At 50.2% G+C, this 67874-nt stretch overlaps 2 protein-coding genes across 3 annotated transcripts; both read left to right on the top strand.

Annotated features, from left to right (window-relative positions):
• Positions 1 to 14853: 14853 nt before the first annotated feature.
• On the top strand, positions 14854 to 50374 carry Syt12 (synaptotagmin 12). 2 transcript variants are annotated; one of them, XM_075973039.1, is made up of 8 exons: positions 14854 to 15091; positions 25207 to 25263; positions 34113 to 34306; positions 38035 to 38427; positions 40988 to 41203; positions 42569 to 42689; positions 44612 to 44745; positions 46481 to 50374. In XM_075973039.1, the coding sequence occupies exons 2-8, from the start codon at positions 25230 to 25232 to the stop codon at positions 46652 to 46654; spliced, it is 1266 nt and encodes a 421-aa protein (XP_075829154.1). In that variant the 5' UTR covers positions 14854 to 15091; positions 25207 to 25229; the 3' UTR covers positions 46655 to 50374. The 2 variants fall into 2 exon arrangements, with proteins under 2 accessions (XP_075829154.1, XP_075829155.1); XM_075973040.1 differs by having other exon boundaries at positions 14862 to 15091; positions 25207 to 25430; positions 46481 to 48282.
• Positions 50375 to 55266: 4892 nt separating this feature from the next.
• Positions 55267 to 66795, top strand: Rhod (ras homolog family member D). The gene is made up of 5 exons (XM_075973038.1): positions 55267 to 55482; positions 62996 to 63083; positions 63672 to 63781; positions 65682 to 65816; positions 66207 to 66795. The coding sequence occupies exons 1-5, from the start codon at positions 55351 to 55353 to the stop codon at positions 66372 to 66374; spliced, it is 633 nt and encodes a 210-aa protein (XP_075829153.1). The 5' UTR covers positions 55267 to 55350; the 3' UTR covers positions 66375 to 66795.
• Positions 66796 to 67874: the final 1079 nt, after the last annotated feature.

Below are 67874 nucleotides of genomic sequence, written 5' to 3'. Positions count from 1 at the left end.
AAGTTCTGGAGGAAGATTATCCATCAGGCCTGTTAGGACAAGACCGTTCAGACAGATGGCAGTGTCCCAGGAGAGTCTGAAAACGCCCTACATAGTGGAAGAAAACAGTGACCCAATCCTCAGGGACTGTGACAGTCAGGTCCTGACAGACTGAGTAGAGCAAGGTGCTGCCCAGGCTGAAGAACCTAAAGCAGCCCAATCATGGGGGCACATGCCTACAATCCCAGCACTTGGAAGGCCAAGGTAGGAGGATCAAGAGTTCAAAGCTAGTCTGGACTACACAGTAAGATCCGGTTTCCTCCAAAACAACAGAAACTAAAATACAGAACCCAAAGAGAGGAGGCAGCCAGGAAGCAACCCTCAGGGACAAACTTGGTGCTGTGCAAAGTCTGTTCTACCATGACGGTCCAGGCAAGCCTCAGCTCTGGATGCTCTCTGGGTATGGATTCAGCCTGCTACAGAATGAAAACACTGGTAGGGAGAGGCATGCACAGATCCACAGAACCCACACAAAAACCAGGCCACCTGCCAGTTACCCCAGCACTCAGGAGGCAGAGGCAGATGGACCTCTGTGAGCTAAAGGCCAGCCTAATCTACATAGCAAATTCCAGGCCACTCGGGACTATATAATGAGACATTATCTCAAAAAGAAAACCAAAACAAACAACCAAGAAAGGGAAAGGAGGGAGGAAGGGTGAACTGGTGCCCTCAAAAGGGAAAGAAACAGAACCGGGCGGTGGTGGCTCACGCCTTTAATCCCAGCACTTGGGAGGTAGAGGCAGGCGGATCTCTGTGAGTTCGAGACCAGCCTGGTCTACAAGAGCTAGTTCCAGGACAGGCTCCAAAAACCACAGAGAAACCCTGTCTCGAAAAAAAAAAGGGGGGGGAAAGAAACACAGAGAGGCAGAAAGGTTCATGGTTGTATTCCAGGAATTTTGTTGGAGCAATGGCCCCTTTCCCTTTCCTTCGTTTCCTGGGTACCAGTTATTTTCAGACCATTCAATTAAATTAAGACTGTGAGGTCTGACCTCAGTCGATGAGGAAAGGACACAGCCACTGTCTGAGTTAGAACAAAAACCAAATGAACTTCCTGTCTTTGTGTGTTCACTCTTCCCAAGCAGACTCTCACCATCAAAAGTACAGTTTGCCCTGCCAGCGCTTCAGCTGGAGTGATGGTCTCTTTCTTTGTGACCCTGCACTTACTTCTAATAAAGCCTAGAAGGTGTTCCATCCCCTGGCACTGGAGTTACAGATGACTGTGAGCTGCCATGTGGTGCTGAGAATCGAACCTGGGTCCTCTGGGAGAGCAGTCAGTGCTCTCCAGCTTTGTTTGGGCATTTTCATCTCAGAGTAGGCTGCAGACAGAAAAGGGGAAACTGTATGGTACTTAGGCTCGTGATAGTCTCTGACCTCTGACCCTGTTCTTTATGACTAACTGGTGGGTTTTTTTTGTTGTTGTTGTTATCGTTTGTTTTGGTTTTGGTTTTGATAAACCTACTCTGTGGGTCCAGTTAGCTTGAACTGGAATTCTGGGATTCGTTCAGGGCTAGGGATGACTTCTCAGAGGTAGGGAAGTTGCCAGCAGCCAGCCAGATATTAGCAGATTTTGAAGGTCATTTAATCATAAAAACAGAATCCCTCATAATCAGCGTCTTGTTAACCAGGCCCTGAAAGTGCAGGGTTTTGATTTCTGGAGAAAAGAGTGAAGTCTGCGGGTTGGAGAGATGGCTCAGTGGTTAAGAGCATTGCCTGCTCTTCCAAAGGTCCTGAGTTCAATTCCCAGCAACCACATGGTGGCTCACAACCATCTGTAATGAGGTCTGGCACCCTCTTCTGGCCTTCAGGCATACAGACAGAATATTGTATACATAATAAATAAATAAATATTTTAAAAAAAAAAGAGTGAAGTCTGCATCTTGTCCCTAACCCTGGGTGGACATGTGACTTTCTAACTGTCCAAAAGACCGTGAGATTACTATAGCAGGAGGCTTTCTGGTGAAGAATAAAGACATAATTTTGGGTGGGTGGATCTCTGTGAGTTCAAAGCCAGCCTAGTTTACAAGAGCTAGTTCCAGGACAGGCTCCGAAGCTGGAGAAACCCTGTCTCTGAAAACAAAACAAAAAAACAAACAAACGAAAACAAAAGACATACTTTTGGTTCCTCCCTAAGTTGAATTAACTCAAATGGGCCTGTCAGTCATATGATCAGGAAAGCTGTCTGTCCCAAAACTTTTAGTATTATTTGGGCAGTGTTAGTGCACGTCTTTAAGCCCAGCACTTGGGAGGCAGGAGCAGGTGGACCTCTGTGATTTTGAGGCCAACCTGGTCTACAGAGTGAGTTCCAGGACAGCCAAGGCTACACAGAGAAGCCAAGTCTTGAAAAACAAACAAACAAAAAGGAGTGTTTTTCTCTACAGCAACAACCCCTCTGATCACTGCCTGCTCCCAGCCAGGAAAGCACTTTGTGTTATCCTGTGACAAACTCTGCCTGGCTTCTCTGCAGCAGGCTGTATCTCATCTGAATTCACTGCACAGAATTAGCAGGGACTAGGTTCCTGCAGGCCAGAGCAGAGTCCCGGGAAGTTAGTGAGCTGGGTGTAAAGGAGGAGCAAGAAATAGGGGTACACTGCCACGTGGTATAAAAAGTGACAGGCTGGTGGTGGCTGGGCAGGGTGGTAGCACACGCCTTTAATCCCAGCAGGCGGACCTCTGTGAGTTCAAGGCCAGCCTGGTCTGCAGAGCGAGTGCCAGACAGGCTCCAAAACCACAGAGAAACCCTGTCTCCAAAAACCAAAAAGAGAAAGAGAGAGAGACAGGCTGCAGCCGAGACCTGGGCTTGCTAAGAGGCAGATGTGGTCCTGTAGGTAGGAGACTGAAAGGAACCCAGCAGGAAGTCAAGACACACTGCACTATGATCCCAAAGAAGCCACCCCCAAGACAAGCCGGTACCCTCCCCTATAAAGTTGTATGGGACCTCAGATCCACCACCCTCAGAGAGGTCACAGTTGGGTGGGGCTCCCTGCCCAGTGCTCCCTTTAAACTCCTCCAGGTTTTCTATTTTTGCAGAGTTCTCAGTTCCTGAGTGGGAGGCGGTAATAAGAGCGTGGGAGAGGGAATACTGCGTCTCTATGAAAAGACTGGGTCTCGATGGAGGGCTTTTTCCTTCTCAGTCCTCAGTGAGAGGTGGGGAGCACTTCCTCCTCCATCCAGAAGAAGTACTGCACTCGCTGCATTTTTTAAAGAAAACATTTATTTAGTCAGGGGGTGGCTGGGGTGGGTGGACATATGCCATGGTGTACGCGTGGAAGTCGGAGGACAACGTTTGGGAGTCAGTTCTCTCTACCGTGTGGATTCCAGGGATCAAAGCCAGGGCATCAGGCTTGGCAGCAAACTGCCTGCCCCGGGGGCCATCTCGAAGGTCCCTCACTGCACTTTTTCATGCTCTTAGTTCCTCTCTGGGTTTGCTGGCTCTCCAGCTTGTAACTGATGATACTGTTATTACTGGTTTGAATCCCACTGCTGCCATCTGCCGTGCTTGGTCTTGGCCATACTTCCTAGGCTCTCTGTGCTTCTAATGTGTAAATAAGGGCTGTTCAAGGAAACCTGGTCATGGAGATGCTGGGAGGATTAAATGAGTCAGAACTCGGCCTGGCACATAAGGATTTTGTGTGTGGGTGTGCAGGTTCTTGAGTCTGTGTGTGTGTGTGAGAGTGTCTCGCTACGTGACTCAGGCTGGCCTGGAACTCACTACGTAATTCAGGCTGGCCTTGAAGTCAGAGATCTGCCTGCTTCTGCCTCCTGCGTGCTGGGATTAAAGGTTTATGCCCCCACATCTGGCTCTGGTTTTAAAATACTGACCAAGCTACTGCTAGATGATGGCCAAAAGCACCTAGAGATGAGTAAGACATGACGTCGGCTCTTCAAACAGCCAGGATCCAGTAGGAGTAGCACAGGGTGAATCATTCCAGAATAGACTGCACGTGACTGTGCTAGTGGGCGGGTACCAGCTCTGCAGGAGAAGGGGGATCTGCTTGTCACTGCAGTCACAGAAGCCTCACAGGACAGCTGTCCTGGAACTCACTCTGTAGACCGGACTGGCCTACAGAGACTCACTTGCCTTTGCTAGCATTAAGAGCATGTGCCACCATACTCGAGGTGCTGAAGGATGGAGAAGAGTGTGAGCCCCCTGGGGAAAAGCAGGCCGAGGAAATCTCAAGTAAAAGGAACTACACTGAGCAGAGTGTGGAGACAGAGAGGGTTCAGTGTCTAGGGAGCAGTGACTGGGGCACTCCCGCTGCAGCTTCTAACACGTGGCCTGAGGGATGAGACGCTGAGGAGCTGAGTGACGGGAGAGGAGAGAAGGGATGTAGCAGGGCCGTTTACCCAGGCGTTCTTGACTTACCCAGACACTTAGAGACTATGCTATGTATCTTCCAGGCTAGAAAGAGAAATCACAGAGCCCTAGAAATGACCGTCAGGAGGACTCTTCCATATGTGTGTGTGTGTGTGTGTGTGTGTGTGTATAAAACTTGTATATGCACACATGTATGTGTATGCTCGTGTGTGCAGGTACATGTATGTACACCTGTGTGTGTATGCATAGGAGGGTCAGGGACCAGCCTCAGCTGTTATTCCTCAGGTGAGTCTTCCACCTTGGTTTTATTATTCTTTTAGATTTATTTTTAAATTATGTGTAGATGTATGTATGTGTGTGGGAATGTGCATGTAAGTGCAAGTGTCTGTGGAAGCCGGAAGAGGTGGCTGGGTCCCCCAGAGCTGGACTTAAATTGTGAGTCACCCAACAAAGTGGGTGCTGGGAATCAAATTCCAGTCCTCTGGAGGCTGGAGGCTGGAGGCACAGCCATGTTCTTAACCACCAGGCTAGCTCTCCAGCTTCCCACTTTGGTGAGCGAGTCTCTCACTGGCCTGATGTTCACCAATTGGATCGGGCTGGCTGGGCAGCTAGCCTCTAGGATCTGCCTGTCTCCACTCCCCTGGGGCAAGCATTACAAGTATTGCTAGTATTAATTACCACACTTAGCCTTCTTCTCGTGTGAGTTCTGGGAATCTAATTTAGGTTACACAGTTGCATGGCAAGCATGCTACCCACTGAGCTGCCTCCCAGGCCCCCTTTCTCTCCTCCTCCGTGGGAACACCTGTGCTGACTCTCCAATCCCTCCTCATGGGAAAGGTGACAGCATAAATTCTGGAGTGGTCACCTAACCCAAGTCCAGGTTCCAGCTCTGATGTGCAGGGCAGACTGGAACCCAGAGGTGGGCGGTATACAGACAGGGCATCAGGATGGAGCTGGGGGTGGGCAGTAGCTGAATCTCATTACCCTCGGGTCTCCTGATCTCAGCCATGAGCTCATGCCCTTCTGTCTCGCCAGGCTTCTTCTGGCTCAGCGCTAACTGGTTGACCAGACACCCTGCAGATGACACCTGTCACAATTTGGGAAAATTTCCTAAATGTCACCATTTTCATCTGCTTTCTGTTGCTTACTGTAAATTAAAGGCCATATTGAGAACAAAACAGGGCAGGATCTGAAGCCAGGATTGTGGGCTCCAACAGTTCCAGGGTCAGAGTTACACACTTATCTGGAAACAGCTCGTCTCTGAGCATTTTGATAATTATGTGAAATAACGAGCTGGGAAACCTTACACCGAGGCAAACACTATACACATTTCATTATTGTTTGTTTTGTTTTGAGATGGAACCTCTTATAGGTCAAGCTGGCCTTGAATTTCTGATGCTCTTGCCTCTAGTAGCTGGGATTACAAGTGTACCACCACACTCTGGTGTGGGAAGTCCTTCTGTATATGTGTTGCTTTTATTGGTTAATAAATAAAGACTCTGTTTTGACCAGTGGCTTAGCAGAGTAGAGCTAGGCGGGAAAACTTAACTGAATGCTGGGAGAAAAAAAGGCAAAGTCGCGAGACACCATGTAGCCGCCAGAGGGGAAAGACATGAGCTGCCAGATGGAACCTTGCTGGTAGGCCATGAACCTTGTGGTAAAATACAAATTAATGGAAATGGGTTAATTTTATATGTAAGAGCTAGCTAGCAATATCCTTAAGCTATTGGTCAAACAATATTGCAAAATATAGTTTCTGTGTGATTATTTCGGGAGTCTGGACCACTGGGAAAACGAACAAGAGGCCTCCGCCAACAACACTCTGCTCCTAAATTTTATTATTATTGTTTCAAAGGGAATATGAAGAGGAGTAGTAGTGTCTCCCACCTGCTGAGACGTGCCAAGCCCTTTCAATTCACCCCTTGTCTGTGAGAGGTCCAACAACTTCCTTTGCATTCTATAGATGAAAGCATTGCCAGGGCAGGGAGCCCATTCCCTGGAATGGAATCAAGTTCATGTTTGCCTGCTTGACCTGAGAGGTGAACTTGAAAACTATAAAGCTGGGTTATCAAGGGCTATAAGGAAGACAAGTGACCCCAGGAGCTAAGGCAGGATCTGGGAAATGGCCAGCTGCTTATCAGAGCATTGACCTTGGAGCCCACATTCCAGTCTCGCCTCCAGAGCTTAGTAGCATGGGTTTGGCCAGTCTTTCTTCTCTGTAGGTCAACCCCACACAACAGCTCCGTGGGTCTGACAAGGAGCCCCTTGGGCCTTTTCACCTGTGTTGCCCCTGCTTTTCCTGGAACTGGCAACAGGGTCTGAGGAGCCTGACCCAACACATGTCCAACTTACAACCTAGACTCTTTTTGTTAGTATTACATTTTATTTATTTAACTTGTGTGATTGTGTTTATGTGTATAGGCCTGTGTATGCAAATTAAATGTATGGAGGTTAGAAGATAACTTTTGGGACTTTACTCTGTTCTTCCACAAGGTGGGCTTGGGATGAAACACAGTGATCCGGCTCCGTTGCCTGCCTGGTCCACAGCCTGGATTCCTTTTTGTTGTTGTTTTGCAAAATTCAAGAAGTCCTTGTTTTTTACTGCTGAGTAGTACTCTAATATGTATACATTCCATACTTTCTTCATCCATTCTTCCATTGAAGGGCATCTAGGTTGTTTCCAGGTTCTGGCTATTACAAACAATGCTGCTATGAACACAGTAGAGCATACACTTTTGTTGTATGATAAGGCCTCTCTTGGGTATATTCCCAAGAGTGGTATTGCTGGGTCCAGGGGTAGGTTGATCCCGAATTTCCTGAGAAACCGCCACACTGCTTTCCAGAGTGGTTGCTTTTGTGAATTTTTTGAGACAGGATTAGCCCTGGCTGTCCTGGAACTCACTCTGTAGACCAGGCTGGCTTCAAACTCAGAGATCTGCCTGTGTCAGCCTCTTGAATAATGGGATTAAAGGTGTGCGCCAATGTTTGTTTTTAATTTGTTTAAATTACTAATTACTAAGACTAGATATTTTCCCCCTTCTCTCTCTCTTTTAAGGAAGGCAGGGTGTCACCATGTCACCCTACTGGCATGGAACTTACTATGTAGACCAGGCTGCCCTCAAACTCACAAAGGTCACCATAGTCTGAGTACTTGATGAAGAGCTTGCAGGGGGCTTACACACAGTTGGGGACCAAGCAGAGTGTGGACCCTCAAGGCAGAGTGCCCTCTGGGAGCAATCTCTGTGTTATGGTAAAAATAAAATGCTGCAGTTCCCCGAAGGACACAGAGGCCAGAAATGCTGCTGTGGCAGTGGGCAGCTGGCATGAGACCACGCCACAGGTCCCCCATGCAGGGAACCATGCAGTGGGTGAGAGACAGAGACCTGGATAAGCATGCCATGTAGAGTGAGGTTGGATATTTATCTAGTGGGTTATGGAAGGGAAGGGGAAAGGGCATAAAGGGAGAAAGAGGAAGATCGGAGAGAGAGAAAAAAAAGAGAGAAGGGGGGAGGAGCCACAACAGCAGCTACCTCTTTGAGAGACAGACAGAAAGGAAGAGAGCTCAGGCCTGGAACAGAAGGAAGATCTGCCTGCCTCAGTGGTGGACAGGGAGGGAGTGGGTGGGGCTTGTCTCTTAAAGGGACAGGACAGACCATTACACTCTGTGCCTGGCAGTGGGAGAGGTGTTCCTAGGCCCTGGTGAGAGCTTGGTCCTGAGCGTGTCTCAGGTCCCCAGTGTCCCCACCAGTGAGACCTATGTATTCCTTCTCATTGTCCACTCCAGGATCCAAGCTGCACCTCTCCCTCCTCTAGACTTCATTCATTTAACACGCATTCGTTGTGAACCTATTCCATGTGCGGTGCTATCTCTGATAGCTGACTCTGTCCCAACCTCTACCAGGAAGACCATCAAAGTCTGTCCTAGCACAGAACTGAGCACAGGGACTCTAGCTAGGAGTAGAGGACACACCTGTAATCCCAGTATCAGGAGTTCAAGGACAGCCCCAGATACTGGAGAGCTGGTCTCTCTGGTCTCAAAAAAAAAAAAAGCCATGCAGTGGTGGAGCACTCTGGAGGCAGAGGTAGAGGCAGGTGGATCTCTGTGAGTTTGAGGCCAACAGGTCTACAGAGCAAGTTCTAGGACAGGCTCCACAGCTACACAGAGAGACCCTGTCTCAAAAAAACCAAAAAAGAAAAGACAAAAACAAAAAGGAGCTGAGTGTGGCCTTTAATCCTGCAAAGGCAGGCAGGTCTCTGTGAGTTTGAGGCCAGCCTGGTCTATATAGTGACTCTGTTTAAAAACAAAACAAAACAGGACTGAGAACTCAGTAAACTGAAACACTTTGCAGAGAGGTGACCAGCATGCTAGAGTCTTGAGGTGGAAAATGGCTTGGCAGGGTGTCAGGAACAGAAGGTTTGGGAAGTGGGAACCTGGTAGGTGGGAGGGATGGTGCCATGATGGGTGAGAAAGGCCAACAGGAGCAACTCACCAGGGTCTATGGACCGCAGAAGGAGCCTGACTGTGTCCAGGGCAACCCTGTGGCTACACCAGGTTGGAGCATCTCACACATGCAGAGAAGTGTATGGTGCCGTGGGACTTCACACGGGGAACACATGTGGGAGACTGGCCCTGAGACCCAAGCTAGGAATAGCACTCTAGAATCCTGTCTTAGTCCACCAAGGCATAAGAGAAATGTAAGTCAGTTCTGAGTAGTGTCACATGACTGCAATCCCAGGAGGCCGAAGCAGGAGAATCAAGAGTTCAAGTTCAGCCTGAGCGTGACCCTGTCCTAACTAAAAGGAGAGGGCCAGAGAGCTGATTTACAAGTAAAAGTACTTGCTGCCAAGCCCAATGACCTGAGTCTGAACCGTAGACTTTCCACAGGAGAAAGAGGGAACTGACTCCTGTAAATTGTTCTCTGACCTTCAAATGCAAGCTGTGGCACCCGTACACGTAAACACACAGGCAAATAAAATGCAGTTTTTATTTCTCTCTCTCTCTCTCTCTCTCTCTCTCTCTCTCTCTCTCTCTCTCTCCTTTTTTGTGACAGGTTTTCTCTGTGTAATAGCTCTGGCTGTCCTGGAACTTACTTCGTAGACCAGGTTGGCCTTGTATTTCTTATTTTTAAATGTTTGTTTTTATTTTTAAGTTATATGTATGCCAGGCATGGCGGTAGATGCCTTTAGTTCTGGCACTTGAGAGACAGAGATACAAGGATCTCCATGAGTTTGAAGGCAGCCTGATCTACATAGTGAGTCCCAGGCCAGTCAGCGATATAGCAAGAGCCTTTCTCTAAATCAGTGGTTGTCAATCTACAGGTCATGACCCCTCTGGGAGTCCAGGAGTCGCATGACAGATGTCCTGCATATCAGATATTTACACTATGATTCATAACAGTAGCAAAAGTACAATTATGCAATAGCAATGAAAATAATTTTACGATTGGGGTCAGCACAGCATGAGCCCGAGGAACTGTGTAGTGTTTGCGGCATCGGGAAGGTTGAGAACTATCTCTCTAAATAAATGATAAAAGATAAAAGGAAGAGAAACAGGAAAAGTAGCTTCGTGGGGTTTTTGTTCATAATTTTAAAAACTCAAAGATTGGGGGCTGGAGAGATGACTCCAATCTCTGGTTAAGAGCATTGGCTGCTCTTTCAGAGGACCCAGGTTCAATACCCAGCACTTACATGGCAGCTCACACTTGTCTGTAACTCCAGTTCCAGGGGGTCTGTCACCCTCACACAGACAAACATGAAGACAAAACACCAATGCATATGAAATAAAAATTTTAAAAAACTTAAAAATCAGGCCGGGCGGTGGAGGCACACGTCTTTAATCCCAGCACTTGGGAGGCAGAGGCAGGCGGATCTCTGGGAGTTCGAGGCCAGCCTGGTCTACAAGAGCTAGTTCCGGGATGGGCACCAAAGCTACAGAGAAACCCTGTCTCAAAAAACCAAAAAAAAAAAAAAAAAAAAGAAAAGAAAAGAAAAAAGAAAAATCAAAATTGGATGGCACCATTGATTTTGTCTCTGGTGAGGGCCTCCTAAACCATATCATAGCAAGTGCTGTTATGGTGTGGGACAGAGAGATTACAGGGCAGGATAGAAAGCCCAAGAGACCAAGCAGGGGAGCTCCTTGCTATTTTATAATATTCTCAAGATACCTGTCTTAGTTAGGGTTTCTATTGCTATGAAGAGACCATGATCACAGTAACTCTTTTTTTTTTTTAAATATTTATTTATTAGGTATACATTATCCTGTTTGCTTGTATGCCTGCAGGCCAGAAGAGGGCACCAGACCTCATTACAGAAGGTTGTGAGCCACCATGTGGTTGCTGGGAATTGAACTCAGGACCTTTGGAAGAGCAGGCAATGCTCTTAACCACTGAGCCATCTCTCCAGCCCAACTCTTTTTTTTTAAAAAAAATATTTATTTATTATGTGTACAATATTCTGTCTGTATATCTGCAGGCCAGAAGAGGGCACCAGACCTCATTACAGATGGTTGTGAGCCACCATGTGGTTGCCGGGAATTGAACTCAGGACCTTTGGAAGAGCAGGCAATGCTCTTAACCACTGAGCCATCTCTCCAGCCCTCACAGTAACACTTATAAAGGAAAATGTTTAATTGGGCTGGCTTATAGTTTCAGATACTTAGTCCATTTTCATCATGATGGACATGGCAGCAAGCAGACGGACATGGTGCTGGAGAAGGAGCTGAGAGTCCTACATCTTTTTTTTTTTTTTTTTTGGTTTTTCGAGACAGGGTTTCTCTGTGGCTTTGGAGCCTGTCCTGGAACTAGCTCTGTAGACCAGGCTGGTCTCGAACTCACAGAGATCCGCCTGCCTCTGCCTCCCGAGTGCTGGGATTAAAGGCGTGCGCCACCATCGCCTGGCCGAGTCCTACATCTTGATCCCCAGGCAGCAGAAGGAGACGGTGTGCCACACTGGGTGTAGCTTGAGCATATGAGACCTCAATGCCTGTCCCCACAGTGACACACTTTATCCAACAACACCATATCTACTCCAACAAGGCCACACCTCCTAATGTGTCACTCCCTGAGCCTATGGGGTCATTTTCTTTCAAATCACTACGAGGACTAAGCGGGATTTCCTGGGAAACACTTTAATCCCTTCTAAGGGCAGTACCCCCATGTAGCAGCCCGCCTACAGTACAGGCTATGTGCTATGGCATGGTTCGCGAGTTAGACAAAGGTCTGGAGATTGAAATACACACACAGCCAGCCAAGGATGCTCACTTTATTGCGGTCCAGGGCAGCTTATACAGGGTCTCTTTGACTAATGGCCATGCCCTAACTCTCAGGTGCAAGCCCACCAGAAACCACTCACCTGCCATCAGGAACTCCTGAGGGTCTGTGCTCAGAGCAGTTGCAAGCATAGAAAAACAAGTTGTCTACTCCAGCAGGGAGGGGGTCACAGGAAATTCAGGGTCCGGGGATCCATAGTCTCCAACACCCCCAGTCATCTAACAGTCCCCTTTTGTTGGAGTCTGCTAGTTCATTTCCCAGCCATCCTGACTTGAAACAATCATACAGAAACCATATTATTTGCAATACTGTTTGGCCAATAGCTTAAGTGTATTTCTAGCTAGCTCTTATATTCTAAACTAACCCATCTCCATTAACCTGTGCACCACCATGAGGTCATGACCTATGGGAAAAGTTCCCAGATGGCGGCTTGCATCTTCCTTCTCTGGCGGCTACATGGATCCTCTCTGACTTCACCTTCTTTCTCCCAGCATTCAGTTTAATTTTCCCGGTTAGCTCTATTCTGCTAAGCCACTGACCAAAGCAACTTTATTTATTAACCAATAAAAGCAACTCATATACAGAAGAACTCCCCACACCAGCCCCATGCTAGGTCACAGCTCTTAAATGTCCTGCTGCCTCTTGATATTCACATACTGGAGCCCGAGCTCCATCACATGACTTTGGGGAAGCACACTCAAGCCTCACAGCCTCCTCGAGTTTCTTTACATCACCCGTCCCTGGGGAAATATCGTCCCAGCCTCTAAAAGCAAAGAATAGTTTTGCTGTTTGTGAACGTCCTATAAATGGTCTCTAACAGCCGTGTGTTCTTTGGTGTCTGGCCTGCTACAAAGCTTTGTTTGTGCAACCCCTCATCATTCACCAATGGAGCGCTTTGTTCATCTCTTCTCTCTGTGACACAGTACACAGTAGTGTCATGGTGTGGCACTATGCAGCGTCTTTGCACACACAGCTGTTGGTGAGCTTTTGTGGTCCAGTTTGGAGTTTCTGTCAACATTCTTGTCTTATTTCTTGGAGCACGTGTGGACTTGTGTGTGGTTAGTAAGTTTCTAAACGAGAGTTCATTTCAAGGTCGTCTCTGTTGGTGTAGCAGCCCCCTTGGAGTTATCCCAGAAGGGAACCAGTAGGTAGTTTACCTTGAGCTCCTCCAATAGAAGCTCTTAAAGTTGGCCAGGCCTTCATGTGAGAACCAGAGTTCAGTTCCCAGCATTCACCTGGCATAGCTCACAACCACCTGCAGCTCCAGTCCCAAGGGGCTGTTAACCTTTTCTGGCCCCCTGAACACCTGCTTACATGTGGTACATATACATACAAACATCCACACACATACACATAGAATAATTTTTTTTTTTGGTTTTTTTTTTCGAAACAGGGTTTCTCTGTGGTTTTGGAGCCTGTCCTGGAACTAGCTCTTGTAGACCAGGCTGGTCTCGAACTCACAGAGATCTGCCTGCCTCTGCCTCCTGAGTGTTGGGATTAAAGGCGTGCGCCGCCACATAGAATAATTTTTAAAATTGAAAAGATGCCGGGCAGTGGTAACCCACGCCTTTAATCTCAGCACTCGGGAGGCAGAGGCAGGCAGATCTCTGTGAGTTCGAGGCCAGCCTGGTCTACAAGAGATAGTTACAGGACAGGCACCAAAGCTACAGAGAAGTTCTATCTCGAAAAACCAAATAAATAAATAAATAGGTAGATAGATAGATAGATAGATAAAATTGAAAAGAAAAAGGAAATGGGTTCAGTCTTACCAAAGCAGCCATGAAGATTAGTTAAATGGGAAATGGCACCAAACATCCACAGCCCATAACGTTCTTTCTTTTAGGTCCTAAAAATGAAGGTGGCCGCTATAGTTGAGGGTGGACCAAGTTTGTCTACCTCCTACTGGGAAGTCAGTACCCACACACAGCTCTCAGACAACCGAACCTTCCCATACTGGCTCTCCCCGAGATTCTCAGCTTCTCTACTATACCCCAGACCCTCGCTAAGGCCTAGTCAGCGCCTTTCCAGCCCGTTGTTCTGATTACTGTGTCTGGAACACTTGTTCCTCCCGCCCTTCCCTGCCACGCTCACCACCCAGCCCCTCCTAATACCCGACCCATCTCCCTGCCAGACTGCGCAGGCAGTGAAAGGACCTGTCCCTTGTTCCCGGAAAATGGAAGATCGCCCACGCCTGGAACTGTGCCGAGAGCCTGGGTGAGGGCGTCATAAATATCTCCTGAATGATTCATTCATTCCTCTGGAAGAGAAAGTATGACCCTTAAGAGATTAAAAATAGCCGGGTGGTGGTGGCACATGCCTTTAATCCCAGCATGCAGGAGGCAGAGGCAGGCCGATCTCTGGGAGTTCGAGGTCAGCCTGATCTACAAGAGCTAGTTCCAGGACAGGCTCTAAAGCTACAGAGAAACCCTGTCTCAAAAAAAAAGTTAAAAATAAAGGTTTTGAGTCAGGTGTGATGGCATGCGCCTTTAATCCCAGCACTTGGCAAGCAGAGGCAGGCAGGTGGATCTCTATGAATTTGAGACTAGCCTGATCTGCAAAGTAAATCCCAGAGGCAGCCAGGGCTATATAGAGAGAGAGATCGAGAGAGAGAGAGATCGAGAGAGAGAGAGAGAGACAGAGAGAGAGAGGCAGAGAGAGACACACAGAAAGAGACACAGAGAGAGACACAGAGAGAGAGAATATGACTTCGAAAGGTTCAAGTTCTGACTTTGACATTTGGCACTGTGACCTTGGTATCCACCCTGGGCCTTAAAAAGAAAAAGCGTGGCCACGGATGAGGTCATTGCAAAGTTTACAAGAGATGATCTCGGTAAGAGACCTGGACTGGTATAGCCTAGAATTACAACTCAATCATGGAAGGGAGTATTAGCCATTCGGAGAAAGGGGGACAACTAGTAGCTGCGCTGCCTGCTGGTCGGCTTTCTTGTGGCTCCCTTGAGTCCATTTTACAGATAAAGAAACTGAGGCCTAGAAAGGAAGCAAGGGCACCCCTGGTGGGCGCATGGCTCCCCACCACATGTCCATGGACCCACGATTGTGAGGTTGGGGTTGGGCACCACCCAGGACCCACCAGCGCTTGGGGATCTCCGACTCAGATTCTCACTGCGCCGCTCCGCTCCCTGGAGTAGAGAGAGCGCTCGGGGTTGTCACTTTAAATTCAAGAAGGAGCGGGCGGGCGGGCAGGCGGGCGAGCGCGAGGGAGCGCGCGGCGGGCTTCTGGGAGCGTGCCCGGACTGCGGCGCTGCTCCATTCGGCCGCCGAGCCCCGCGGAGCCCCCGATCCGTGCAGCGCGGCTCCAGGCGCGAGGCGGGTGCCTGCGACACTGCAGGGGTGGCGTAGCGGCTGACAGTCCAGTTCCTGTGCTAGCCAACGGCGCGAGGCCGGCACTGGAGCAGCCAAGCAGAGGCAGAGACGGGAGTCGGACCCGCGGCCCCACGGAGAACCCGGGGTGAGTACGCACCCCGGCCTACCCCCAGAGCGCGACAGGCACAGGCGCCCTGGGCACGGACAGACGCACGCAGTACCTCTTCTTGCGCCCGGCATCCAGGGCCCCTCACACTCCGTGCGTCTGCACCCCCGCGCCGCTCTGGCACAGCAACGCGGGACACAGAGCACGCTGGGCGCCCTTCCCCGGCCCAGCCACTCCGTGCACTGCGCATCGCCTGGTGCCGGCTCGCCCGGCCCCCGTGTGCACACACGCGGTTCACCCCGCTGTTTACACGCCTCCCCTGAGCCCGCACAACATACACACCCCTCACTTTCACACTCAGCACCTTGGCTATCCTAACTGCCTGTGCTCTGGACTTACATCCCTCAGGGAGGGGGGGCCCTAGTCAGGCCCCCCAACTTCCAGTCCCCAGATATGCTGAGGAGTGTGAGAATCTGCAGGAACTGTCAACATCGCAGGGGGCGCAGCGCATCTCATCTCCAGGAGGCCTGGGAAGGAAGGCTGGGGGAAGAGCCTAAGGGGACCTTTAGCTTCCTCAAGGCTGTCTGTAGACTGGGGCTGAACATGGGGGCAGCAAACGGCACTGTGGGTGAAGGGGCCCTGAGCCTCTCTCTTTGGTGGCCAACGTGTCGCTAAGTGACTGCGTCTCCCCTTACAGTCGGTGAGTCCGCATCCGCATCCGTAGGGAAGAACCTGGGAAACTTGCACCTGGACTGTCAAGCCGCGGTGCTGGGTTTAAAGAGCTGCTGCAGCAGCAGTGGTCCCTCTGATTAGACAGGAGGGAAGGAAATCTGAGGTTCCACAAGGGAAGGAGATCCACCTAGGTGTTAACACAGCCCACCTAAAGCGCAGGCCTTTAATCCCAGCACTGGGGAGGCAGAGGCAGACTGGTCTCTGTTAGTTCGAGGCCAGCCTGGTCTACAAGAGCTAATTCCAGGACAGGCTCCAAAGCTACAGAGAAACCCTGTCTCGAAAAACAAAACAAAAAACCCCACAGCCCACCCAGTAAGGCCAGGACACGAACAATCATTCCCCAGCCCCCACCCCACCCCTGTCTCCCATCCTCAGGGTATAATCTGAAATCTTTCTCAAGCAGCCCCGAAGAGTAGGCACTCCCAGCCTGGGATCCAATCCTGGCCTCAACCTACTAAGTGTTTGTTAGTGATCCTGGGCAAGTTACTTCTCACACTTGGCAAAGCTGGAGGAAGCTTCAGCTGCTGGGCCACCCCTCCGCCATTTCCAGGGCTGCAGGGAGAAAGTCCTTGGTAGATGCTGGCACACAGTAGGTACCCAATGTCAGCTGCCACCCACCCCCAGCCAGTCTGTACTGTGGTTTCTGCGGGTGTCTGGGGGATGGCACCAGGATGTGGTTATCTCAGAAAATGTTGCGGGGGAGGCATGCACACGCACTTGCAAAGGTTTTCAAACCTAAAGGTCCCGCAAGAAACTCACAACCCAATAGACTGAGGCGCCCCGTAAGGCCCCTCCCCTCCTTCTTATTACCTGCTGGTATCGAGGTAAAGGGAACCAACACTCTGCTGGTTGTGTTTTGAGGACTCTGAGCAGGGAGACGGAGGTGAAGTGCAGAGAAAAGGGGCTCAGCTCAGGGTCCCAGATTCTACACACAGAATTCCTGGAAAGCCATTTCTCTAACAGGCTCAGGAGGGAGCCTCTGCCATGGTCAGGTTCCAGCATAGTAGGATGCTGGTGCTTCCCAACCATCCCATGGCCTGCAAGGCCCGGTCAGCAGGCAGCATGGTGGCCCAGTGCTTAGGTCCAGAGCCAGTCTTCATATGGAGCCCAGAGCTGCTACACTGGGATGTGTGTGACCCCCATTTTCCTTGTCTATGAAACAGGGATCCAGTAATTTATTCAGTCACCGGGTCTGATGGGCACCAATTATACACTAGACTTGGTTAGTTAAGCACTCGGCACACGGTGTTGTGAAGGCAGTATTGGGGAGAACTGTGAAGCGGGGGCTGTTCTCAATGAACACTGCTCCCTGCAGTGGATACTGGGACTGACTGTAGGCTGTGTACGGAGGGGTGCTCAAGGAGGAAGATGCATAGTCTTAGCTCAGATGAGGGCCTGGAGCAACCCCAGCTGGCCCCTGCTGCCCATCAGAAGTTCCAGCTCTGGCCACTGGCTGCCCTGGCCTACAAATGCCTTGTCAGCACCCAAGCCCTAGCCAAAGCTGCAACCTCTGGGCTGCCAATAGAAACCCACTGGTGTTGCTGGAGGAGAGATAGAGCCAAGGGTCTCTCGGGTTGTGACTAAAGCCATTAAGAAGGGCATTTTCTGCAGACGTAGACCCGCGGTGTGTGCAGCTTCCTATGCAGTTGCTGGGCTGTGTCGGGCCCATTTATTACCTTCTTTGAGTATAACAAGATTTGCCCAGAGTATCTGGGGGCATGGGGAAGAAGGTTCTGGGTTGAGGGTTATGACTGCTGAAACAGAAGCCCTAAACACGGGTGCCCACTCTGCTGAGCTCGTTTCAAGTCTAGCTTATGAATAAGGATACTTCTGGCAGGTGAGTGGTGGAGTGGGAGGGGCCGGGTCTGAGCCCAGGAGCATGAGACTGTATAATCACGGGGCAGGGGTGCAGTGCAGACCCGCTGGAAATGCCTCTTCCCTTCCCTGTCCCTCCCTCTCTTCCAGCACCAGGAACAGAACCCAGAACCTCACACCCACTAGACAAGCACTCTACTGCTGACCTATACACTTAGCACCCCTCCTTTTCCTGTCTGAAACACCACACACCACACACACACACACACACGCACGCACACACAAACACACACAGCATACAATTCACTTTAATTTAAACAAACCAAACACATGGGCAGATCGGCAGTGCTGCCCCGTGATTGTTCTGCACAGCCTGGGAGCCAGGGGGCTCTTTCTGTACTTTGGCCAGGCCAGTAACCACAGCAGCTAATAATTGCCACGCCATCTCATTCTTTGCTGATCATGACTTTGAACTCTGATCTTCCTGCCTCTACCTCTTGAGTGCTAGGACTACAGGTGTAAATACCACACCCAGTTTTACTCAGTGCTGGAGAGCCAAACCCAGGTCTTCTTGCCCGCTAAGCAAGCACTCTACCAAGGGATCTACATTCCAAGGCCAGTCTTAGCCCCTTTATAGATGGTACTACTGAGGAGAGAGAGAGAGAGAGAGAGAGAGAGAGAGAGAGAGAGAGAGAGAGAGAGAGAGAGTGAGTAAAGGGGCTAATGTAAATTCAGAGCTGACGTGAGGTTTAGGCTGATCCCCTGGAAGATCTTGTGGATCTTCCTGTTTCTTCCTCTCTCTATTTAGGCAGCTGTGCCCTGACTTCAAGCCCACTGTAGCAGGGTGCAGCTGGAAGCTCTACCTGGGGGTGCGCTGAGCAGTCATTTATACCTTCCCAGGTACCGCAGTTCCCGTGGCAAAATAAGGGAAGTAGATGTTAAGATTGTGGAGCCTGGGCTGGATAGCATTGGTTGACCCGTACCCCAACACACACGCCAGAGACTTGATACCCTCTGAGGGTCTGCTGGTACCACACATGCCAAAACCAGAGGCTTGATACCCTCTGAGGGTCTGCTGGTACCACACATGCCAAAGCCAGAGATTTGATACCCTCTGAGGGTCTGCTGGTACCACACATGCCAAAACCAGAGGCTTGATACCCTCTGAGGGTCTGCTGGTACCACACATGCCAAAGCCAGAGATTTGATACCCTCTGAGGGTCTGCTGGTACCACACATGCCAAAGCCAGAGACTTGATACCCTCTGAGGGTCTGCTGGTACCACACGCTGTAGCGTGTGTCATGCTCTGCTTAGTCTTTTCCTTTTGTTGCCAGCCTGTGGCAAATATGCAGTTACGGCATTATCAGGGTCGCAGCTAGGCTGGGGCAGACTGGAATGTGTTTTCATACACTGTGTTATATCCAAAGCCACTTCTGCTGGGGCTAGGACAGCCCCAGACTTGTACAGCAAGCCATCTGTAACCTACAGTTCTTAGACAACTTTCTGGGAAATCTATGTCTACGTTCAGTAAGACACAGGGATTAGGAGCTCAGAGCCAGGCAGCCTTGGTTGAATACGTCTTAGCTATGTGGCACGTTAACTCCACAGCACTCTGGTAACAGAGCCGACATGATTCTAGTGCCCTTTTCAGTGCCTTGCTAAGAGGGTTAAATGAGGTCATATATGCATAGATGTTTAGAACTGTGCTTGGTGCTTAGATATGCCCAGGGAGGTTGGCTCTTATCTTATCATTATCTCAAGCCTGGGGCTCACACAAGCCAAGATGGGTGAAGTCTTTTTGTCTTAGCACTGCCTCCCATCACCATGACAACTCTTATCTCATCAACTTGGGAGCAACATCAGGAAACCAGAAGCCAGCTACAAAACCACATCTGCCCTGCATCACAAGGCCACATACCTTAGGACCAACTTGTGTGCAGGACCAACTTCTTGACTCCAAAGCAAAGGCAGGAGATACTACCTCCCGCCCCCCCAAAAGATGCCTAAAGTCTCAGCTTCACTCTCCCACTGAACCCTGATCTCAGAGAAAGCCTACAGAATGCTTGGAAAGGTTGGTGAGCCAAGGCCCAATGTGCCTGAATTGTGTGGACATCTTTGCGTGTGTGAAGAATTGATTACACTTGAAAGTAAACAAGCTAACCAGGCAGTGGAGGCGCACACCTTTAGTTCCAGCACTCAGAAGGCAGAGACAGGTAGATCTTTGTGAGTTCAAGGCCAGACTGGTCTATAGAATGAGTTCTAGAACAAGCTCAAAGCTACAGAGAAACTTTGTCTCAAAAACAAAACAAAACAAAAACAAAGGGGGCTGGAGAGATGGGTCAGTTAAGAGCACTGACTGCTCTCCCAAAGGACCCAGGTTCAATTTCCAGCACCTATATGGCAGCTCACAACTGTCTGTAACTACAGTTCCAGGGGACCCAACATTTTTACACAGACAAAACACCAATGCACGATAATATTTATTTAAAATTTTTTTAAAAGTCAACAAGCTAGGCATGTGGGCGTGTGCTTGTAGTTCCAGCTTGCCCACAGGCTAAACAGGGCACCCGCAGAGCCTAGCAGGTCAAGGCCAACCAGTGTGTCATAATGAGACCCTGTCTCAAAATTAATGCGTACTAGGGATGTAGTGTTATGCCTGTGTCCCAGGACCCCCGAACAACACCACCACAGAGCCAGTATCTGATATAAACACACTGGGGTTTATTGAGTACAAGTTAGCTAACTTGGACTGTAATCCAATACACTGCCGCAGCTGGTCGGGGAGAACAACCTCAAGGCTTCAGGGTAAGGGGATTTTAAAGGGGAAACTGCAGGGCAGGGTAGCACAAGCCTTGCCGTGTCGGGATTGGGTAAAAGTATACAACTTTCGAATTCGTTGGTTGGAATGTATTGGAATTTCAAAACAGTGGTTAATCAGATACCTACAAGGGCGTTTGAACCAAGCAGATGTTGTTTGGACACCCTGGTGGGTCACTTTGACCAGGGTAGGCAGTTTCTGGGGAATGTTCATGACTTGGCTGGGCTGCATTCAACCCCCTAGTTAGGTCCTGTCTAAAATGGAGTTCTTTCTCAAATGGAGTTCGTTCTGCTCCTCCAGTAGCTCGTTAGTAGAGTGCTTGCCTTGTATGCTTGAAGTCCTGGTTTCAGTTCCTAACATCAAGTAAAACTGGGCATAGTGGCCCACATCTGTAACCCCAGACCTCGGGGGAGGGGAGAAGGCAGAAGGACTGGAAGTTTAAGGTCATTGTCAGCTGTCAGCGACGTGTGGAGCTTGAGCCGGGCATGGCATGGGAGACTGTCTCAACAAAAAGTTAGTACAGGTTTTAATTCTGAGTGGGTGTAATTCTAGCAGTTACGAGGCAGAGGCAGGAGGGTCAGAAGGTCCAGGTACTCGTTGGCTACTTAGTGAGCTGGAAGCCACACTAGACTACAGAGTGAGACTCTGTCTCAAAACCAAAACAAACAAACAAAGCAAGAGGCTGGTGAGATGGCTCACGGGTAAAGGTGAGTGCTGCGGAACCTGAAGACCTGAATTCAGTCCCTGGAGCCCACATTGTGGAAACAGAAAACTGACTCCAGCAAGTTGTCCTCTGCTCTCCACACAAACACAGACACACTAACTAAATAAATAAATAAACAAACAAAATGTGATTAAAAATTAAATTTTTTTCAAACAATATTTTTTGGCCTTTCTTTAAAAAAAAGTTTTGAGATTTATTTTATTCTTTTATGTGTACGAGTGTTTCGCCTGCATGTGAGTATGTACACCAAATGTGTGCCTGGTGCCCATGGAAGTCAAAGGAGGGCACTGGATCCCGGGGACTGGAGTCCAGAAGGTTGTAAGCTGCCAAGTGAGTGCTGAGGCTAAGACCCAGGGAAGAGCAGCCATGCTCTTCCACCCTTGAGCCACCTCTCCCTCTCCAGCCACTGTCTGGCTGTCTTTAAAGAGCTGCAGTTTCTATTGTTATGATGAAGACCACGACTTGGGCAGGAAAGGGTTTATTCAGCTTGTGCATCATGAGTCACCATCCACTGGGGGAAGCCATGGCAGGAGCTCCAGCAGGGAAGGAATCTTGAGGCTGGAGCAGACGCAGAGACCACAGAGAAATGCTGCTGACTGGCCTGCTCTGCCTTGGCTTAAGTCTGCTAAACCAGGACCACCAGCCCAGAGATGGCACCACCCACAATGGCCTGGGCCCTCCCACAACAATCACTGATTAAGAAAATGCTCTCTGGCTTTGCTCACAGCCCAATCTTATGGATGTACTTTCTCAATCAAGGCTCCCTTCTTTCAGATGACGATAGCTTATGTCAAGTAGACATAAAACTAAGCCATCACAAGATGGAAGGTCCCACCATTCCTAATTAGAATTCCTGCTGGAAAGGAAGACAGGTGCCCAGAGCCAAGCAAGCCTTCTATGGTTCTGACCTCCCCTCGCTTACCTTGCCTGGGTGGGGAGGTGAAGGGGTAGGAAGGAGGGGGTGTGGGGAGGGTAGGGAGGTGGGGGATGTCAGGGGTGTCCAGTGCTTATGAACTGCAAGGAAATCCGCAGTGAGGCAAAGTAACTTAGCCTTCTTTACCCTTGAGTGAAATAAGGACAGTCCCCCCCCCCGCCACCTCCCAAAAAAAAAAGTTTAGTCAGGAAGCCACTGAAGAGAACTCTTAAAAACTGTGATGGGGATACAGGCAGTGGTGGCGCACGCCTTTAATCCTAGGCAGCACTCGGGAGGCAGAGGCAGGCGGATCTTTGTGAGTTTGAGACCAGCCTGGTTTACAAGAGCTAGTTCCAGGACAGGCTCCAAAGCTACAGAGAAGCCCTGTCTCGAAACTAAACTAAAATAAAAACAAACAGTTGTGATGGGAGATCTGAAGTGTAGCTCTAAACTGCTGATGGCTTCTGGCAGGGGTGGGGAAGGACTCAGTTTTCTCTGAGGGGCTGGCCACTGTGAGTTTGACCATGCTCTAGTGAGTGAATGGGCAACACAAAATTGGACTTGGTATATATGTATTTCTTTCTTTTCTTCTACTGGCGGGGGGGGGGTCGCAAGGAGAGGAGTGGGTCTCGAAAGACTGGGAACTGAATGTGACCAGGACGCATTATATGAAACTTCCAAATAATCAATAAAAATATTACGTTGGGGGGAAAAAGAAGGGAAATGAGTACAGCTCATTCTAGTCTCCTATGCCAGAGCCTCCTCTCTCCACCCACTCAGAATACATCCCCAAGCCAGATTAACTCCTTAGCAACAACAATAATAAAATAATAAGCAGTCCTCTGAGTCCAGGTAATGGCTTGTATGAGCTCCCAGGTCTTAATCTACAATAATACAGACCTCAGTGGCTCATGGAACCCAGGAGACAAGAGTGGGCAGAGAAGAAAGCGTCCTACTCAGGGAGAGATTGAGAGCAGAATACTGAGGGAATTCAATATTTTTGACATTTTTCGAAGCTATGTGGAACCTGAGTTGAGGTCTAGGCGGCCTGCCCTAATGAGCAGCCTCGAGTCCCAGCTGTTGCTTTAGGGTGGCGATGAGGCAGGGCTGAGAGCTGGCAAAGGCTAACACCCACTAACACTGGCGTTTCAGGTAAACATTGGATCTTTTTTTTCCTTTTCTTTTCTTTTTGGTTTTCTGAGACAGGGTTTCTCTGTGTAGCTTTGGAGCCCATCCTGGAACTCACTCTGTAGACCAGGCTGGCCTCGAACTCACAGAGATCCGCCTGCCTCTGTCCCCCAAGTGCTGGGATTAAAGGCTTGCGCCACCATCACCCAGCACACTGAATCATGGACCATTTTTTAACATAAATATGTCCCATGTGTATTTGGGCCTTATACTAAAAGTGAATCTGAAATTTTTATGCCCAAGGGCATCCTATGCTTTATCTGACAACTCCTAGTGAGTTTTAGAATGTTTAAAAGGAGACATTGGGAGGCTGGGATATAGGAGATGCTGGGGGACTGGGAGATAGGAGACATTGGGAGACTGGGAGAGCCCGGTGGGGGGGTTGCAAAATGTCTGCTGTGCAATCAGGAAGACCAGGTCGCAGATCCCTAGCACTCACAGAAAAAGCAGGATGTAGCTGGGTGATGGTCGCACACACTTTTAATCCCAGCACTCAGGAGGCAGAAGCAGGCAGATCTCTGTAGATTTGAGGCCAGCCAGGGCTACACAGAGAAACCCTGTCTTAAAAAACAAAAATCAAAAACAGCAGATGTAGCAGTGTGCTTGTAACTGTCAAGGGAGAGGTGGAACACGGGGATGGGGGAAGACAGACACCAAGACAGAGGACAGGCAGATCCCAGGGCTGTTCTGTCCTGATTTCACATGTACACACATCCAGACGTAATGGAGCACATATGTAAGCCCAGCATTTGAGAGGTAAACACAGGAAGAGCTGGAGTTCAAAGCCAGTCTTGGCTACATAGCAAATTCAAGGCCATCTTGAATTACATGAGAACCTGTTTCAGCCCTTTCCCCCAAAAGGTTAAAATACCGTTTTGCTTAAGACAGGGTTCCATTATGTAGCCCAGACTGTCCTCAACATAATAATTTTCCTACCTCCTATGTCCTGGGATTACACTGCTTCTGAAAATGTCGTGAACAGGAGCAGCCTGCTCATGTGGTAGTGATTGTAATCCCCACACTTAGGCAGCCACAGCAAGAAGATGGAGAGTCCGTGCTAGCCTGGGGTATACAGTGAGACCGTGTCTCAAGAAGAAGGAGAAGGGAGAGGTGGAGGAGAGAGAGGTGAAAAGGAGTGGAAGGAGAGGCCAGACATGGTGGTGCACATCTTTAACACCAATACTTGGGAGGCAGAGGCAGGTGGATTTCTGTGAGTTGCAGGCCAGCCTGTTCCAGGACAGCTAGGGCGGCTGTCTGTCTCAAAAAAAAAAAACAAAAAGGGAGGTGGGAGGAGATGGGGAGCCTGGAGAGATGGCTCATAGGTTAAGACTTTGGTTTGTTCCTGCAGCACCCACATGACAGCTAGCAACTCTCTGTGACTCTAGTTCCAGAGGACCTGATGCCCTCGTCTGATTCCTGTACATGGTGCACAGACATACATGCAGGAAAAACACCCAGCCACATAAAATTAGTTATTTTTTTTTTAGATAGAGAATGACTCACTGGCTGGCCTGGAACTTTCTTTGTGAAACAAGTTGGTCTTGAACACACAGAAATTCTCCTTCCTCTGCCTCCAGAGTGCTGGGATTAAAATCATAAACCACTACCTCTGGATCAATAATAAATAAATCTTAAGAAGAAGAGGAGAAGTTGGGTGGCGGTGGCGCACACCTTTAATCCCAGCACTCGGGAGGCAGAGGCAGGCAGATCCCTGTGAGTTTGAGGCCTGCCTGGTCTACAAGAGCTAGTTTCAGGACAGGCTCCAAAGCTACAGAGAAACACTGTTTTGAAAAACCAAAAAGAAAAAAGAAAAGGAAGAGGAGGAGGGACACGGGATGGGGAAACAGAGTAGCAATCGTTTGGGCCGAGTTCTCTTGAGCAGCTCAAGCGACAGGCGACAGGCGCACTGAGTTAGGATGCGAAGCTCTGAACCCTGCTCACGGCTGACTCTTTTCCCTTTCAGTCCCTGTCACCTCAGGGAACAGCATGGCCGTGGATGTGACAGAATATCATCTGAGTGGTGAGTCCCCCAGACAAGACCTCCGAGGACCACAGCCTCAGGAACTGCACCAAGCCTGGGATGGGAAGTGTCAGTGGGATGAGAAGGGCAGCCTTCTTCCTTAGGCCACACAGCCCTGGGGACAGCATCCTGAGACCCATTTGTGGTCTCCTCGTCTTTTCACTACAGTGGGTTCTTTCCATTTCTTTGGTTTGATTTGTGTGTTTTTTGTTATTGGTGTTTTGTTTGTTTCTTAGACATGATCTCATGTAGCCCAAGATGGCTTCAAAAACAATTGTTTTGCATTTTGTGTATGTGTGTGTGTGTGTGTGCATGTATGAATATGTGTGGGCATACATAGGAGGTATGTCTGTGCACATGTGTGTGCATGTGTTAGCCACCACTGGCACCACTGATGCCCAGAATCATCCGTCAGTAGTATTCCACCTTATTCCTTGAGGCAGGCAGTCTTTCGGTGAAATCCAGAACTTGCTTATTTGGCTAGTCTCAGTAGCCAGCTTGCTCCGGAGAATCCCCAGCTCTGATTTCCAAGGCTGGAATGACAAGCGTTTGTCACGCCCACCACTCCAGCATTTCTATGGACTCTGGGGCTCCAAACTCTCAGCCTCACCCTTGCACAAGTGCTTTGAGCACTGAGCTCTCTCCCCAGTCCTGGACCCCTGAATTCTCTGTGTAGCCAAGGATGAACTTGAACTCATGATCCGCCTGTTTCTACTCACTAAATCTTGGGATTACATACATGTGCCACCACACCTAGACACATGTCTGTTAAAAAGATTCCCTTTGTCTGAGACGGGGGTTCCCTGTGAGACCTTTGTTGTACCAATCCCTGGGGATAAGCCTGTGACAGAGAATCCACTCGTCTGGGGCCCTCCTGGAATGTGTCCATGTTAGACGATGTTGCACTTACTCAGGTCAAGGACGACGAGAGTCTGGGACTCACCCTTGCCCTTCTTCAGTTCTGGGAGATGACCTAGATACTCCATCACACTCCCACAGTCCTGCTCACAAGTGGTGGGTGCTGTCATGGCTGATACACGGCTGCCGTCTTTCTTCCAGATGTCTGCCTCCCTATTGACAACAATAGGAGTGAGCCTTAGTGAGCAAAGGGACAGTAACAGGTCAGGATGTGACCCCAGATTTCCTAACCTCCTAGTCCAGCACTCCCTGTCACACCAGTGCAGGCCCCACTGGCCCGGGGCAGCAACAGCCTTTCTTAGGCCCCAACCAGAGAGCCTCAGTTTTCATCTGCCGTCCCACTGGTCTTCACACAGAGAACACGGTGTGGCCTTTGACAGTGTCTCGGCTCTCCCAGCGTGGATCTGACTGTCTTACCCACTCTGCCTGGCTGAGACCTGTGTCTCAGGTGGAAACCTACAGAGTGCAGATCCAGAGCCAGACAATCATAGGATTCTCCTCTGTCCTCGGCTTCCTCATCTGAAATGGAACAGCATGGATCTCAGGACTCAAGGGGCCAATGGGAAGAGCTTAAGCTAATCCTGGCAAGAAGGGTTAGCACACAGTAAGAAAGCTATTACCAGGTGTATGTCTTTTGTTTTGGGTTTTGTTGTTGTTGTTGTTGTTTTTGAGACAGGGTTTCTTTGTATAACAGCCCTGGCTGTCCTGTAACTCACTCTGTACACCAGGCTGGCCTCGAACTCACAGAGATCCACCTGCCTCTGCCTCCTGAGTGCTGGGATTAAAGTTTAGGCTGTGTGTAATGGTGCATGCCTTTAATCCACATACTCCAGAGACGGAGGCAGGTGGGCCAATGTGTGTTCTAGGCAAGCTTTGTGTACATAATGAGTTCCAGCACAGCCAGATCTATAAAGTAACTCTTCACCCCCCCCAAAAAAAACTGTTAAGAGTCCCTCTCAGTCTTAGTGTATGCTTCACTTCCACTGACGTACCCACTGTCCCTCCTGGTATTCCATAGAATCTGTCGATTTAATGGGTATTCATTACCATTCCCCGCCACCTGCCTGAGTTTTTCTTTCCCTGACCCTAGCTTTGCTAACCCTAGCTCTCCCCAGTTCTACCAACCAGCACTGAAAATTTAGTCCCCTAGAGCCTCTCATGCAAGGGTGCTTGACTCTGCTGTGCCCCTGGATATGCTTGGGACTGTGGACATTTCTTCTGGAATTCTACTTTCTTCTGGAATTCTAGATAGACCCCCTCCTGCCTGGCCTGATGTGGCCCAGCGGGCCAGTTACTTTCCCATCCCACCCCCAGTTTGCAGACTCCGAGGACGTTCCAGAATCTTGTCATGTCTGGGCCTGGGACCCTCTAGATGCTTTGGTTGTGATTTCAATTGGCTCCTGTTATATCACAGGAAAAGTCTAGAATAAACGGAAGATGACTTGAACTCCTGATCCTGTGTCTCCATTTCCCAAGTGCTGGGATTCCTCGCACCTGATACCACATCTGACTGAAACACCAGCCTGCAAGCTCTTGTCCCTATGTTGTGTGATCGTTTTACATTAAAATCTATCATGTTGAGGAATCATTTTACTTCTTTTTCTTAGTGCTGGCAATGTTCCTATCACCTCCATCCTAATGACCTAAGTTGTCATTCTCAAAAGCCAATGATATTCCTGCCAGTGACAGAACAGCCAACCCCCGGCAGCTCCCTCCGTGGGACCTTCAGGATGCTCTCAGAGCTCCTCTGTTATAAATAAGCAGTGACTCACATGAGACATAACATATGTTGGGATTTTTCCCCTTCAAGTAATACATCCTCTGGGTGGAACCACTGAACGAGGGACGTTTGTCACCTCCAGTCCCCCAGGGAGGACACTGATGCCCAGAGAGGCTGGTGACATGGGGATGTATCTTGGAGCCAAGGTACCTGAGCCCAGAGGGTGCTCATTGCTGGAGGAATGTCTGGCTAAAGGTCCAGCCCTGTCCTTTGGTTTCTTGGGCTTTGGGGAGCAGAGACAAGGAGCCCCTCTGGCTCATGGTGCCTTGTTCTCTCCCTTCCACTGGGCTCAGGTCCTTTGTCAACACCTCCTTTCTGCTGGCCCACAACTCCTAACCCCTGTTGCACAGCCTGCCATTCTTCTTATTTTATTTTACCTTGTGTATATGACTGTTGTGCCTGCATGGATGTCTGTACTACTTGTATAAACATGGTGCTCACAAGGGCCAGAAGAGGGTACTTGGAACTAGAGTTATAGCCAGTTGTGAGCTACCATCTGAGTGCTGAGATTCAAACCGGGGACCTCTGGGAGAGCAGCCAATACCCTTAACTGCTGAGCCACCTGGCCAGCGCTGCCATACTTCCTGCTCCTCCACGTATCTCAGCCTTCCTGCACTCCCAGCAGAGTTTCCAGCATCCTGTTTGATGTATCTGTTTGCCTGCCCACTCAGTGCTGGTTCCCCTATTCCAAGGTGCTGGCATGTATGTACATCCAACATTCAGCGATCAGACTCCACCCTGCTTCTGTTATTTCCTGTTTCTTTATTTTAATGTATTCATTAGATCTCGGTTTCCACTCAGAAAGACCCTCCATCCCTCCACAGATCTCCACCTTGCCACTCCGAGGGAGCTGATCCCTCCACAGATCTCCACCTTGCCACTCCGAGGGAGCTGAGCCAGGTGTGGCTCTGATTCTTACCCTGGAGTCAGGTGCTGGAGTCACAGCCTAGCTCTACTCATTTTCAGTTCTGTGGCCTTGGGAAAGTTCTTTAAGTTCCCCAAGCCTCAGCTTCCCCATTTGAGTTGAGTACGCAATAGTACTAGAAATGGCTTAGAGTCCTATCTGGCTCCACTGTCGCTTGCCACATGAAACATCTTGGTGGCTTCCTTAGGACATCAGAGACAGGTTCCTGAGCAGGGTGAGACCACATCCTTGAGCACGTGTGGTCCTGTCGTGGCCCATGCACTGTACAAGGTGAGGATTCACAGGGAAATGGTTGAGGGATTAAATTGCTACGTGTGGGAACAGAGATTCCAGTGGTGACAGCCATGCCCTGGTCAGCAGAGGAACAGAGCCTTTGGTTTCTCTTGAGACCAAGCACAGCCTGTGGCCACCTCTTGCTTAAGTGGAACTGGTGTGTTGATTTGAGGTTAGAGATTTACTAAGAAGTAAAATCCACTTGTATAAGCTAGGGATTGGAGCTCATACCTGCAATCACAACACACAGGAGGCTGAGGCAGGAGGATCACAAATTTGAAGTCAGCCTGAGCTGCATAGTGAGACCCTATCTCAAAACAAAATAAATTCAACTACTGTCCAGTTAACTGGGCATAGCGGGAAAGGCTTCTAATCCTAGCATTTGGGAAGTGGACACAGGGTGAACAGAAGTTCAATTCCAGCTGTGTGACAAGCTCTAGGCCAAGCTGGGAGGGATGCATGGGAATTTGTCTCAGAAAACAAAAGCATCAACTATGGACTTCGCCACTTTAAAACATGCACAGCAGTAGCTTTTAGGATAATGAACATCCAGTGGACTTTTAGAATATTTTCATCATCCCAAAAAGAAACTCTGTCCCCTTAACTACCCCCATTTACTATATCTAAACAGTTTTTATTATTTTTTAAATTTATTTTTATTTTTTGTGCATTGATGTTTTGCCTCCATGTATGTCTGTGTGAGGATGTCGGGTCCACAGACAGTTGTGAGCTGTCATGTGGGTGCTGGGAATTGAACCTAGGTCCTCTGGAAGGGCAGTCAGTGCTCCCAACCGCTGAGCCGTCTCTTACCCTGGTAGCTTTTTTATTATTTTTATGTGTGTGTGTGAAGTGTATGAGTTAGTGAGTGTATGTGTGAAGTGTATGAGTTAGTATATGTGTGTGTGTGAAGTATATGAGTTGGTGAGTGTATGTGTGTGTGTGAAGGGTATGAGTTAGTGTATGTGTGTGTGAAGTGTATGAGTTAGTGTATGTGTGAAGTGTATGAGTTAGTGTATGTGTGAAGTGTATGAGTTGGTGAGTGTGTGTGTGTGTGTGTGTGTGAAGTGTATGAGTTAGTGTATGTGTGTGTGTGTGAAGTGTATGAGTTAGTGTATGTGTGAAGTGTATGAGTTAGTGTATGTGTGTGTGTGAAGTGTATGAGTTAGTGTATGTGTGTGTGAAGTGTATGAGTTAGTGTATGTGTGAAGTGTATGAGTTAGTGTATGTGTGTGTGTGAAGTGTATGAGTTGGTGAGTGTGTGTGTGTGTGTGTGAAGTGTATGAGTTAGTGTATGTGTGTGTGAAGTGTATGAGTTAGTGTATGTGTGTGTGAAGTGTATGAGTTAGTGTATGTGTGAAGTGTATGAGTTAGTGTATGTGTGTGTGTGAAGTGTATGAGTTGGTGAGTGTGTGTGTGTGTGTGTGAAGTGTATGAGTTAGTGTATGTGTGTGTGTGAAGTGTATGAGTTGGTGAGTGTCTTCCTCCATCCTTGCTCTCTACCTTAGTTTTGAGACAGAGTCTCTCCTCAGCCTTGCCAGTTGGCTAGACTGTCCGCTCAACAAGCTCCGGAGAGCCACCTGTCTCTCTCTGTCTACAGCACTAGGGTTACAACATGAGCCACTGCACCTGGCTTTTATGTCAGAGCGCTGGAGATCTGAACTCAGGCCTTCATGCTTGTACAACAGGCAGTTTATGTTCGAGCCTTCTCTCCAGCCTCTTGAACAGTTCTTTTTTGTTTGTTTTTTGTTTTTTTTATTTTTCTAGACAGGGTTTCTCTGTAGCTTTGGATTCTGTCCTGGAACCAGCTCTTGTAGACTAAGGTGGCCTTGAACTCACAGAGATCCGCCTGCCTCTGCCTCCCGAGTGCTGGGATTAAAGGCGTGCGCCACCACCGCGTGCGTGCAGCTTGAACAGTTCTTATGTAGTTGTCCCTCAGAACCTTCAGGGGCTTCATTCCTGGACCCCCACTAAATACTGAAGTCCACAGATGACCACGTTAATGATGTAGTGTTTGCACAGTTTCTAGGCATCCTCCCGTGTGCCTTCAGCCATCTCTAGGTGGCTCCTAATACTTAATATAATGTCAGTCCTAGTAAATATTCATTGCCCCACTCTCTTAAGGGAATAAAGATAAAGGAAACAGAAGTCTGAAGTCAGGACGGTTACAGCCTGATTGCACAATCCGTTATTCAGGATGAGCAGAGGCTACGAGGAGGGGGGATGGAACCCACAGACAGGCTGATTGTAACAGAATTATACAACGTGTGGTCCCTGTGACCAGCTACGAGGAGGGGGGATGGAACCCACAGACAGGCTGACTGTAACAGAATTATACAACATGTGGTCCCTGTGACCAGCTACGAGGAGGGGGGATGGAACCCACAGACAGGCTGATTGTAACAGAATTATACAACATGTGGTCCCTGTGACCAGCTACGAGGAGGGGGGATGGAACCCACAGACAGGCTGACTGTAACAGAATTATACAACGTGTGGTCCCTGTGACCAGCTACGAGGAGGGGGGATGGAACCCACAGACAGGCTGACTGTAACAGAATTATACAACATGTGGTCCCTGTGACCAGCTACGAGGAGGGGGGATGGAACCCACAGACAGGCTGACTGTAACAGAATTATACAACATGTGGTCCCTGTGACCAGCTGCGAGGAGGGGGGATGGAACCCACAGACAGGCTGACTGTAACAGAATTATACAACGTGTGGTCCCTGTGACCAGCTGCGAGGAGGGGGGATGGAACCCACAGACAGGCTGATTGTAACAGAATTATACAACATGTGGTCCCTGTGACCAGCTACGAGGAGGGGGGATGGAACCCACAGACAGGCTGACTGTAACAGAATTATACAACGTGTGGTCTCTGTGACCAGGTACGAGGAGGGGGGATGGAACCCACAGACAGGCTGACTGTAACAGAATTATACAACATGTGGTCCCTGTGACCAGCTGCGAGGAGGGGGGATGGAACCCACAGACAGGCTGATTGTAACAGAATTATACAACGTGTGGTCCCTGTGACCAGCTGCGAGGAGGGGGGATGGAACCCACAGACAGGCTGATTGTAACAGAATTATACAACGTGTGGTCTCTGTGACCAGCTACGAGGAGGGGGGATGGAACCCACAGACAGGCTGATTGTAACAGAATTATACAACGTGTGGTCTCTGTGACCAGCTACGAGGAGGGGGGATGGAACCCACAGACAGAGGCTGACTGTAACAGAATTATACAACGTGTGGTCTCTGTGACCAGCTTCTCACAGCCACCAGGATGTTCTCAAGGTTCATCTGCTTTCTGTTCTCTTAGCATTGACCTTGTTATTTCCAGGTAACATTCTTGGAGTGACTGCGCCGTGTCCCGTACATGAGTGTGTCACTATTTGGCTTAACCATTCATCCACTGACGGGCGTTGGGTTGTTCTAAGTGGGGCTTAAAGCACAGGTAGTCACTTCTTTTTCTCCTCAGAATCTTCATCCTTTTCCCCAGGAGGGAAAGGCCATTTTAATTCTTTGAAGCAAGAGGCCCTCTGAGGACTTTGAGGCCAGGGAACCCACGAAAGCAAGAGCAATTCTGGTTTTCTGAAGCCCGAGGGATATCTAACCACCATGTGAGGGTTTTCTTCTGCTCTGGCCAAGTGGCTCCCAGTGGAAACATATGGTTTTGTGGAAGAGGAAGCAGAAGCAGAGATCTCAAGAGTGTGTTTAAACTGGATGTGGTGGCGAACATATATAATCCCAACACTTGGAAGGCTGAACTAGACAATTGTGGGGCTGAAGAGATGGCTCAGTGGTTAAGACACTGGCTGCCTTTCTAGAGGACCCAGGTTCAATTTCCAGTACCCATATGGCAGCTCATAACTGTCTGTAACTCCAATTCCAGAGGATCCAGTAGCTCCGCACGGACATGCAAGCTAGTGCACTTAAAAATAAATAAATTTAAACAAAAGGAAATAACGAATTGCCTAGAATATGAGACCAGCCTGGGCTACATAGCAAGACTGCCTCAAAAAAGAAAGCAAGAAAACAATCAGAGTGTTTAGCACTAAATTTGTAGGCTCTCATACCAAGTCTTACAACAGTATAAATTTTTTAAATAAAAATTTTGATTTTCTTTTTTAAATTTGTATTTACTACATATGTATGTATTTACTCATTTAATTGCGGCTTATATGTGTGTGTAGGCATGCCATGGCGCTCGTGTGGAGGACACAGGACAATTTATGGGAGTTGGTTGTGCTCTTCCACCATATGGTGCTCAGGGGTCAATGAGCCATCTGGCTTTCTTCTTCTCAATAGACATTGTGTAGTACATAGTATCACTAGGTAGGGTGATGCCCTGAGAAGGTGGAAGGAGGATTGGAGCTAAAGTCATCTCAGCTGCATAGCAAGTTTGAGGCCCGCCTGGGCAGCATGAACCCCTGTCTCTCTCTCTCTCTCTCTCTCTCTCTCTCTCTCTCTCTCTCTCTCTCTCTCTCTTTGTTTTTTTTTAAGACAGGGTTTCTCTGTAGCTTTGGTGCCTGTCCCGGAAATGAACCCCCATCTTAACAAACAAATAAACCAGAAAACAGGGCCTTGGGAGGAGGTGTCTCAGTCAATGAAATGGTCACCATGCAAGTCTGAGGACCTGAGTTTGGTCCCTATCCTCTACGTGAAGTCGGGATGACATGTGTTTGTAATTCCGAACCTTGGGGCTTGCTGGCCAGCTAGCAGAACTTGTGTCCAAAAAAGGTGGACAGCTTCTGAAGAACATCACTTAGGATGACCTTTGGCCTTCCTGTGCATTCACACAGATGTGCATGCTCACCCATTCTGGCGTATGTATGCACACATGCATGCTCACATAATAAAAAAGCCAAGCACACAAAGCATGTAAGTGTGTAAGCACCCTTGGCGATCACTGTACCCCACTAATGAGACGCTGTCCTTGCCTTGCAGTCATCAAGAGCCCCCCTGGCTGGGAGGTGGGTGTCTACGCTGCCGGGGCCCTGGCACTGCTTGGAATCGCAGCTGTGAGTCTGTGGAAGCTCTGGACATCGGGGAGCTTCCCCAGCCCCTCTCCGTTCCCTAATTATGACTACAGGTATCTGCAGCAGAAGTATGGAGAGGCCTACGTGGAGGCTAAGCTGAAGGTGAGGCTTCCACTCCTGCGTAAATCCACGTCCCACCATCCATTCTGAGGGTCAGACCTCTCTTACACCCCTGCAGATCAACAACTCCTAACCCTGGGTTTGTTGAATAAATGTTTGATGTCGAGTAAGGGATTGATCACAGTTTTAAAAAACAATCACAGCCGAAGCCGGGTATGGTGGTGCACATCTTTAGTCCCAGCACTCTGGAGGCAGAGGCAGGAGGATCTCTGTAAATTCAAGGTCAGCCTGGTCTACAGAATGATTTCCAGGACAGCCAAAAACTTGTCTCAAAAAAACAAACAAAAAAACAAACAAACAAAAATCTTAAAAACAACCCCTCATCATCTGAGACTAGCTGTGACAGTTTACACCTGTGTTGTATGAGCAGTGACACACCTGTGTCATGTGGGACTGGACGTGACAGTGCACACCTGTAATCCTAGACCTTCGGTAGCTCAAGCAGGAAGATCATGAGTCAAAGGCAGCCATGATGTCTAGGCTGCACAGTAAGACCTTGTCTCAGAAGATTTTCCTGTGGGTCAGGGAGGTGGTTCAGAGGGTACACTGGCATGCGCACCTGTTCCTACACCTGATAACTGAGGCCATGGCAGGAGAGAACAGACTCTTCCCACAAACTGAGGTTCACACACATCATCACACCATCACACACACACGTGCACACACACACACACACATGCATACACAGAGGGAGAGAGAAACAGAGACAGAGAGAGAATAAATAAAATGTAACAAAAATTCTAAGAATATCATGTAAAAAAATAGAGGAAAATACAAATAATAGAAAAACATTTTTACAATGCTACTACACAACTATTTACTTGCTTATTTATTATTTGGGATTTGTTTTTAGACACTGTCTTACTGTGTCTTCCTGGAACTCACTATGTAGACCAAGCTAGTCTTGAATTTGTAGTGATCTTTTTGCCTGTGCCTCTCTGTAATGTGTAAAACTTGATCATTATTTGGGATGCTATACTTTTCTTTATTTTTTTTTGTTGTTTGTCTGTTGTAAGATTTTGGGGGGAGGGTGTTGAGACAGGGTTTCTCTGTAGCTTTAGAGCCTGTCTGGAACTAGCTCTTGTAGACCAGGCTGGCCTCGAACTCACAGAGATCTGCCTGCCTCTGCCTCCCAAGTGCTGGGATTAAAGGCCTGTGCCACCACCGCCTGGTGTTGTAAGATTTTTTTAATTCCCCTTCCTACTCACCCCCCCAGGTGGTAGTGGTACACACCTTTAATCCCAGCACTGAGGAGGCAGAGGCAAGTGAATCTCTGAGTTCAAGACCAGCCCGATCTACAGATCTAGGTCCAGGACAGCCAGGGCAACACAGAGAAACCCTGTCTTGAAACAAACAAACAAACAAACAAAAAATGAGGGTTTTGTCTGCATGTATATTTGTGCACCACATGCGTGTTTGGTGCCTGAGGAGACCAAAGAGGGCATCAGGTCCCCTGGAGGTACAAGTGGTCATGAGCCTCCATGTGTCCGTGTGTCCGAGGGGGGTTGAACCTTTGCGTCTTCCTGGAGAGCAGTTAGTGCTCTCAGTCACCAAGTGGTGTCTCCCGCCCTAAGACTTACTTTAAGGTTCTCATACATACTGCTGAAGCTGAGATCATTCCATACTTGGCAGAGGGTGTTTCAGGCATCACATAGAGTTCCAGAGAGCACAGCATGACTCTGTTATCAGATCAGATGTTCACTCATTGGTGGGTCCCTGCTACGGGAGTGCAAACTGGGACAACTTTTCCAAGAAGCATTTTGGCAGCACATGTTGAAAACTGACAAAAGGACTGTCCTCAGAGTTAGGGTCTTACTAAAGCTATTTGGGGGCTGCTCATGGTAGAGCACACCTTTAAATCCAGACCTCTGAAGTAAAGGCAGGCAGGTCTTTATGAGTGAGTTCCAGGCTAGCCAGGGGTACTTAGACCCTGTCCCAAAAACAAAAGGAAAGAAAGCAGTTGAGGCTGGGTGTGGTGGCATCGCCTGTTATTCTTCGTATTCAAGAGACAGAGTCATAGGTAGTGGCGGTATACACCTTTAACCCCAGCACTCAGGAGACAGAGGTAGGCAGATCTTTGTGAGTTCGAGGCCATCCTGGTCCACAGAGTGAGTTCCAGGACAGCCAGGGCTGTTTCATCATAGAGAAACCCTGTCTCAGGCCTCATAGGTGCGCGTGTGGAGGTCAGAGGACAGTTTGTAGGAGACAGGTTCTCTCTTCCCATCATGATCCAGCTCAGGCTTGGTGTCCGTCGCCTGTACCTGCCAAGTCTTCTTTCTGGCCCTTGGCTTAGGGTTGTTTTTTTTTTTTGATTTTTCAAGGCAGGGTTTCTCTGTGGCTTTGGAGCCTGTCCTGGAACTAGCTCTGTAGACCAGGCTGGTCTCGAACTCACAGAGATCCGCCTGCCTCTGCCTCCCAAGTGCTGGGATTAAAGGCGTGCGCCACCATCGCCCGGCTTGGCTTAGGTTTTTGTGATCTTCCTTTGAGGCTATTCAACCAACTGTGGAGTGATGTAATCCATGATCCTTAACCTAGTCCTTTTCGTTTGAACATTTAGTTAATATTGTTTGATGGTCTTGAGACTGGCTTTCAGGAACCTGACCTTGAACTCCTTACCCTTCTGTTTCTACCTCCCACATTTTGGGGAAAATGTGCTCCTCCACATCCAGCAGCTTCTCCTCCTCCTCCTCCTCCTCCTCCTCCTCCTCCTCCTCCTCCTCCTCCTCCTCCTCCTCCTCCTTTTCCTCCTCCTCCTCCTCTTCCTCCTCCTCCTCTTCTTCTTCTTCATTATTTATTATGTATACAGTGTTCTGCCTACAGGCCAGAAGAGAGCACCAGATCTCATTGTAGATGGTTGGGAGCCACCATGTGGTTGCTGGAATTGAACTCAGCCAGAGCTCTAACCTCTGAGCCACTCTGAGTCATCTCTCCAGCCCAGCTTTTCCTTTTCCTTTTTTTTTTCTTTTGGTTTTCGAGACAGGGTTTCTCTGTGTAACAGCCCTGACTGTCCTGGAACTAGCTTCATAGACCAGACTGGCCTCACAGAGATCCGCCTGCCTCTGCCTCTGCCTCCCGAGTGCTGGAGTTAAAGGCGTGCACCACCACCACTGGGGTCCAGCTTTTCCTTTTTATAAATGCCATTGCAGCTGACATATTTATGTATGAAATTTTGTCACAACAAATAAGTAATTTAAAGCTAGGTGGTGGTGGCACACACCTTTAATCCCAGCACTTGGGGGGCAGAAGCAGGAGGATCTCTGTGAGTTTAAGGCCAACCTGATCTACAAGAGCTGGCTCCAGGAAAGGCTCCAAAGCTACACAGAAACCCTGTTTCAAAAAACCAAAAACCAAAACCAACAACAACAAAAAAAGTATTTAAGAAAATGCTTTCTTCCATTCTGGTTAAAGAGAGAAAAGTCTAGATGTGGTTAGTACTCCAGCACTCAGGGGTTAATGCAGGCGGGCCAGGAGTTCCAGGCCAGCCAGGGATATGTAGCAAGTTCCTGTGTTGAGTTCCAGGCCAGCCAGAGATATGTAGCAAGTTCCTGTGTTGAGAGAAAAAGAAACAAAGTAATAGTCCCCTGGGCTTGTGTTGTGAAAGGAGGGACTAGAGTTTCTTGAACAAACAGGCAAAGGACATCTCTGCTGTCCCCTAGAGATGGTGCCCGTGACCCATGTAATGCTTCCCTGTCCCTTTTGTTCACCCACAGAGAGTCCCTCAATGGAATGCCCAACGGACCAACACTCGGGGACCATCCAGCCGCAAAGGCAGCCTCAGTATCGAGGACACCTTTGAGAGTATCAGTGAACTGGGACCCCTGGAGCTGATGGGTCGGGAACTGGACCTGGCCCCCTATGGTACTCTCCGCAAGTCACAATCGGCTGACTCTCTGAACTCCATTTCCTCTGTGAGCAACACCTTTGGGCAGGATTTCACACTGGGCCAGGTGGAGGTGAGCATGGACTACGACGCAGCCTCCCACACCCTCCACGTGGCAGTGCTGCAAGGCAAGGACCTCCTGGAGCGCGAGGAGGCCACCTTCGAGTCCTGCTTCATGCGCGTCAGTCTGCTGCCAGATGAACAGATCGTTGGCATCTCCAGGGTAAGTGGGGCTGGGCCAGTGAGGTGCCCTGGGTTCCCTGAAACCCGTCAGGGAAGCTGACATCTGGTGGACAGAGCTGCAGTACCAGACAGGATGACAGGGGGCGCTGGAGAGCAGATCAGAATGTGACTAGAGGAGAATGGCCAGGGATAGAACCAGCTTTGTGTTACCGCTGTGTACAGGTTTCAATCTTCCTATCATGCAAGGGCAGTGAGTAACTAACTGTCCATCTCCACATCTGTCAGCATGGAGTCTTGGCAAGAAGAAAGATGGCCCACTCATTTGGCTGATCTGGGAGAGAGTTCAATGGCAGGCTCATTTGCTATTTGCTTTGGAATGGGTCGGGGAGAGGTGGCCTCAGTGGTGGCATGGTTCCATGAGTTTGTGAATGAGAAGGGAGGCCCACCCCAGGGACTGAAAAAAAAATGAGAGGAAAGTGAATTCTGGGTCCCAAATGAAAGGGTCACCTTCGTAGGAGCTGTATTCTCTCGTGAGAGTGTATAGTCGGCCCCCAGGGAAACTGAAGATATGATTTGGAAGGTAAACATTCGAACCCTCTCTGATCTCTGTTTTCTTCTGGTGACCCCCGTGGCTCACCCTGCTGGAATCCAGAGACCAAGGGAACTTGCTGACACAACCTCTGACCGTCAGCAACCAAGAGGTTAGATCCAACAGGGAGGATACAGGACACCTCCAAGGTGCTGCACCTTGACAGCTACACCCATTGCCCAGCAGCAGGCTAAGAGGAGTCCAGATCCTGAGCCCTCTGAGACGGACTCTGCAAGACCAAGGGTCACCTGTGTTCTTGGAGCCTCATCTGTATGATTCACACTGGACACTGAGTGGCTGGCTCTCAGTGGTGGATGTTTCACCCCACCCCCAGAGTACCCCATAACTCTAGAAGACTCTAGAACTAACCACCAGCCCTCTATTCATGTGCTGCTGAGAGTCTAATTTTCTACTGGCAGTATAGCGCCAGTGGGCGGTTAGGAATTGGGTTAAAACCCAAGTTCCACCCCTGCTTGGCGGTGTGACCTTGAGGTGTGACCTTGAGGTGTGACTGTTCAGTTCCCCGCCTGTCAAATAAGTATCACGCAGAGAGCTTAACTCAGTCCTTGTAGGCGTCAGGGGCAGTTCTCAGGACCGTGAGGAGCTGCTATTGAGCTGATACACATTATGTTGCTTTTGGCCTGGGACACATGAAAGACTTTGGTTGACTTAGGACGTGTTCCTTGAGGAGGGACACTGGGGGACAGAAGCTTGGAAGAGTCTAAGGCAGAGGACTGTGTGGCAACATGGCTCCAGGTTTGTGTAGTGGGGTAAAGTGGCTGCAGGAAGAACCCTCCAGAGCCGGGCAGACAGAGGTGAGATCAAAGTAACTAGAGGCTAGTAGGGTTTGTTCCTAGGAAAAGAGGCTTGGTGACATCACAGCCTAGCAGTCTCACTGGGGGGGGGGGTGCCTCCAGGTCGAACAACCCCCTCAGCATCAGAGAAGGTGCCAGGGATGAGAGCTGCTCTCTAAATACCACCGCGCAGTGACTCAGACACCCCCCCACAGAAGGGCAAGCAGAGCCTCACTGCACCTCCCTGAGGACTGCCCACAGCTTCCTGGGAGGAGGCCAATGGCATCCGAAAGCAGAAGTGAGCTGAGGAGCGAAACATGCCCAGCCCTGCCTAGTCCCTTCACCATCTGTCGATCTGTCCACTCATCCGTCTGTCTTATGACAATCAGAAAGTCTTCGCCAGGCTTTACAGGAGGCTGTGGTGCCGGTGGGCTGTTTACAGTTATCCAGCTCCCCCTGCATGCCTGTCCCATGGCTGTGCTAAGTTGGGCAGACAGGAGAGATAGAGACCAGCGTAGCCACAGCATCTTGTGAGGATGAAGATTACTGGGATTCAGTTATGGAAGCTTCTAATGTCAGGCCAATGGGTTAACCATAACCAAGAAGGAGACATTGGGGCTTTTAAACCTTCATGGTAATCTCAACATTTGGGAGACAGAGGCAGAAAGATCAGGGATTCAAGGTTGTCCTCGGCTACATAATGAGTTTGAGGCCATTTATCTCAAAACAACCAAAAGCCAATCAAACACTACCAACAACCAAAACCCTTCAGGTCTACCAGGTCTGTAATCTGGCACTGTAATCTGAGTGCGCCAAAGGCAAAGGCAGGAAGTAAATTCAAGGCTAGTCTGGGCAATACAGCAAGTTCCAGAGCAGCCAGAACTGCATAGCAAGACCCTGATGAAGAAGGGGGAGATCACTGTGAGTTTGAGGCTAGCTTGGTCTACATGGTGAGTTCTGGACAGCCAGGGCTACATAGTGAGATCCTGTCTCTGACAAGAAAAGGAGGGGAAGTACAGTATGGAGGATCATATTTGTAATTCTAGCATTTTGGAATTAATGGCAGGAAGCTCAGGAGTCCATCCTGAGCTATGTGGGTACCGGTCTCAAAACAGAACAAAATTAAGGAAACAGATTTTGAAGGCTGAACCACAAAAGGAGGCCCAGAATCTAGACTGGGTCGCAGAAAGCCCCTCCACGGCCCCTTCTCTCTGTAGATCCAGAGGAATACCTACTCCATCTTCTTCGATGAGAAGTTCTCTGTCCCCCTGGATCCCGCAGCCTTGGAGGAGAAGAGCCTCCGATTCTCTGTGTTCGGCATCGATGAGGACGAGCGGAACGTGAGCACTGGAGTGGTGGAGCTGAAGCTGTCTGTGCTGGACCTCCCGCTGCAGCCCTTCAGCGGCTGGCTGTACTTACAGGACCAGAATAAGGTATCACCCGCTTTGGCTCCCTGTTCACCTGAGGCGAGAACACCCACAGACTTCCTAGGCGGGATGCCACTCTCCTGTCCTTGACCTGGACCCTGACAGCATTAGGAGAGCCACACTCTAGGGAACCGCACGCTGCAAGTGGTGGCAAATACGCCCTCTAGATGTTTACAACTTTGATTTTTACAACAAATCTGCTTTGATTTTTTTTTAACATTGTATTTATTGTGTTTTCTGTGTGTATGAGTGTATGGGCATGCATACACACACAGAGAAGGCATGTGGAAGTCAGAAGACCCCTTGTCTTCTCCAAGTTGGGTCTCTCCCTCACCATGTGGGCTGTGAATAATTGAACTCAGGTCATTTGGGTTAGTGGCAAGTCCTTTTACCCACCGAGCCATCTCTCTGACCTGCTTCTCAGTTCTTTCTTCTTTTTTATTTTTTAGTATTTATTGATTTATTTATTTATTTTTGGATTTTTCAAGACAGGGTTTCTCCGTAGTTTTTGGTTCCTGTCCTGGAACTAGCTCTTGTAGACCAGGCTGGCCTCGAACTCACAGAGATCCTCCTGCCTCTGCCTCTGTCCAGAGTGCTGGAATTAAAGGTGTGCGCCACCACAGCCCGGCCAGTATATATTTATTTTTATTTTATGTTTTATTTATTTATTCTTATGAGTGTTTCTCCTGGTTTACCTGGATATATATTTGTGTGTCATGCACACGTACCATGCTCACAGAGGTCAGAGGAGGATGCCCAACCCCCAGGAACTGAAGTTACATAGGGTTGTGAGCTACATGATGGGTGCTGGAGACTGACCTGGGCCTTCTGGGAAGGAACCCAGTGCTCTGAGCTGCTGAGTCATCTCTTCAGCCCATCATCTCTGTACTGACCACATCATCAGAAGTTCTATCCTATAAGCTACTGTTAGGGATGCACGGGTCTGACCCGAAAGAGGGTTATCTCAGACAGGGGCCAAGCTGAAGCTTACTTTTATCATGGCAACAATTTCAGGGAACGCTGTTGCTTAAGCAAATGCTGTCAACTTGGATCCCTTTACACTAGTCAGAGAATGTTTTCCTTGGCCCAGAATGAGGAACAAAACTACATCTGAGTGATGCACTTGACAGGCAACCTCTGGACCTCCTTCCAAGGCATGGTCCACACCCGGAGCAAGGGGGGATCTGTGCATCCTCCCTGGTGTGGCAGGGGGTGGGTTGGTTGTCCTTTTCTCAATCCTGCCAGCCTGGTACCTGGTTAAGAGTTAGTCCCAAAGCAGTGGCTTTCTGATGGAGAAGGAAGTATCCACCTTTCCCTGGACCCCTTGACCCTGGAGGGCAGAAGACTCCTGAACCATACCTGTTTTCACAGGCTGCTGATGCTGTGGGAGAGATCCTGCTGTCCCTCAGTTACCTGCCCACAGCCGAGCGTCTGACTGTGGTTGTGGTGAAAGCCAAGAATCTTATCTGGACCAACGACAAGACCACAGCAGGTGGGGGCCTATGTCCTCGGCTCCTCCACATGGATCAGGGGCAGCTGTGTGCTATAAGCATGCACTGGGCACAAGGCCAGAGCCCCTGTGGTTTCAACTAAGCTAGGAGCCAGGCATGCTGGGGAAACATGCGAACCCCGGAGGGTGACAAGCAGCCCAAGGTGTGGAGTGTAGAGGGAAAGTGACTGAATCTGAGGGCAGGAGCCAACACCTGTGCTGTGGCCAGACAAGAAATGGGGAGTCAGCCTCCATCTGTCAGAACTTGAGCTCAGAGACAGGGCAGAAACCCGGACTTTAAATGGGGAGGAGCCGTGCCCCAACCGTTGGGGCGGGTGTCCTGTGGGCTCTCACACTCTGGGTCTGCGAGGACTTACTGGGACTTGTCTGCTGAGGGCCCCAGGCAGTAGGAAGACTTGGTATCTCAGAGCTGCACACTGTTAGGCCCCGCTCTGTTGGCATTCAGTCACTCAGATCTGCGGTCTGCACTCAGGCACTAACAGGGAGAGAAGCATCTGATCTGCCTACTTCCAGGGAGTATGTGGGAGAGAAATTTGCAGTTGGTTGCCCTCTCTTGATTGGCCATGAGAGCCTTGGGTTTCTCAACTGGGAAGTGGATTTTAAATAATATCGAGGGTCTGGGGATCTGGGGTATAGGTCAGTTGATGGAGTGCTCGTCTAGCACGCATGAAGCCTTGGGTTCAGTAATCACACTGCAAAAACACAGCATGGGCCTGGTTGTAGTGGTATGCCTTTAATCCCGGCACTCGGGGAGGCTGAGGTAGGCAGATCTCTGCAAGTTCAAGGCCAGCCTGGTCTACAAAGTGAGTTCCAGGACAGTCAGGGCTACACGACACAGTGAAACCCTGTCGCAGGAAAAAAAATATATAATCTTTACACTCAGGAGGTGTAGGCAGGAGAATCAGAAACTCAAGGTCATCCTTAAAATAACATCAAGCTATGTACAGTGGTATGCACTTATAGGCCCATCTACTCAGGAGACTGAGGCAGGAAGAGCCTTTAAGCCCAAGAATTCAGAACCAGCCTAAAAGATTTTTGTCTTTCAATATCTGTCAATCAATCAATGCCCAATAGCAAAGCAGGTGTATGCAATGGGGTGACTACTAGGATTACAGATTCAAGGCCAACCTGTGTTACCTAGCAAGACAAAAATAAACAAACAGCTGGAGAAATTGCTCCAAGGTTAAGAGCACTTGCTGCTCTTGGAGAGGACTGGAATTTAGTTCCCAGCATCCACACTGGGCAATTTACAGCTGCCTGTTACGCCAGCTCTCTGCCACCCTTTTCTAGGCTCTGCAGGCACTGCACGCACATGTGCGCACCCATACAGAGACACTTTCTGTGTATGTAATTTAAATACATAAGTCAAAATAAAAGTAAATCATATAAATTAGCTGGGTGGTGCTGGCATGAAACCATATCTTGAAAAACCCCAAAATAAACAAGTAAACAACAAAGTGTGATTTTTCAAGCCAGGCACTGTGTAGTTGGCAGTTTTCATCTCCGCAGCTCAGGACTCTGAGGTAGGAGGATCCCTAAGCTCAGGAGTTTAGAACCAGCCTGGAACACATAATGAGATCCTATTTGTTTGTTGTTGTTGTTTTATTTTGTTTTTATTTTTGTGTTTCGAGACAAGTTTCTCTGTGTATTTCTGACTGTGCTGGAACTCACTCTGTAGACCAGGTTGATCTTGAACTCAGAGATCCACCTACCTCTGCCTCCCAAGTGCTGGGATTAAAGGCGTGCGCCTCCACCATCCTGCCCAGCTCCATGTCTTAATATAAATAAATAAATACCTCTGGAGATAATGGCTATAGCCAAGTGGGTGGAGCCAGAGTAGACAGGGCCATGGCACATAAGCAAGCAAGCGTGTTACTGACCCTCACCCACACACCTGCTTGTAGACCCCTTCGTCAAAGTATACCTGCTGCAGGATGGGAGGAAGATGAGCAAGAAGAAGACGGCAGTGAAGAGGGATGACCCCAACCCAGTGTTCAACGAAGCCATGATCTTTTCGGTACCAGCCATTGTGCTCCAGGTGAGGTGCGCCGGAGCCTCACAGGACTCTGGGCCACTGCATCCCTTTCGTGTTGCCTCATGGGAGGGACCTCAAGCCAACCTCCTTCTAGTCTATCACTAATTGAACCCACCACTACGTGCCAGCCGGTGGTGAGGGTTGGGGACCCAGACACTGCTTTCTTTATGCCTACGAAGGACGGGTAGGGAAGTCCCTAGACTTAGTAAACCCCCTTGGAAGCTTCCCCAGTGTTAGTACTCAGGGGGGACTTTCTGCAGGAGGTGACAGCTCAGCTGAGCTCTGAGAAACCACACTGGCCTGAAGATGAGCTCAAGGTGACCCCAGGGCCTAGGGGTGTGAACCTAAGCCCTCAGAGGTCCTACTGCAAAGACCCCACTAGGATCTTCTCATCTTAGAGTTTCCAGACAACTATGTGCTCTGGTCTATCACAGACTACGGGCTGGGGCTGGTAGGATGAACCACAGAGAATATAGCTTAAGCCTTATCAGTCAGAGAGTGGGGATTTTGCTCCCTCCTTTCCTCTCCTTTCTCCTCTCATTGTCTCTTTCTATCCTTAGCTATGTCTAATAATCATCCTTGTACTAAAGTCTGCCCTGCAGCCCGGGGACTCTGCAGGGCTCACCTAGTCCCCTCCTAGGGATGTTCTTGGGAATTTCTTTGTTTTCCAGTGCTGAAGATGAACTGGAGGCTTTGTGTGTGCTAGGCACCCACTTTACCACTGAGCTACCCTGCCAGCTCCTCAGATTTGAAAGCTGAATGTCAGCCTCACTCTGGGTGTCCCAAATCTAGGAATCTGGCTGGTCCTTGTCCCTTACTGGATAGTTCACCCATTTGACCCCTGCTTTTGCCCTGTTTGTCACAATGCCCCTTCCCTCTAACCTCCAAAACCGGAGCTGCTGGAGACTAGGTAAGAACATCTGGGCTAACATCTCAAACCTCTTCTTATTTAACCCTGACTCTCGGCTGTGATCACATGATGACGCCAGTAGCAGGGAGCGGCGTCTGAAAGTGCTCTGTTGATGGGCCAGTACCGGGTCACACATTTTCTGTTTCTGGGTTTTCTCCCCGCCTACATGCTTAATTTTCTTCCAACAGCAGCCCTATGGAGTAGGAAATGTTGTCGTATTTTAAAGACAAAGAAACAGGTAACAAAGGCTCAAGTCCAAAAGCCGGGAAGCTAGAGCATACACAGGATCTTGGGTTTCCAACACACACACACACACGCACACACTCACGCACACACTCTTGGGCACACACATGCACACACACACACTCACGCACACACTCTTGTGCACACACTCTTGTGCACACACACACTCACGCACATACTCTTGTGCACACACATGCACATGCACACAGTCACGCACACACTCTTGTGCACACACATGCACACACTCACGCACACACTCTTGTGCACACACACATGCACACACACATACTCACGCACACACTCTTGTGCACACACACACACCACACCTCATAAACCAGGCATGGTGGTGCACTCACTCAGGAGGTGGAAGCAGGGCGGGGGGTGTGTGTCAGAAGTTCAGGGTCATGTCCCACTCTGAAGGGATTTTGAGGCCAGCCTGAACTATAGATAAATATAAATAATGAGGTGGCAATGGTCTTTAGTTCTAGCACTCGGAAGACCAAGTTTGAGGCCAGCCTGGTCTGCCTGGTGAACTGCAGACGATCAAGGCTACATAGTGAGACTCTCGTGTCTCCTCCTCCCTAGGACCTGTCTCTCCGAGTGACCGTGGCTGAGAGCAGCAGTGATGGCCGTGGGGACAACGTGGGACATGTCATCATTGGTCCAGGGGCCAGTGGCATGGGCACCACACACTGGAACCAGATGCTGGCCACACTGCGCAGGCCTGTGTCCATGTGGCACCCAGTCCGGCGAAACTAGCAGCCAAAGCAGGCCAAATGGGCAGCAGAGCTGTCGGAGCCTGGCACCATCTCAGTTCTACCCAGCGATGCCCTCTCTATAGTCAGCTGGAGCTGTTGACACCGGGCCGCCTCACCTCCTAGGGGGTCCTCATCAGTCATCTTGGATCCTCTGTCCAGACTGTCATGGAGGAATGGGTGTGGCTCTTCACCTGGAGACCTAGGGTAATTTCCCCACTAAGGACTACCTGGAGCTGGCTGGGGACCCAGCAGACTGACCAAGTGTGTTCTAGAGAGCCTAATGAAGTATGTCCCTTAGCCTGCAGAGGCACGTGGGTTTCAGAGCTGGTCAACACCCCTTCTGTGATTCTCTTAAGCTGCTAAGAAGTCTTGGGGGGGCTAGTCCCTGTACTGACAGGACTAATATTAACAAAGTCAAGAGGGCCCCTTTCCCATCCTGGTGGATAGCTCAGTTCTGATCAAGTGACTGCCCAGCCAGATGGACTTGGGAAGGAGCCCTCGGGTCTGGGGGAACAGGGAGGATCTCTCAGACAAGAAAGAAGCTGCACTTTGAGGGTTTGGGAATAAATAGCATCCACATTTAGAAGGGGTGTAGTAGGTTGTAGTAAACAGTCAAACAATAGAAGGGACGGGACACAAGCTAGCCCATTCTAAACACAGACTCTGCCTACTGCAGTGGGACAAGAAAAGGCCAGGAGACCAGGCCCAGCAGAAGCCTGTAGGCCACATGACCCTCCACCCCTGAGAGAACCAGACGTCCCCAGGGGCCCAGATCCGCCAGTGTTAGCTGGTGTCCCTCCAGGCCAGGCCTCTCTCAAAGGAAAGCTCTCAGGCAGGCCTAAACCCAACCCTAGGAATAGTGGGCATCTTGGGTCAAGTTCCCAACACAGACTTCAGGGATAGTTAGCGTAGGCTGGAGCCAGTAGGAACTCTGGGGAAATGGTGTTCAGAAGGCAAGGGCCAGGTTGTACAACCACTATCAAAATCGTTCATTGGCTCCCACCTGGCCATAGTTAGCAGGGGTATCCCCCCCCCCAGATTTCATAAATGTCATTTGATAATGGCAGTCCCAGAGAAGGGGTGGTTTTTGGCTTCTCTCTGGTACCTGCAGATTTAAAAGGATAGTGGGCATGGGAAGTGATAAGACGAGGACTCAGGTGGCTGCCTCTGGTCCTTGGCCCTAAGGAATCATGGATACCCAGATCCAATCAGGAACCATGGAGACCCAGGTCTAATCAGTTACCATGTATGACAAGGGGAGGGGTGGCTAGAACAGGAACACACGTCAACAGGCCTGGAGGCCGGACACCTGCCGTAACCGGACCCGACTGAAGCCAGGCTTCTCAGCCTGGGGCCAGTATCAAGAGGTGAATACTGGACCAGGGATACTGGTGGCTGGGCCAGGCATTGTCATCTGGAAGCCCCGGACCCTCTCTAAGCCAGTGGCTTTGCAGGGCAGAACACATCTCCCAACCTCCATTCCCTTGTTCCTTCCTTCTATACTGCATGAGACGTTGACTGTGTTCCCCGGGTGGCTGTGGTGCTGACCAAGAATGCTGACTGGAATGATTCTCGAACCAAAATAAAGCTGGAGCAGAAGGGGGCTTACAGGAAGCCCTGCTCAGCCAAGAGTCATCTCCCTGTCTTCACTGGGAACCTTGGGCCCCACAGGGGTCCTGTGAGATCCCCAGTCCCAGTCCCGGTAGGGAAAGATGGGCATGGGGAAATCACGGAAGGCTTCCCAGTGGTGGCACATAGTTGAGCATTAAGTATGTAAGGCAGGAAAAGCATTTCGAGTAGAGACACAATGGGCAGAGTTCCCCTGCCTTGCTAGCTCAGGGGAGGGAACCAAAGATCAGAGAGGCAGAGCATAGGCCATAGAAGGATAAAAGGCCTTCCTTACAAGGTCATCGAGAACTGATTCTCAGTCTGCAGTCGAGCAGCCCTCAAAGGCAGCAACTGTGGCGTTCCGTCTGTAGAGATGTAGAAACCAGAGCCCAGAGAAGTTAAGTAACTGGCCTAAGATCACACAGCCAGAAAGTCATCAGGTTATGATTCAAGTTGGGACATTATGGTTCAAGAACCCATGCTCTCGAACCTGAGGACACACTGCCCTTTTTCCAATTCCTCAGAAGTCACTGAAGGGCAGCTGAGAACTTTCTGGATCCCAACATAGTCCTCTCCTTCCTTTTTCCTGGGAGTTCCGGAGCTAGATAATAATCCAGTGTCTTAGCAAGGGGTAGGTGGGGCAGGCCTGCTCACATGCTTTGTGTACATTGTATGGCATCCTCAAGAACAAAGACATTTTTGGTGGCTTCCCCCATCCCAGGATTTCTCTGTGTAGCTCTGGCTGTCCTGGAACTTATTCTGTAGACCAGGCTGGCCTCAGACTCAGTGATCCGCCTGCCTCTGCCTCCCAAGTGCCGGGATTAAAGGCAATAAGCTACCACCACTGCCATCACCAACCGATTTAAGAATAAAGAACATTTTAAATTCCTAGCATCCACCCCCAGTAGAACACAGGGCACAACTGGGGACCCTTGTCTGGAGAACCACAGCGTGGCAGAGACTTGAGAGACTGAGGGAGATGGGCTGTGGAGCCTCCCAGCAACCCCGGTGAGGTAGAAGGTCCTTGTTCTGCTGGCGGGAGGAAGCCTGGAAAAGGCTCTGAGCAACAGCAGGCCCAGGTTGGGGGTGAGGACCCAGAAGGGAAGGGAAGCAGTGTAGTTCTAGGCGGAGAGGCACAAGCAGGGCAGGCAGGTGGCTCAGTTATCTCTAGGTTTGGGGTTCATTAAAGAGTTCTCAAAATGACTGGAGAAATGGCTCAGAGGTTGAGAGCACTTGCTGCTCTAACAAAGGACCCAGGTTCAGTTTCAAGTACCCACAGAGCAGGCTCACAACAGTCTGCAACTCCTCCACTTCCAGAGGATCTAGAGCCCTTTGTTCTCTAGGCCATGCATGTGCTTCACTTACATACACACACAGGCAAGACACTAATACACACAAAAATACAAACAGATAAAACCTCAGAGGCGCTACTGGAGAGAAGCAGGGTGGCTGCGGCTGGCAGAGGCGTGTCCTGCCCCCATCTTCTTTCATGACTCTCCTCACCTGTCTCCACCCCTTTTGACACCTTCCCTGGGCGCCCCTCCTTTCCCACTCTTTCCGGTCCCCATTTCCTTGCACCCAGTCTATGGGCCTGCCTTCAGCGTCCTGGGCCCCTCTCTCTGAGGACTTACCCAAGAGGAAAGTGTTGCCGTGCTGGAGGCTGGCCTGCCTATAGCAAGGGGGGATGAGTTCTTTGGTACCCACTGATGACAGCAGCTCTTACCTCTTCCTCCTTTCTCCTGCCTGAGCCCATCCATCTGTGTCTGCAGATACCCAGAGCGAGTTAATTAGGGGGCTAAATGACCCCTGAGATGGGACCGTAGAGCTCCCTCCCTCTTCAGTTCACCCAGTTGCTGGTTCACCCTTCCTAGCGGGGAAAGCCCAACAGTAGCAAGATTCTAACCAGGAGGTCCATGCAGTTGAGGGAGCTGGACTTCCCATAGAAGGATGATTGGGAAGGGGCACCTTCTGGGTTCTACTGTGCATAGGCCTGGGTCTGCTTGCTTCTCTGCTGTATGAAAAGTTACTTCTACTCTCAGGGCCTCAGTTTCTCCAACTGAAAAATGAAGAGTGTTGGACAAGTTGGCCCATAAAATGCTCCTCACACCTCTGACTTCATTTGTTTATTTTATATGTAGAGTCAGTGTTTTGCACGAATGCATGTGTACCTTATGTATGCCCAGTGTCCACAGAGGTCAGAGAGGGATCGAATACTCTGAAACTGGACTTACTGGCTGTGAACTACCATCTGGTGCTGAGACCCGAACTCAGGTCCTCTGTCAGAGCAACAAGTGCGCTTAACCACTGAGTCAGCTCTCCAGTTGCCCCCGCCTTTTGGATTGTTATTTCCATTAAAAAAATTTACACTTCCTCCCCTCCTCCCATTCCCCTCCTGCTCCCCCACTCACCCTCCTCCCTCCCCTCCCTCCTTAAGAAAGGGCAGGGAACCCTGCCCTGTGGGAAGTCCAAGGCCCTCCCTACTACATCCAGGCCTAGGAAGCTCTGCATCCAAATAGAATAGGGTCTCAAAAAGCCAGTACGTGCAGTAGAAACAAGTCCCAGTGCCTTTATCAATGGCTTCCCAGTCAGCCCCCATTGTCAGCCACATTCAGAGAGTCCAGTTTGATCGCATGCTCATTCAGTCCCGGTCCAGCTGTATTTGATCAGCTCCCATTAGAACAGGCACACTGCCTCAGTGGGTGGACCAACCCCTGGCAGTCCAGACTTCCTTGCTCATTTTCTCCCTCCTTCTGCTCTTCAGCTGGACCTTGGGAGCTCAGTCTGTTGCTCTGATGAGGGTCTCTGACTCTATCTCCATCTGTTGCCAGACAAAGATTCTATGGTGGTATTTGAGAAAATCATCAGTGTGATAGTAGGGCCTGCCTTTTGTTTAGGGGCTGGGCCTCACAGATCCTGGGCTGGCCTCAAACCCATTATATAGATAAGGATAACACTGAACTCCTATTTCTACTGCCTCTATCTCCCAAGTGCTCTGATTAAAGGCATGGCCACCAACTTGGCTTAATTTGTGAGGATTCTGTATGGACAAACTCTGGAACTCAGTGTCCAGGTTTTAACTGACAGCTGGGCCTTGTCTAAGTTCTCTCTCTTCTTTGGGCCTCTGCTTCTTCATTTCACAGATGCATAGGAATCGTATGTACTTCCAAGGGCAGGATGAAACGGCATTGCCAAGTGCATGGCACACAGTAGGTGCTCCATTTATGTGAGGGCAAAGTTTTGAATGGCACAGTCCAGGTTGAATCCAAGGACTTCTGGAATCTGGTGGTTGGGACCAAAGAGGGAGGGCATGCAGAGCACATGCAAAGGCTTGGAGAACTGTACCCCAGGTCACCCTGCCAAGGCCCCCCAAAGGCGAGGCGGTGTCTACATAAACACTCTAGCACCCCATGCCGGGAGCCCCAGGGGAAAGCCCTGGGAATGACCTGCAGAGAACAGAGCGGTCACACGGTGGCAGCAAAGAGTCAGAGCAGCCTGAGATGCCCAGCTGCAAGGGAGGGCAGAGGTGGACCAAAAAGTGGGGCCAAAAGTTAGGGGGTCTATCCTTGGAGCAAGTAGAAGCTGCAGAACACGGCCCCACCTATAATCACGTGTTATATGTATTTAGCCTTCAGCTCTTCTATATTTATTTATGTATTTCCTTGTTTATTTATTTTGAGGTTTCACTGTTTAACTCCGTCTAGCTTGGAACTTGCTCTGTAGCCCAGTCTGGCCTTGAACTCACAGAGAACCGCCCTCCTGCTGAGTGCTGGGGTTACAGGCGTGTACCACCACCACGCTCAGCCATTTGGTCAGTTTGGTTCTTTCAATCCCCTCTTTCTTCCCTTCCCTTCTTCCCTGTCCTTTCCTATTTACTTCATTCTGTTCTTTTCTCTCTCTTCCCGTGTTTGTCCAGCCAGGCTGTCAATTAGACATAATATCCGGAACCACAGCTGGCGCCTGTCTGAGATAGTCTGGGGTACAGAAATGGGTCAGCTGCGGTCAGCCCCGGGTAGCTCTTGAGGTGGCCCTGGCTCTGCTGGAGACCTGCATCACTAAGAACAACATTCCAGACGGATGCTGGCCCCACCCCCTCCTCGGTGCTGAGGTCTGCAGGGCAGTCACATGCTACACAGGGTTCATAAAGAATTCTGGGCTTGGGATTGATGGGGCCTGGAGGGGTTGAGTCACCCACAGGCCGGAAGTCAGCAGCAGCTACGGTAAACAGAAAAACAGCAAACAGCACCCTGATGCGGCCGACTATGTGGCCTGGGCCACCTCCCCACTCCAAAAATAAACTTCAGGAAAACAGTGAAGTCCAGAGTCCAGTAATGTCAGATTTGGGAAAGCTCCCGGTCACCAGGGCAGATGGCCATGGGTCAGTGACTGACTGATATGCCTCTCAGGAACCTGAGCAGAGACTGTTGATGAGGCTGGGCTGGACATGGGAAAGAACAAGTCCCGGCTCTGGGTCTTAATGGCCTAATCTAAGCAGCGTCCTCCTCCTGGGGTTCAGTCCTCAAGTCTGCAAACAAGAAGTAGGACCATCCCCCGAGCCTACCTCATAGTGTGAGAGCTGAGAGCAATAAAGGACAAGAAGTAAGATTTGGAAGCAGCTGTAGGCTAGTCTTACCCGGGTCCATGTGCCACTGGCCTCTTAACTATCATTGGAGCTTAAACAAGAAGTTACCTTCTCTAAGCCTCAGTTTTCTCCTCTGTAAAATGGAGCTAGCAATTCCTGCCTCCTGGTGGACAGTCCCTGCACAGAAGCTCCCACCCATCAGTGGGTGCTGTTACCAGGAGGTAGAGAAACAGTAAAGTGTGACTGTCAAGGGTGTCATTACAGTGATTATCCCTATAGCAACCGAGGTCAACCTCCTCGGCCTGACTCTCAACTTCCTCCACCCTTGCTCTGGCTCCACCTGCCTCCCAGGACTGGTGACAGCAAGCAGGAATGACGAGGCTGACAGCTGACTGGAGTGGGGATGGGACGGGACAGGACAGGACGGTGGTGTGGGGGGGGGGGGAGGCACGACGGGACAGGGACTGGGACAGGGACGGGACACAGGGCCCCTCCTTACCACTCCTTGGATTGGGCGTCCTGCTCAGCTACATACCCAGCCTCATGCCAAGTCCTACCCAGCCCTGTGGCAGTTTCAGGGAAGGGGCAGAGCTGTCCTGGGGAGGTTCCCTCTGTGCAGCTGAGCTGGCAGCCGCCGCCCTGAGGGGAACTGGAAACTGCCTTCTTGGGACACAATGAAGATCATATAGGTCTGACAGTTCTTTTCACCTGACTTTGAATACCATGGGGATGACATCATAACCAGTGTGGGGTGGGAGGTAACACCCAAAGACTTCCGACTTTGGTCCACTTAACTTCCACGTAAACACCCAGTCCAAGGTCTGGGAAGACAAAGACCAACCCCCCCCCCCCCCTTCTTTTAGACAGAACATCTAGCCCAGGCTGGTCTTAAACTTTCTGTATGGCCAAGCTGACACTAACTGAATTTCCGATCCTCCTGCCTTCACTTCACTAGTACTGGAATCACAAGCATGCACCTCCAAGTTCAGTTTATGTGATAGTGGGGTGGAACTCGGGCTTTCATGCATGCTAGCTAAACATTCTAGCAGAAAAGCTACATTCCCAGCCTACCTATGTCCACTAAAAATTAAATATATATATATATATATATATATATATATATATATATATATATATATATAACCATAAAGGAGAACGCGGGATTTAGAGGACAGTAAGTTTTCAGTTCCATATTGGATTTATTCCTGAAATCCCAAATGCGCCTCCAACTCCTCAGTCAAGCCCCTCCCTCTAGCCCGTAGCTTGGAAGGGGGCGGGGCCACCTTACGCCAGCCTCTTTGTGTTGTCTTTGAAACACCTGTTACTTTTTCTTCAAGACTGCCTCTCCCGTGAAAATGTCCTCCGTGTTTACCCCAGGTGAGGAGTCCCTTTTTCTCTCTCTGGTCTCTCTGCCTCAGGCAGATCTTACATTGATGGTGGCCTGCCCAGCTCCCAGTCTAGGCTTCTCACAGTAGATGTTGTGACTTGAACAGCGCAGGGGCCCCAGATTCTTGGAAACGAAGGACCATCTGTGTTGGTTAAATATTCTACCAAGGAGCTGGAGAGATAGCCCAGAGGTTAAGAGCATTGGCTGCTATGCCAGAGAACTCAGGTTCCCCCACATAGTGGCTCCTATTTGTCTGTCACTCGAGTTCCAAGACTTCGGAGGGCAGTGGTCACCAAGCATGTCCGTGATGCAGACATACACTCAGATAAAAACCCATTCACACAAAAATAAAAATTTAACGTAAGTAGTATACTAAGGACCACTCATGGCATCAGCCATATGCCAGAGCATGCTATGAGAGCTACAGATGGACGGTTCCGTAGTTTCCCTAGATCCTTGCCTGTCTGGGGGAGACAGATAATGATTCGCCTTCATTGAAGAATCCTGGTGTTGGCCAAAGAGGTCCTGCAGGAACCCACAAGGGCATGTCCGGGCCATTCCCTTCTCATCTGTCCTGCACCTGAAGGTGGTCTGGATTGTTAGGCCCCCAAGCACAGAAACTTAGATTCGTTCATTTCATTCACTCATAAAAGACCACCTCCCTCCCAGGCAGATGGGCCAGCCCAGGTGCGTCTTCCCTCCCTGCCCCCAACCCCTCTCCAACTGCCTGTCTACTTATTTTTTTCCCCGCAGGAGTCCCGGGTGCACTCTGGAGGCATAGGTCTCCGCCCACCCCTGTGGCCTCAGTGACTGCGCCCCACAGTAGGTGCTCCAAAAGTGTTTCATGAATGGCCAGCTAGGACGCCAGGAGACCGTACCCCGGGAGCGCTCCACGCCTGGCGGCTATCGCGCCCCCATCCTGGTCAGAGCCTCTCACCTGAGCTGAGTGTCCCCCGCCCCCCGGGCCGCCTCCTGCCCGGGCCGCCCCGCTCCCACTTCCTCCCGCCGCCCCGCCCCTTCCACATTCCTGTCCCGCCGGGCCAGCCCCGCGCCCGCCGCAGCCAGCCCGCCGCGCACCACCGGCTGCTCCGCGCACGGCTGCCCGCCCGCCCGCCCGCTCGGGATGAAGGCGGCCCAGGCCGCGGGGGAGGAGGCGCCGCTAAGCGGGCGCTCGGTCAAAGTGGTCCTGGTGGGCGACGGGGGCTGCGGGAAGACGTCGCTGATGATGGTCTTCGCCGCCGGGAACTTCCCAGAGGTGAGTGCCCTCACCCTTGGCCTTGCGCTGTCCCCTCGCTGGGACAATGTGCGGGTCTGCCAAGAGCTGCCTCAAAGTACCCAGCTCCAGTCTCCTGAGTGTGTGTGGGGTGAGGAGGAGAAAGAGGGAGATGTCCCAAGAGAGCCTGGGGTCGAAGGCAGAGTTTTTCAGATTTAGCCTGTAGGGGCGAAGTGAGACTAGTGGCACTTAGGGGGAGGGGTGTCACAGGGACTGAATTAGGCCACCTGGGGAAATAGCAAATCCTAGGAGAGCAGTGTCACAACTTGGCTAAGAGAGAGTGAGGACTTTGGAGCCAGACTGGCTGCAGTCAAACCAAGCCTTTGCCTCTTACAGCTGTGTGCCTTTAGGCAAGTTCCTTACCCTCTCTGTGCCTGTTTCCTTAACTGCACGATAGGACTGGCAGTCCCTACCTGAGTTCAGACGAGTGAGTGGATAGAGGTGAGGAGCTCAGCTCCCAGTCTGCATGCAAGGACTCAGGAAAGTTGATAAATGATGTCCCTTGGGAGACACAGCTCTTCTCCAACCCTGGCCACTGTGGTGCAGATCCTGCGTTTCCCGGTAGAGAGGAAGATAGGAAACCTAGACCTTTCTCTGAAGAGCCTTGTTCGCCCGCTGACTTGCTTTGACTCTAAGCCTCAGTTTCTCGGAGCAGCGTCGTGGGAGGGAAGGGAGTTGGGAAGGTGAGGCAGAAGGCTGATGGACATCTCAGCGCGGTACCGGAGTAAGGCTTGGCTCTGGGCTTGCCACTGTGACTCCTGCAGGACAAGCTCACTGGCTGTCCAGTGACCATGACAGTGGCTGAGCCCACGTTCTGTGCCTCCATGAGTCTGCCTCCAGCAGCACGTCCGTTTCCCTTCCTGTCCCAGTGTCCTTCCAGCCTCTGGGACTGCAGAGCTGGGCAGTCTAATGCCGGAGTCCGAGAAGCTGCCCTGGCAAAGGTGCCAGCAGGGCTTGCTTGGCACTCTGCACCAGTGAGCTGTTGTTTTTAATGTTTTGGGCCCTTAGTGGTTTCTGTTTTATTCTTGAGACAGGATGCCACTGTGTAGGCCTTGAGGCCTCCCGTCTCTTGCCCTGATGGTTGCTGGGATTACTTGTATGTGCCACCATACCCAGCTCAGAGCCTTTGGTTTTGTGGATTGCAAAGCTGACATCACCTCCTTTGACCAATTACACAAGTTTTTTTTAAGCTGAGGAGATAGTTTCCAGGTCTCTAGGTGCTGCCCGTGGAAACCTGGCCATTGTGACAGCCGGGGGATCAGAGGAGGGCACCTAAAGAGAGAGGCCTCAGCATCATTGTCCTGGCTCAGACACTCCAGATGGACGCTAACTGCAGGGATCATGCTAATTTCATATGGAAACACCTTAAAGCCCATAAACTATGTATGTTTTACAGGACACTTTGGAGTGACAAAAGAACAGAGTAGGCGTGTATGTGTGTGTGTATGTGTGTGTGTGCGTGTGTGTGTATACCATTTGTCCTTATTCTCCCCTCATCTGGGAGGTCCCTGACCTGAGAGAGGGCACCTTTAGTTCATTAGTTTTAGTAAGTTATCAAGTTAGTTTTGTTTAGTTTTTGAGACAGTCTCCACATGTAGCCCAGGTTCAACTCAAATCAATGATCCTCCTGCCTCTGCTGTCATAATGCTGGGATTACAGGTGTGTAACATCACTTACGTGGAATCCGAGCATTATATGTTGTTTTTTATTTTGTTTTGTTTTTCTGAGACAGGGTTTCTCTGTGTATGTAACCCCAGCCATTCTGGAACTCTATCTGTAGACCAGGCTGGCCTCGAACTCAGAGATTCACCTGCCTTTGCCTCCTGAGTGCTGGTTTGTTTCTTGAGATGAGGTCTCAAGTAGTCCAGGCTATTCCTCCTAATCTTGCCTCCACCTCCCAAGTGCTGTGATTATGGGTAGTGCCTTTCGAGGGGACCATGGTGGTAGCTCTGATATGGAGCTCAGGTCGCCCTGCCCTGAGCTCCCCAGGGCACTCCGTGACCTCTGAAGCCATCACTGCAGTCTCTTGGCCCAGCTTCAGCCGCTTCTGCCACAGGCAGCCTAAAAGCCAGGGCGCCAGCAGCCTGGAGGCTTAGGGTCCATCTTTCAGGCTTTCCGCTTGCAGCAAAGGGCAGAGAAGAGAACACGCTGGAAATGTGGAGCGGCCTCTGTGACCCTCGCTGGCTGGAGCCCAAGTTCAAGGCAGAAGGGGCACAATAGAGCTTATGGGGCAGGGAGAGGCATCAATCTCCAGAAAGCCTCAGTTGGCACCGAGAAAGCAAACATTCCTAGTAGCCAGGAGGTGGGAGAAAACACCCCATCTGCAGAACTAGCCAAGTTGGAAGTCCTTCTCACTCTGCTCCAGTCTCTATAGGTGTCCACCTGGGAACCCTGTTCTTGTTCTGTGATAGTCACCTGTTGTGAACCCCAGGAGGGCAAGCCCGGGGCTGAGTCACCTCTGTCCTGGGTCAGCCTGGGCCAGGCCTTGGGTCTCTGGCTGAGCAAAACTGAACAGATAAGATTAGGCACTTCTGCCTGGGGGGGGGCGGTCAAAGAACACCACTAAAGGTATAGATAAAGTAACATTCCCAAGTAAGGGGTGGGGCGGTGACACTTCTCAGTGACGGAGACGACTTAGCCCTTTTCAGCTCGTGTCTGGTCTGTCTGGTGACCTCAGAAGAGGAAGGTGGCTGACTGGTGTAGTCCATGAAGACCAACAGCCCTACTCTCTGCTTCTGCCTAGCCCACCTAGTGCATGACCCTAGGCAAGTCACTTTCCTCAGAACCTCTTGAGGACTACGGAGGTTGTCTGTCCGAGTCTCAGAAAAGAGCCGTAGGGAGCAGTGGGCTGGGGCCATCTTCACACTTTGTGAAGCACTGGCCTGTGGGGCCATCCTGACGCTCAGATCTGGAGAGCCCTCAGCTGGTATGTGGGTGACCACATTGTGGTCTCAGATGCAGAGGTCAGTGGTGCCACAGTGGCAGGTTCTTGCTCTAGGGCAGAGGCCAGAGGCAGCAGTTGGGGATGGGAAAGGGTACTGCGAGAAGGATGGATAGGGCTGGTATAGATACTGCCAACCAGGTGAGCAGTGACCATCCGTGCTGCACCAGGCCTTTCCTTTGCATCCCAAGGTGGCACTGTTTCTCCTAACCAGTGATGGTGCAGACCCAAGGCCACACAGCTGGTGGTTGTCAGAGCTGGGTCCTAAACCAAGCTCATCTGATCTCAAAGTCAGTGCTGTCCTCACTCTCTTTCCCTCCTACAGGAAAAATGCTGAAAGGAAGAGGGCCCTAAGCCTGCAAACAGGGATGGGAAGGCAGCTTGGGCCCTTGTCTGTCCCTGTCCACTTCTATTGCTATAGGAAGTGGCAGACTGTCCATGCTGACTTCGCCGATTGCTCTCTACTGCATGGCCTCCCAGGTGCCCTAGAGAACATACTGACCCATCACTGTGACTGCCCCTCCCAGCTGACCAGGGCCTGACTCAGAGGACTGGCAGGCAGTCTGGCCATAAGAAAGACAGGCATGAAGTCCTACTGAGTCATAGGCAGGTAAAGACCCTGCCCGACACGGGAAAGGAAGAGACTAGGGATCTCCACACTGTGACCCTACCAGCCAGCCCTGGCCAAGTGATAGAAGCCTAAGGGATCCTTATAGGAAGTTAAACCTGGAACGGTGGCTCATGCCTGTCACCCTAGCACTCAGAGGCCGAGGGTAGAAAAACTGCAGTAAGTTCCAGGCCATTTTGGGCTACACAGTGAGAACCTGTCTGAGGGGAGGGAGGGGAAGATGGCTCACCAACCCTGACAACCTGAGTTCCATTCTCAGCACCCACATAATAGGAGATCACAGATTCCTGTCCCCTGACCTCTCATGGGTACCCTGGCATGTGTGCCCCTCCCCCGATAAATAAATGTAATTAAAATCAAGCAAAGAGCTCAGTTGGTAGTGTGCCCACCTGGCATACATGAAGTCCTGGATTCAATCTCCACCATCACATAAACCAGGTGTGGTGCCTGCCTGTGTATGTTTGCCGCATTCAGGAGGTGAAAACAAGAGGATTATAAGTTCAAGGTATTCCTAGGCTATGTGAGACCCTGGTTCAAATAATAAAGCAGTAACAAGACCAGGAGGTCCAGGGCTACTCATAGCCAAAGGCTCCAGACATGGCAGTTTGGCATACTCCATTGGCTCAGGCCCCTAGCTTTTCATCTAGCTATCAGACCTGTCAGGTCCACTTTTCAACCATTGTAGAGAGGGTGCACTTCAAATCTGGGACAAGGCGAGTAGGTGTGGGGCTTTGGGAGGGGCAGGAAAGAGAGGGGAGCCCCAGTGCCTTCTGCAGGGGACAAGCCTGGGTTGGGGTAGGGGACTGTCTTAGTCAGGGTTTCTATGGCTGCAACAAAACACCATGGTCAAAAAACAAGTCGAAGAGGAAAGGGTTTAGCTTACACTTCCATATCACTGCTCATCATTAAAGGAAGTCAGGATAGAAACTTAATCAGGGCAGGAACCCAGAGGCAGAAGCCATGGGGAGGCAGGAGCCATGGGGAGGCAGGAGCCATGGGGAGGCAGGCATAGTGGTGCACACACGCCATGGGAAGCAAGTCAGTAAGCAGCACCCCTCCCCTTCCCTTGTTTTTTCCAGACAAGATTTCTCTATGTAGCCCTGGCTGTAGAGACCAGGCTGACCTTGAACTCACAGAGATCTGCTTGCCTCTGTCTCTGAGAGCTGGGATTAAAAGTGTGCGCCACCACCCGGAGACAGGAGGATCACACTGAGTTTGAGACCAGCCTGAACTAGAGTGAGACCTTGTCTCCGAAATCACGGGGCTGGAGATATGGCTCAGAGGGTACAGGTTCCAACCATCAAGCCTGATGACCCAAGATTAATCCCTAGGTCCTCCACATGGTGAGAGGACAGGATCAACCTTTGTGGATCGTCCTCTGATGTCTATTCTAGGACATGTGTACACACATTAAGTGTCAAAAAGACAGAAGAAACAAAGCTGCAAAACAGCCGGGTATGGTACTGCATACCTGCAACACCATCAGTTGGGAAGTAGACACGGGGAGAGTTCAAGGTCATCTCAGGTACACAGTGAGTCTAGGGTACCCTAAAGACTACAGAAAACCCTACCTCAAAAAACAAAACCCCCACAAAACCCCAATACTCCCTACAAACACACCCCAAGAGTTATGCTGAGCACAGCAGTGCACACCTGTAATCCCATCGGGCTAGCCTCAACTACAAAGTTAGACTCTGTCCTAGAAAAATAATAACAGGACTAGAGATGGCTCAGGGGTTAAGAGTCCATGTTGCTCTTGCAGGACAGTGGTGGAGTACCTCCTTGATCCCAGCACTTAGGAGGCAGAGGCAGGCAAACTCTGAGTTCAAAGCCAGCCTGGTCTATCGAATGAGTTCAAGGATAGCCAAGGCTACACAGTGAGACCCTGTGTGTGTGTGGGGGGGGGGGGAGTGGAGAGAAAGGAAAGGAAATAAATGCCTGACGGCTGGATCTTATTGAGGATCTTCTCAACTGAGGCTCCCTCTTCTCAGATAACTCTAGTTTGTATGTCAAGTGACATAAGACTAGCCAGCACAGACACTGTGCCCTGGGTAACCCGTTCAAGAGAGGACACGTCAGGGGGGATCAGGAAAGGCAAGTTGAGACAGGGAGTGTGTGAGAGGACTCTGTTAGGATTTTGAGAATTGAGAAGAGGCTCACATGATGATATATGTCTCCAACTCTGGCATTCAGGAGGAAAACCAGAGGCTCATTAGGTTCTAAGTGAAACTGGGCTACACAGCAAGACCCTATCTCAAAAAGAACCAAAACGGGGGCAGGGTGGGGGGAGGCAGGCATCGTGGTACTCACCTTTAATCCCTGTGAGTTCAAGGCCAACCTGATCTACAGGGCAAGTTCCAGGCCTGTAGTTAGGGTCATACAATGGGACCATGTCTGGAAAGCTCAAAAAGGGGGCTAGAGAGATGGCTCAGGACCTGATGCTCTTGCTGAAGACTCCAAACCACATGGTGGCTCACATCTGTCAGTAACTCTAGTCCAGGGGACCTTCTGCTTTCTTCTGACCTCATGGGCATGTGGCACACATGTGCACATTCATTCATGTAGGCAACACACACACACATAAGACCTTTTTTAAAATAAAGAAGGAACCGGTCATGTTAATTCCAGCACTTGAGAGGCAGAGGCAGGTGGATTTACACAGTGAGTTCCAGGGATAGGTAGAGAGCCCGTCTCAAAATGAATGAATGAATAAATAAAAATTGTAAAAGGAGCCTCCCTAGCCACTGTTCTTTTGCTGTGAAGAGACACCATGGCCAATGTAACTCTTACCAAAGAAAACATTTAACTGGGGGCTTGCTTGCAGTGCCAGAGGTTTAGTGCATTATCTGCATGGCAGGGAGCATATGCCCCTGTGGTAGGGGTAAACTATTGCCACAAGGAGTCAGAGAAATGTCCAGGCAGAGTGCTCGGCTCAGTCTGCTGCACAGCCAGACCCCGTACATGCTGGCTACTGGTATTACCTTTGTCCCGTGCCCACTTCTGAGCTCTCGCCTGTGTGCGCACCTCTTTCTGGGAAGATATTAACATATACCTGCTTCTTCCCTTGTGCACACATATGTTCATCCAGCAAACATTAGCACTTTGTCCAAGCCTAGTTCTGGGCACCAAGGAGCTGGAGAAGTAGCTGAGAGTTCTACATCAGGACCCGCAGGCAGGAGGAAGAGAGACAAACCTGGGGGTGCTTGCTTGTAATCCTCAGCCTCAAGAGGCTGAGGCAAGAGGATTACCATGAGTTCAGGGTAGTCTAAGCTAAGAAGACCCCAAGTCAAGGGGTGGCAGGATGTTGCATACCTTTGATCCTGAAACAGGGGCTGTGAGCAGAAGAATCAGAAGTTCAAAACCAGCCTGGGTTTTATGAGAGCCTATCAAAGTAGACCCCAAATAACTGAGAGACTGAGCTCCGCAAGCCAGACCGAGTCTTCTTTAGTTAGTCTAGGCTCCTTGGTGCCCAGAGCTAGGCTTGGACAAAGTGCTAATGTTTGCTGGATGAACATATGGGTGCACAAGGGAAGAAGCAGGTATATGTTAATATCTTCCCAGAAAGAGGTGCGCACACAGGCGAGAGCTCAGAAGTGGGCACGGGACAAAGGTAATACCAGTAGCCAGCATGTACGGGGTCTGGCTGTGCAGCAGACTAAGCCGAGCACTCTGCCTGGACATTTCACTGACTTCTTGTGGCAATAGTCTACCCCTACCACAGGGGCATCATTTTCCCGTTTATAATCAAGGAAAACAAGGCCAGGGAAGATGGGGACCTTCCCGGCTCTAAACCTTCCCCGAAGGCTGGTCACTGTGACACTGGGAACCTTCTCAGAAACAAGCACAATGAGGGGTTACACATTCGCGGGGGTCTGCTTTGCTCCAAATCCCTGAAAAGCTTCCTAACTGTCCTCTTTCTTCTTCAGAGCTACAGCCCCACAGTGTTTGAGCGCTATAATGTCACTCTGCAAATGCAGGGTAAACCTGTGCACCTCCAAATCTGGGACACAGCAGGTAGGTGAGGGGCTCTAGGGGGGCAGGAAAGAGAAGGGGAGCCCCGGTGAATAGGCACTGGCATTAGGAGGGGCCCCCGGAACCTGAACCCTCCACCTGTAGGTGCCCACTTCTCCAACCCAAGGCAGCTTCAAGAGATAGGCTGGTCCTGGCTCCCAAGCTTTGTACCCTGAATTTAGCTTCTCTCAGACCCCCTCCTACTCCTGGCCTTGCCCATACATGGGTTGGTTAACTAAAGTCAAGGAGACCCAGCAGCCCCCTGATAGCCCACCTGCTAAGACCTCTCTGTTGGGGTCACATCTGTCCCCACCCTCACTGCACACGCAAGGGCAAAGTGGATTCCTAAGCCTGGCCTCTGCCTCAGGCTCACTCCTTGAACAGGATCTTCCAGTGATGGCTTCTCCAGGCCAAGGCTGCCACATCTCACAGGCAAGCCAAGTAAGAGCCACCACCAGGGGACATCCACATGATGCACAAAACTTGACTCCACCCACTAAAATCCCTGGTCTGCTAAGTTCCCTCCCTGATGTTGGGGAGGTGCTGAGAGCAGGCAGGAGGACTAGAGAGTGACTCCTCTCCTTTGCCTAGGGCAAGATGACTATGACCGCCTCCGACCCTTGTTCTACCCCGATGCCAATGTCTTGCTCCTCTGCTTCGATGTGACCAGTCCAAACAGCTTTGACAATGTCTCCAATAGGGTAGGTGATGGGGTGAGGGATGTGTCACTTCAACACCCAGGCCACTGCCCATCACCCTTTGCTCTGTCAGCTGTCAAAGCTTGGCAGGCCTGGGGCTAGACAGATGACTCAGTGGTGAAGAGGGCATACTGAGCTGGGCAGTGGTGACGCAATGCCTTTAATCCCAGCAGTAGGGAGGCAGAGGCCGGCGGATCTCTGAGTGTGAGGCCAGCCTGGTCTATATAGTGAGTTCCAGACTATTTGGGAACACACAGTGAGATTCTGTCTCAAAAGCAAACAAACAAAAAGCTGGGCAGTGGTGGCATATGCCTTTAATCCCAGCACTCAAGAGGCAGAGACCGGTGGATCTCTGTGAGTTCCAGGCCAGCCTGGTCTACAGAGTGAGTTCTAGAACAGCCAGAGTTACACAGGGAAACCCTGTTCCAGAGGATCTAATGCCCTCTTCTGGCCTCCACAGGCACAGCATGCATATGTTATTCAGATAAAGCATCCACACACACATAAAGAACAAGAAATTTTCAAGTGCCAGGCATGGTGGCTCATGTTCTTAATCTCAGCACCCAGGAAACAGAGACAGGCGAATCTCTAGGAGTTTGAGGCCAGCCTCGTCTACATAGTGAGTTCTTGTAGTTTATAGTGAAACCCTGTCTAAAAACAAAAATAAACAAAAAAGGCTTGGCAGGCCCTTGATGAGTCTGCTGGGTTTGATACATCCATAGATAATGTGAGGTTCAGAACGGGGCAGCATCTTGCCTGGGGTCACATAGAAATGCGGTAGCAGGGCCGGTCCTCTGGCTCACTCCAGTGGCTCCTTGCCTGCCCTCAGTGCAGCCTAGACACTGGGTCTTTTCCTTCTGACTCTGCTGACAATGCTGGGCGACTCAGGCTGCCTCCCTAGCCTGGGCCTGCTGGAGGTCACGTGAACTATAAAGTCCAGTTCTAGCAGCTGTCGGCACTCCACTCCATGTCCACTGCTGATAGTCAGCAGCCTCTCATGATGCCCAGGATCAAGAGGGATTCTCACGGCTCCCCTCAAGGGTCAAAGAGGCAGTATGTTTTCCTCTGCCCAGCCATGGCACAGCCCCTCAGCCACTGCTTGCCAAGACCTCCACAGAAGCAATACATTGGGCAGTGACAGCATTAGCAAAGGCAGCAACAACATTTATTAAGAACTTGCATGCCTTTAATCTTTAATCCCAGCACTTGGGAGACACAGGCAAGTGGATCTCTGTGAGTTCAAGGCCAGCCTGGTTTCAGACAGCCAGGACTGTTTCACAGAGAAACCCTGTCTCAGAAAAAGAGAGAGAGAGAGAGAGAGAGAGAGAGAGAGAGAGAGAGAGAGAGAGAGAGAGAGACTGGCCATGTAATGGGCACTGTTCATTTACCTTCATGGCAACCATACAGAGTCAAGATACTTTCATTCCTTCACTTTCTATTAAAGTGACAAGTCTAGGGCTGAGCACATCTCTGGACCGACCTTGTTATGGGCATGAGGACAGGGAAGAACAGTGGTGCCTATGGTACGGTGCCACAGTGGGTAGACTCCAGGGTTTGCTGATGGGTGGAGAGATGCTGGATCAGAGCAAGCGGAAAACTGAGTCCCTACTTCCCCAGGATGAGGAGCAGCCTGGGATAGGGAGGAGTCACAAGCCTATGGTAAATGGAATCTGTGGGTCCCCTGCGGGGAGTATGGAGCTGGCTAGTTAGGTAGGGTGTACCTGAGGAGGTCACCCAGGGAGCCAGAGCAGCTAGGGGAGAAGAGGAGGGCAGAAGGGCAGGTCCTGGGTCTAGTGTCGACTGCTCTAAAGGAGCTGATCCTGGTTTTGAGGCCACCGGTAGCCCCTTCCCTAGGACAGGGTGGTGGATGGAGAGTGGCTCACTTGTAACTCTCCCCCCGCAGTGGTACCCAGAGGTGACGCACTTCTGTAAGGGAGTGCCCATCATCGTCGTGGGCTGCAAGACAGATCTGCGCAAGGACAAGGTGCTGGTGAACAAGCTGCGAAAGAATGGGTTGGAGCCCGTGACCTACCACAGGGTAGGAAACTAGCCCTTGGGCCAGAGGACTTGGGGGAGGGAACTCAAGATACTGTTCCACTGTGACAGGTGTGTAGCACTCTCGGGGGTCTTGAGGGATGTCAGGAACTGCTGGCACTTGGAAGCAGAAAGCAGGACACTTTCTAGAAGCTTCTGTCAGGAAAAGGATGAATAGAATATATATATATAGCACAAATGGGGCTCCTGGGGTCCATGTTATTAACCTTCCCTGCAACACACAGGTTATTGTCCACTGTGGGTGTCCTAGAAAAGCCCCACTTCCCACTGTTGTCCTCCAGACTCCTGGATGGCCAGAAGGGCTGCAAGGAGACCAAATGTGAGTTCCACCCTGTACCCGCAACTGGTAGTAGCTCCTATTTTTCCTTGGCAGGGCCACGATATGGCAATGTCTGTAGGAGCAGTGACCTACCTTGAGTGTTCAGCTCGGCTCCATGACAACGTGGAAGCCGTCTTCCAGGAAGCGGTTAATGTGGCGCTCAGCAGTCCGAGTCGTAACTTCTGGCGGCGGATTACCCAGAGATTTTGCCTCATCTCCTGACTAGTTTGGAACCCACCTTGCCTCCCACGTCCCTCAGCTGGAGAAAGACTCGGGAGCTGACCTGCTCTGTTGACTGGGCTGGACCTAGTCCGCAGGCTGAGCTGGTAGAACCATACCTCCACAGATGGGCTCCACAGAGGCCTGGCTCCCGGACCTAAGAATCCTGAACTGCGAAAGAAGGTTCCCAGACCCTTAGCTCTGGAACCATTAATAGACTCCCTATGCCCAACCCTGGGTTTGCATGCTGAGTAGGGTCTGTGGAATCTGGTCTGGCGCCACCTTGTGGCTATTCTGAGCTGTACCTACAGGACCTAGGGGTTCTTGGGACCATCCGGCCAGGGCCAACACCCTACCCTGCCCCTTCCCTGGTCATTTTATTCATCCCATTGATAAGTGTAACAATTAAAATGATATCACTTGTTATTTGTGTCCTGATTCTTGCTTCAGAGTATCTTTACCTATACTATACTAGGTAGGGAAAAGCCCACCCACCTAGATCCTAGGGTGGGACTGCTAGGAATCCCAGCCTGACTTTATCACACCTTGGGAAAATTCTAGGCCAAAACCTCGTCTGTAAAATGACCAATCAGAAGTGACCTCATGCAGCAGGGCAGTGGTGGCGCAGGCCTTTAATCTTAAAAGAGAGAGAATCTCGAAGACTAACACATGCAGACAGAGAGAATCTGGAGGACTAACACATGCAGAGAGCTTAGCAGCTAACTGGCTCTGAAGATGCACAATCTTATTAGCTAGTATATTAGGCTTTTCCAGAAAAACAAAGACACACTTCCTTTAAAGAATTTGCTCACAGCTGGGCAGTGATGGCACACATCTTTACTCCCTGGGAGGCAGAGGCAGGAGGATCTCTGAGTTTGAAACCAGCCTGGTCTACAGAGTGAGCTCCAGGACAGCCAGGGCTACACAGAGAAACCCTTTTGGGGTTTGCTCACTGTGGTGTGGAGAAACACCGTGGTGTTTTACAGGTACCAACCATGTAAGTCTAAATTCAATCTGCAGAACCCGTATAAAAAAGCCAAATTCGGGGCTGGTGAAATGGCTCAGCAGATAAAGGTACTTGCCACCGAGACTGACCTGAGCTCCTTGGGACCCTGTGATAGAAGGGGAGAACTGACTCCTGCAAGCTGTCCTCTGACTGCCACACGCAAGCCTTGGTGTAAGCCCACCCAAACACACACAGTAAAATTGAAACGTTTTGTAAAACTTTTTAGAGCTGGGTGATGGTGGCGCACGCCTTCAATCCCAGCATTTAGGAGGCAGAGGCAGGAGGATCTCTGAGAGTTCAAGAACAGCCTGTTCTACAGAGCAAGTTCTAGGACAGCTAGGGCTGTTACACAGAGAAACCCTGCTTCAAAAAAGGCTAGAAGCTGGAGAGATGGCTCAAGAGCACTGGCTTCAAAATAAACAAGAAACAAACGAATAAATGAGCAAGCAAGCAAGCAAAAAGTACTGGCTTCTCTTCCAAAGGACCTAGGTTTGGTT

Source organism: Microtus pennsylvanicus, chromosome 5 (genome assembly GCF_037038515.1).
Source record: "Microtus pennsylvanicus isolate mMicPen1 chromosome 5, mMicPen1.hap1, whole genome shotgun sequence".
NCBI classification, from domain to species: Eukaryota; Metazoa; Chordata; class Mammalia; order Rodentia; family Cricetidae; genus Microtus; species Microtus pennsylvanicus.
The sequence above is the reverse complement of the archived record's forward strand: the minus strand, read 5'-3'. Positions and strand labels throughout refer to the sequence as shown.

Excerpts from the sequence above, each read along its gene's own strand:
- Syt12 (XM_075973039.1), top strand. The coding sequence starts at position 25,230 with ATGGCCGTGGATGTGACAGAATATCATCTGAGTG. Across the intron at positions 25,264-34,112 it reads GACAGAATATCATCTGAGTG|TCATCAAGAGCCCCCCTGGC; the intron begins GTGAGTCCCCCA and ends CTTGCCTTGCAG. Across the intron at positions 41,204-42,568 it reads ACTTACAGGACCAGAATAAG|GCTGCTGATGCTGTGGGAGA; the intron begins GTATCACCCGCT and ends CTGTTTTCACAG.
- Rhod (XM_075973038.1), top strand. The coding sequence starts at position 55,351 with ATGAAGGCGGCCCAGGCCGCGGGGGAGGAGGCGCCGCTAAGCGGGCGC. Across the intron at positions 55,483-62,995 it reads CCGCCGGGAACTTCCCAGAG|AGCTACAGCCCCACAGTGTT; the intron begins GTGAGTGCCCTC and ends TTTCTTCTTCAG. Across the intron at positions 63,084-63,671 it reads CCAAATCTGGGACACAGCAG|GGCAAGATGACTATGACCGC; the intron begins GTAGGTGAGGGG and ends TCCTTTGCCTAG.